This window comes from Taudactylus pleione, unplaced genomic scaffold (assembly GCF_031769625.1).
Source record: "Taudactylus pleione unplaced genomic scaffold, aTauple2 ptg000242l, whole genome shotgun sequence".
NCBI lineage: Eukaryota > Metazoa > Chordata > Amphibia > Anura > Myobatrachidae > Taudactylus > Taudactylus pleione.
The window spans coordinates 1,581,588-1,653,676 of NW_028284644.1; positions in this window are offsets into that span (position 1 = coordinate 1,581,588).

Genomic DNA, 72,089 nt, shown 5'->3' on the forward strand with positions numbered 1-72,089 from the left:
GGCAGTGGGCGGGCTGGGGAGAGAAGGGGGTAGACACTGGGATGGGAAGTCATTGAGATGGTGGGGGACACTGGGCTGGATGAGGAAGCACTGGGCAGGATGAGAAGAGGCAGTGAGAAAGGGATGAGAGGGGGGATCACTGTGACTGGACTGTTTGCATAGTACCTGTGACAAATAGAATTGCACATAGTACATGTGCTGGGGTTTTGGAATTGTAGAAAGAAGCAGAGCAATGGACCGCAACACAAAAGATGTCATCTGTGGGATTGCATTTCCACATCTTTTGTTTTGCAGCTCATTGAACTCTCTCTCTCTCTCTTCAATACCAAAACCCCGGCACATATAATATCTATGTGCAATTCTAATATACATGTATTTGGCACAGGCACAGCGTGTAAATATGATATAAAAATACACCTGACCTTATCTATATGATGGTTTCTTTACGAAGGGGAACCTCTGAAGAATTGATTCTCCCTTTGCAGACTGGGTCTTCAGTCAGTATCCACTATTCATGTAGGAAATCCCACTGCCTGGAAGATGCCTGTTTGTGTAGGAATATAACTAATGTCATTATAATTCAACATAGGTTCAACCAGACTCACCACCTGTGTCCCCTCCAGTCTCCTGTCCATATGTCACTCCAGACTCCTGCTCTGTGTCCCATCTATCCTCGTGTCTTTCCAGCTAAATGCCCCATGTCAGCCCCAGCATCCTGCTCCCTGTCATCTCCTGCCTCCTGCTCCCTGTCATCTCCAGCCTCCTGCTCCCTGTGTCACCTTCTGATCCCTGCAGCATTTCAGCTTCCTGCCCTGTGTCTCCCCCAGATATCTGCATCATTCCAGCTTCCTGTCCTGTATCTCCTCCGGCTTCCTGCCCTGTGTCTCCCCCAGATCTCTGCATCATTCCAGCTTCCTGTCCTGTATCTCCTCCAGCTTCCTGCCCCGTGTCACCTCCAGATTCCTGCGCCATCCCAGCTTCCTGCCCATGTCTCCTCCAGTCTCCTACTCCCTGTGTCACCTTCAGATCCCTGCAACATTCCAGCTTCCTGCCCCATATCTCCTCCAGCCTCTTGTTCCATGTGTCACTTCCAAATGCCTGCGCCATTCCAGCATCCTGCCCTGTGTCTCCTCCAGCCTCCTGCTCCCTGTCCCCTCCAGCCACCTGTCTCTCCAGCCTCCTTCCCCATATCGCCTCCAGTTCCCAGTGTCATCTCCAGCCTCCTGTCCCATGTCACCTCTAGCCTCCTGTTTCTCTCCTGCCCCCTGACCTGTGTCGCTTCCAGCTCCATTTCACCTCTAGCTCACTGTGTGATTTAAGAATACTACTTCATGTCATTCTAGTCTCCTGATCCATGTCACCTCCTACCCCATGTCACTTGAGCTTCCAGCCTCCTGCCCTCCTATCTTTCCAGCCTCCTGCACCCCTATCTTTACATACTCTGCGCCTCCTTGTCTTTCCGGCCTCCTTCTATTCCCTTATCTTTCCAGTCTCCTGCACCCCCTCTTTACAGACTATGTGCCTCTTGTCTTTGTCTTTCCAGCCTCCTTCCTATCCCGCATCTTTACAGCCTCTTACCCCTATCTTTCCAGCTTCCTTCTGCCCCCCTATCTTTACAGACTCTTTGCCCCTTACCATTTGGTTGTTGCTAGATCAAAGGCATTCATGTAGCGTTCGGGCAATGGCACTCTGCCCCCCGGCCCGCTCTCCGCCTGAGCTAAGCACACCTAAAAATACATTACCTTGCTGAAGAACAACTGGAGGTGCAAGATCTATACCATGGGAAGGCAAACTATGGCACTCCAGCTGCTGTGGAACTACACATCCCAGCATGTCCATCTTTTCAGCATAGGACCCGTTCCCATAAGAAAGAGCAGAGGAGGCATGTGGCGGCAAAAAGGGGGCAAAGCCTCATGGGTAGGGGGTGTGGCCTCGCGGGTTGGGGCATGGCCCGAACCCCTGTTTTAGTCACTTGGGGGGTCCCAGAGATGCGGACTGCCCCCGGGGAATAGTCTGTGTGCAGAGCCAGTTCCATCACTGTGTCAGTAGCCGAGTGCTGCACGTAATGCTATTGCCCGGGCTTCCAGAGGGGCCAGCGCCGCCCCCCCCCCTCTCTCCTGTTTCCCTTGTAGCAGCCCAGCACACAGCTTTCCCAGCATGCAGCGATGCTGCAAAAGTGTGGGTTTTTTTTCAAGGGGATGTGGCCATGCCTCCCGCAATTAGGCCACGCCCCCTCTTTACCTGGGCCCGGCGGCGCTCTCTGCGGCCCTGCTCCTGTCACTGAAAAAGAACTCAGCACTTTGGTGTCACTCCTCGGCGGGTGACACCTGGGAGCGGCCTGCACCACCCTTGTGACACCACTGATGAATGAGCAAATAGGGAGGTCCTTATTTCATTGAAATCTCCTGCGTTACATGTTTAATGAATGGGGAAACTACTTAAGTTTTACAAAAGTGGGTGAAAATTTATATTTTCACCTACTTTTAAGGATAATGAATAGGCCCCTCTATTTGAAACTTTGCCAGAACATGTATTTTCTGTAGTGATAGATGAGACAACGGATGTCTCTGACAAAAGGCAGGTTGCAGGCTGTGTTCTATTTCATAATGATAAGCTTGAATATGAAAGTGATGTGTTAGATCTTGTTGAAATTGCTGACTCTAACGCAAAATCTGTACTGTTAGCAATAAAAAATGGTTTCTTGACAGTGCATAAGTTACATAGGGAAAAATGAATTGGCTTCTGCTACAACACTACAAAATCCGTGATGGGTTCTCATAAAAGCATACCTCCTAACATGACCTATTCCATGAGGGACAAAGGCCTTCATTCAGAGGCGCTCACAAAATGCGAGCGGTCGCTCTGAATGTGGGCGGCCGCTTGGGTTTTGAAGTGCGGCCTCCTGGTCGCTAGCTAAGCTGTAGGGTACCACCCACAGCTTTAGAGACCAAACAGGTTGATGGTGGAGATGGCCAAGACCATCGCGACCATCGGGGCTTGCGACAAGACCCTAAGGTTGGGTCTCGGCAACCGCAAACCCCAGGGAACTTCCTGCTCTGGTCGAGCAGGAAGCTCCCCACTGACATCACTGCTGATGTCAGGTCGGCCTCCCACAAAGCAATTTGTGAAACCACCCCCCCGCCACGCCTACAAAACGGGGCAAGCTGTTGTTCAACATCGACAGCCGTCCCTTTTGTAGTGAGTTCCGGAGCGAGAGAATTTCTTTCTCACTCCAGGGCTTGCGCATGCGCAGTGCGGCCGCTGCGCGTGTGAAGGGCATAAACATTGACCCGCTTGCGAGCGCTCAGCACCTGCGAGCGGGTCTGAATGAGGTACAAAGTGCTCTGTTCCTGGACTTACCTCTTAATTTATGATGATGTCGTCACCTGTGTTGAACTAGTTAATTGATAAGAAAGGTGTTTCACCACAGGTCATACAGACAAAGAATGTATAGGCGCTGGTCAGTATAAAAAAGATTTAATAAATATATATGAAAGAGACAATATAAAGAAAAAATACTCTAAAAATTAAATAAAAAACATATATTATAACAATAACAATTAAAAACATGGTTCGAATCTCAAGTAATATATATGTTACACTGATATACACCAATATATATAGTCTATCAGTTGGAACTGTATTATTGACTGGTGCTTGTTTCTGAGAAAAAAATGTCAAACCTATAAACTGATTTACTATATGAAAATAACCACCACTGGTCTAGATGATTAGTGTCAAAGATGATATCTGGTTAGTAAATTCAATTTTATTGCCCATCTCAAGGGCTGTTTATACCAAGATGAAAGAAAGAAAAACAAGAAGGTGTCAGAACATTGTATCAAACTAAAGGTATTTAAGAAAAACACAAATTGATAATTTGATAGTTGATACAGTGTTTAGAAAATTATTACTCCCAATATCATTTCAGCATTTGGTTAAAACTTCACAGTATCCAGAAAAAGTAATAATTCATCAGACACACATCCTGCTAAAAACTGATATAAACCACATAAAATTATTATTACAATTATGGCGTTTTGATTACATTTTTATAATATAGTCCAGAAAAAATAATAAATGTTGAACAAAAAAGAAAAAGAAGGGGGTGATAAACCACAGAGAATTGATGTCACAATTGTGGCGTTTTGATTTAATTATTGTAATATTGTCCAGAAAAAATAGATAAATAATGAGCTCACTGGAACCTTATAGGTCTCCCATCCATTCATCAGCCACCTTTATGTAATATTAGTTATTTTGCTCTAATGCTGCCCCCGCATATATGCTACTGCAAGAGGTTTCTTAGATGGTTCTATTTCTCTGCATACAAGGGAAGTACATCTGATCCAATATAGATATTGATGATTCAAGTGTTTAGTTTATGTACATAATTGTTAAAACTCCGTATCACACAAAAAGAGAGTTTAATGTCCCGTTATTCTGGGGCTATCAATTGGTGGAGAGTAGTGTTCTCAGGAATAGAACAAAAGGAAAAAGACATGCATGCACAAAATAGGTTATATAACCTGTATCCTTTTGATTACTTTAAATGAAATCCTTACGTGATCAGGAGAGGGTCCAATCTGTCAGTAGGTACCACTTATACTGACTAGCGGCCCGACTGCTGTCCGTATCTAGCAGCTACGGGACCGCAATGAGGAGAGGTTACAAATGAACAGAAAAAATACCTCCCTCCGCAGACGGCAGATGCTGGCTATATGTCAGCCTCTTCGTATGTGTCGCCTCCTGTACCATAGTATTAGATGTAAATTGTGATCCTGGTAAGTATATCACCTTTTTTCCTTCTTATGCTCCTCTCCACTGCAATAGATATTAGATATTAATGTGATGGCATCATAAACTAATGCTGGGTACACACTAAACAGATATATCTGCAGATGATGATTGTTCGTACACACTGAACAACCATCATCTGTGTTCAGAGTGTAGGAGGAGGCTGGTCTCGCTGTCAGGGGGGCGGTTCGGGGGTGTGACCGCCATACACACTTGTGTCAATGGACAGATATGTCTGCAGATATATTTGTCCATCGGCTGTGCAGCACAGCCAATGCAGTATGTCTGTAAACAACATCATTCACAGACATATAGCGGGTACACACTGGCCGACGGGCAGCAGATATATTGGCCGATCGGCCAATATATCTGTCAGTGTGTATCCAGCTTAAGAGGGAAGTCCAGGAGCAGAGCATTTTGTCCCTCCTGGAATGGGTCATGTTAGGAGGTTTGTGAAAGTGTAGCCACATATATGGCAACTGAATTCCTTTGGGTGATTATTATCAAAAGAGCAAGTCACCGAGTCATCTTGTAGCATCCTATGGGGCAATCCTATTGTAGGCGAGTACATCACACCCTCGAAAACAAATTAAGCTAATTCAGGCTCGGAGCGGGCTGCGAAGGGTGCAATGTGCCGCTCCATTGCTGGCGTTTTAACGCCGTTACAATGGAAACTCGCACCCTTCACATGGAATAGGATTGACCCCTAAGTTTGTAAACTACTTCCAAAGTCATTGAAGCATTTTGCGAGGTTTGTGCACAGTTATTTAGGCCAGAGTTTCTAAATGCCAAGAGAACTTGTGTAAATTTCAAGGTTTTTTGATGCACCAATCGACAAAATGTTAAAAGGTGGTCAGACGTGGTGGCTTTCACTGAAATAATGTGTAGACAGTGTACTGGAACAGTGGGACGTATTACACCTGTATTTTAATGGACTTGTACTTGCGGTTCCTAGCCATACAACAGACCAGGCCTTGAAAACCTTGTCATTTCCTATCAATCGTGTACTTTTTGTGGTTGTGTCTTAAGCTCTTGGTTTGATCACAGATTACAATTTGATGTTTCAGGCAAATAAATCAATGTTTCACAGGCTGCAAAGAGAAACTGGAAGTCTGATCAAAAACTTGGCAGTCAATTTTATGCAGCATGATTATATTAAGAATACTGCTGCAATGAAAATAGATCCTATGCTAAAAGAGAAAAGGGTTCCTCTTGATAAATGCAGAATGGTGAAAGCAAAGTATGGTGAATGTTCCTAGAGCCTGATTCACTACAGAACGTAATTCTGCTTATACGCACGCACCGCGGTTGCTAATATTAGCCGTGCTATTTCAATGTTCGCATTCACATTGTAAACACAGCAAGACATAAGGACGCCCACCTCCACTTACTCACATCCGTATACTAGGGCAACATAGCGGAACCATCGGTAACATCGAGGCACATCGCACCCATATGCACACTTGCACAAGCCCTGACCTTACTCAGAAATTGCTAACAGCCACACACGCTATTAGTGCTATGGCTGCTTATGGCCACGCAGTAGATCATTTATGCACGCCCCTGCAACGGCGTTGCAACACACTGACACACCTGCATTCACCTGACCACCCCCCGTCACCACCCACAAATAGCACTTCCTGTCAATCAATGTGCTCTGGGTCTGCGTAGCCTCTGTAACCGCAATTCTGTTTGCAAATACTAGTTCGCGCACTTACACTGCAATGCATACGCATGCACAGAACGCAACAATCGACTGATTACATGCCTCTTTGCAACTGCGACCCGTGATGAATCAGGCCCCTAGTTTGGAGTCAGTGACTGTGCTGTGCTGTAGTACTGGAAGCATACTGTATATTTGAAATGCAGAATTCTGCAAAGGAACCTGCATTTTTTAATTTGAGACAAGTGGTTATGTATTTACTAAAGGACTCTGGCCCTGATTCAGAGCCGAACGCTCTGACAGAGCGCTCGCTCTGAATCAGGGCGTCTTTTTTTTTTGTTATGGAGTGGCCTCCTGGCCGCTCGCATTGCTGTGGGTTGCCACCCACAGCTAATGCGAGCGGCCAGGTAGATGTTCGCAATGGGCAAGACCATCGCGACCATCGGGCTTGCGACGAGACCCTTGTGGTAGGGTCTCGTGGCCGCAAGCCCCAGAGAGCTTTCGGCTCAAACCGAGCCGAAAGCTCTCCCACTGACATCACTTGTCATGTCAGTGGGGCCGCCTCCAAACGGTAGGCATTCTCATGGGAACGCCTCCGTCTGGGCAGCCACCGCCCCCCTGGCCCGTCCACCAAAGGGGGCGTGCTGTCACTCAACATCGACAGCACGCCCCCTTTGGTGCAAGACCCGGAGCGACGGATTGCCCGTCGCTATCCAGGTCTCGCGCATGCGCACGACGGAGCCAGCTCCGTCGTGCGCATGTGCTCTGGGCCACCATCGACCCGGTTGTGAACGCTCATCGCTTGCGACCAGGTCTGAATCAGGCCCTCTGTCAGAGGTGCATGCTTGTTAACAGCAGCTGTGTGTTTTGGACGCAGCTGCTATGAAAACAGATGCTAATGCCTGCAGGAGTAGTCTAAAGGAAAAAGACGCTTACTGCCAGCATCTTAGATCTGATTCCTGAGTCCGAAGATGTAGGATCTGATCAATAATGTGACCATCGATGGTGATGTTTGCAGCATCAGCCATCTGAGTAAGCCTAGAGTAAGCTTACTCAGAATGGCCATAAATCTGCAAGTTTTAAGCCATAAATATAGAAACCAAATTTTTTACACAATATCAATATTAATATCAATATTATCAATGTACAAAGCCTTTGTCTAGTGTGTTCATACGTTTTTCAGGAGATTTTTCAGTTATTCCATGTTAACCTTTATTGTTGACCTACAGTATGTATATTATCTGTTATTCATGTATTCTAAGCACCGTTATTTGCTGTTGGAATTGGAATGGGAGGGCGAGATAAAGTCCAGCAATAATATATGTATAACACCTAGACAGCAGCTAGGATTTTCATGTAATTAGCATTTTTGCTGGCTTCTGAGTATTAAAAAAGCATATAAATTCCTACAACACTGTGATGACTGAACTGTTCAGTTAAATTTGCAGGAAACAACTGACTTAGGGGTAGATGTACTAAAACCAGGTATATAGTTATATACTAGACAACATTTTAAATTAATTTGCCGATAACGACCATTCATTACGACAAATTCTTTAAGTCGTCCAGTGTGTAAGCACTATGGGGCTGATTCAGACCCGCTCACGAGCGCAGGACGCTCGCAAGCGGGTCTATGGTGCCGAATTGCGGAGGGAGCTCTGTCGTGCGCATGCGCGATACCCGAATAACGACGGCCAAGCCGTCGTTATGGGTCTCGCACCAAAGGGGGCGTGCTGTGTTTTCAAGCACCTTCCCCTGTTACCACCCACAAACGCCTCAATCTGTCACTCAAACTACCGACCTGGCTGTTTTCAAGGAGAGAGAAATTTCTGATCGTAGCGGCTAGTTTGCGCACGCGCATTGCGAACTTTACGCATGCGCAGTATAGAGAACATCGGTGGTGTACGACCATGCGGCCGCTTCGACCGACTCTGAATGAGGTCCTATGTGTGGCATAATATGAATTGGGAGCATTGTATTAAAGTATATGTAATGTTAAATTGATTATATCAATTATATTTCTGATGTATACATAACTGTACACATCATCTTCAATGATGTGTCCAATATTTTGCCCTTTCGATTCAAATATGCACTCCTCAGTGGTCAGCACCCACTTCTCTGGGCACTCCTAAAATCTGTTACAGCTGCCGTGATGCACACTTAGAGGGGTATTCAATATGAAACGTTAACTTCACTGTGTTAAAGTATCGGGCGCGCGCCCGCTTATCTCCGTATTCAATATAAAATTAACGAAAACAGGAGCCTCCGAAGTTGGATTTGCGTAAAGTTACGAATTTTCCCTTAAAAAAATTGTAATACCCCCCAAAGTTGTAAAAACATGGGGGATCACTATGGGTACCCCCGTTTTAGCCTTTAAATGAAAGTCGGGGCTTTAAATAGCCGCAGCAGGTGTTTTTTCCCAACATTGAAGAAGTGATGCAGAAGAGCACTTAGGTTTTTTTTTTCGTTTTTTTAAGTGGTCCCATCAAATTTGGGGTACATGAAAATGGGTACTAGCATATTTTGATGTCCCTAAAGTAAGTTTTTAAAAATTCTGCATTTGTGCACCTGCCGCTATAAATCTATTCTAGAAAACACCTGCCGCATACTTGCAGAATAGCCCTGAACCTATTTCCCTATTGTTAATCATTTTTTTCCCTTTTTTTTTACCCCAATTTTTAAATTAATTTTTTGGGGAGTCCCTATTTTTTTTTTTTTTACTTTTTTTGACAGTTCTTTTTTAAATGTCTTTCCCAGGGGTGCAGGCTATTTTTTTTAAGCCTGCACCCCTAAACCCCAATTCTGCACTTTTTTTCGACACCTATTCAATGGTGAAAAGTTATCACCTTTTTTTATCAAAGACTTTTCAAAACTGCGATAAGTCTTTGAAATTGAATACGGTGTAAAACTAAAACCTGCGATAATGACGTCATAAGTACGATATTAACGCAAAAACGATGTTATCGCTCCCATATTGAATACCCCTATTAGTATAAGTAATACAAACACAGATAGAGTGGCACTCTCTGGACTTCATTAATTAAAGAACTGACACTTTACATCATAGGGTTGATTCATTACCGTACCCAACTGCGATTACGCACGCAATCGGCCGATTGTTGTGTCCGGCGCATGCATATGCATTACAGTGTGCATGTGCGAATCGGTCGCTGCGATCAGAATTGCAATCACAGTGACGACGCAGATCCATCACAGAGTGATTGACAGGAAGTGCCATTTGTGGGAGGTGACGGGGGTGGTCTGCGAAATGCAGGAGTCCATGCGCCATTGCAGGGGTGTGCTTAAATGAACCACTGTGATGGCTTACGCAGTCTGAGGCCTGATAGTGTGCGTGGAAATTGGTAATTTATAAGTAAAGTCAGGGCTTGTGCAAGTGTGCGTGAGGCTGCGATGGTACTCCATTGTACCGATGGTTTTGCAGTCTTGCTAAACATTAATTATGTGTGCTAAGTTCAGTGGCGTCCCCGTGTAGTGCTGTGACGGGATAGCGATCGCAATGGATTAGCATACTATCGCAGTTGAACTGCGTGCGTAATCGCAATTGCATACGCAGTTGCGATCCATAGTAAATCAGGTCTATAGTCTCCTACTCCTCCTATTACCTCGTCTTCAGGAAAGTAAACTCAAACGATGGAGTAGGAGGTTGTGATGTGAAATGTCAGTTCTTTACTTCATGAAGTGCCACTCTATCTGTGTAGATAGATAGATAGATAGATAGATAGATAGATAGATAGATAGATAGATAGATAGATAGATAGATAGATAGATAGATAGATAGATAGATAGATAGATAGATGATAGCGTATCTGTGTGTGTTGGGGGGAGTGGGGGAGGAGAGCAGCATAATTTTGCACCTCGGCCAACAGCTCACTAGTTCAGCCACTGTGTTAGAATATGAATTTCATATACTTAGAAGTACTAAACTGTTATGTTAATGCAATTGCATTCACCAAGCACTACCATGTATGTTAAACAAGCTGGTAACAGAATTGTATTCACAGTTTCACACAGTGACACTTTACTGTGAGTGCCACAGTATTCTTATGTGCTGTGACTTCTAAGCAGGGGTGTATCTAAGGGTCCGAGCACCCCTGGCAAAGTAACGGACTGGCACCTCCCCCCCCTCATATTTTCTGAATATTTACACTCTGTATTTATAATGTTAAGAACAACAAACTTAAAATAGAGATTCATTTAATCTACAAAAATGATGATGGATATAGTATAATATAATATTAGTATTATTATTAGTTTTATTATTATGAATAATAATAACAATAACAATAATAAAACCTTTTTCCTATTTCTCTCAGTCGGATTTCCCAGGTGCCTTTCTTCCAATTCCAAGTTGCTGCTGCTGCTCGTGTTGCCCCTGCACAGCTGGGGGAGCAAAGGAGTTAGTAATGTGCCAGTAATCCTGCCAGTTGAGAATAATCTTCAGCCTCATCCCTTGTGTTTCTGTAGCTCCAGCCCCACAGTGTCTTTTGAGCACCAGCCAGCACCCTTCTGTCTCTCCAGCCCCAGTGTCTCTCCAGCCAGCCTCCCTTCTTTACACCATAAAGCCCCCTTTCTCTCTCTCCAGCCAGCACCCCCTGTCTCACCAGCCAGCACCCCCTTCTGTCTCCCCAGCCAGTCCCCTTCTGTCTACTCAGCCAGCAGCACCCCTTCTGTCTACTCAGCCAGCACCCTCTTCACACCATACAGCCCCCCTTCTGTCTCTCTAGCCTTCACACCCTTCTGTCTCACCAGCCAGCACTCCCTTCTGTCTCCCCTGCCAGCCCCCTTCTGTCTACTCAGCCAGCACCCCTATCTGTCTACTCAGCCAGCACCCCCTTCTGTCTTCCCAGCCAGTCCCTTCTGTCTACTCAGCCAGCACCCCCTACTGTCTACTCAGCCAGCACCCCCATCTGTCTACTCAGCCAGAACCCCCTTCTATCTTCCCAGCCAGCACCCCCTTTTGTCTTCCCAGCCAGCCCCCCTTCTGTGTACTCAGCCAGCACCCCCTTCTGTCTCACCTGCCAGCCCCTTTTGTCTCACCAGCTACACACCCTTCTGTCTCCCCAGTGATCCCCCCTTCTGTCTCACCAGCCAGCATCCCCTTCTGTCTCACCAGTTAGCCCCCCTTCTGTCTCTCCAGTCATCACACCATTCTGTTTCCAGCCAGCACCCCCTTCTGTCTTTCCAGCCAGCTCCCCCTTCAGTCTATCCAGTCAACACCCCCTTTTGTCTTTCCAGCTGCAGCCCACGAACCCCCATATCCAGCCCCTGCAGCCCACAGATACTTACATCTCTTGTATCTTATGTCTGCGGCTGTGCCCTTTGTGCTGTGGTGGTTCCTCAATGACAGTGGAGTGACACGGCACATGTGACATCATGACATCACACATGCCTTGTCTCAAACTAAAACAACTTTATTCATTGTACCAGGCAGTTGTCAGCAAGCGCCAGCGACTGCCCGGCCCTAGACCACACACAGCTACAGCAACACTGGGTAGGAACCAGGGATGGGCGCAGGACTCCAGTCCTGGCAGTTCCACCCTGATTCTACCTCCTGGCGCAGGTGGCACCACTGTATGGTGCCTTCCCCCTTAGCTGGTGTCCCTGGTGAGTGCCATCCTGGCCAAGGGGTAGATATGCCCCTGCTTCTGTGTGCTATCTTTCTCTTATGCTCCAAGAGACTGTGCATACATTAAATGCATTTGCAACTGTGTTCAAGACTGTCAGAAAATAACATTTAGTTGTACCAAATTCTGTATTTGCTTTTAAAATCACTTAATTCTGGTATTTTAAGAGGGTACATCTCTTCTCTAATTCATTCTATATGGCAGAGGGTCCCAAACTCTGCCATTAAAAACCAGGTTTTAAGGATATCCATGTTTGAGCATAGGTGACTTAATTAGTACCTCAGCCAATTTGATTTAACCATCAGTACTCACACATGGATATCATTAAAACTTGGACTGTAATGGTGGAGTTTGGGAAACTCTGCTATGGCCATTTAGCATGGGGGAGGGGATGGAGCATGGAGACGAGCAGAAAAGAGGAGGGAATGGAGAGGATAGGGGTGGAGTAGTTGAACAGTACAAGCAGCAGCAGAAATCTATACACTCTAGCTTTTTTGAACACTGATCACTGCACATAGGAAATCATACAGGGACATTCATTTTGTAAGATCTGACAACAAATGAAACTTTTAAAGCAACTATTGCAGTGTTTTAACCAATATAATGGACAAGGACGAAAACCAGGAAATTTTAGATTTTAACCAGGAAAAACCAGAATGACACAGTTCAGAACAAGGAAATCCAAGATTCCAGAGTGGAAACACAGGCCCTGATTCAGAGCCGGACGCTCTGACAGAGCGCTCGCTTTGAATCAGGGCCGTCCTTCTTGATTTTTAGAGCGGCTTCCTGGCCGCTCGTATAGCTGTGCGTGGCCACCCACAGCTATAGCGAGCGGCCAGGAAGATGGTCGCGATGGTCAAGACCATCGCGACCATCGTGCTTGTAACGAGACCCTTGTGGTAGGGTTTCATTGCCGCAAGCCCTAGAGTGCTTTTGTCTCAAACAGAGCCGAAAGCACTCCCACTGACATCACTTGTGATGTCAGTGGGGCCGGCCCCAGACGGTAGGTGTTCCCATGGGAATGCCCCCGTCTGGGCAGCCACGCCCCCGGCACGCCCACCAAAGGGGGGGTGCTGTCACTCAACATCGACAGCACACCCCCTTTGGTACGAGACACAGAGCGAAGGTTTGCCCGTCGCTATCCGGTTCTCGTGCATGCGCACGACGGAGCCGGCTCCGTCGTGCGCATGGGCACTGTGCCAACATCGACCCGCTTGTGAGTGCTCAGCGCTCGCGAGCGGGTCTGTGAGCGCTCGCGAGCGGGTCTGAATCAGGCCCACTGTGTGTAAGAGCCTTGTCACTGATCTTGGCACTAGTGGGGATCCAAGTAACCTACAGCCCAGGCAACACACAAACTGAATGCGCTTCTTGCTTTTGATAAAGCAACTAATCCTGAATGTCTCCTGCTCTCAGGAAAATCTGGATTCTCATACTGCTGTGCTGAGTGTAATAAAAACAATGCTAAATATAAAAAGATCAGCTCACCTGGGAGGCGCAGCTTGTGCCCATTTTTCTAAAACAGCAAAAATCTTACCCAGTATAAACAGTATGTGACAAAGCCATAGATATCACTGCAAACAGATTCACAGTATTACTAATAACCAAGGAGATTTATATTTTCTTAATACTAATTAGCTCATGTCTTTAAGATTAAGGGGCCTATTCATCATACCTTAAAAATCGATGGAGGTAATTAGGTTTAGAATTCACATGGAGTTCTTCCTAATGACCGGAGGAATTCATCATTCATCATACCTCCTCTCCATCAGTATCTATTCCGAAAAGCTGTCATTTTTGCGATGACAGCTTTTCGGGAAATAGATACTTTTCCCTCTCTACTCTAAGTTACCGCGCTGTTACATTCGTAAACCCAGTGCATGCGCAGCACTACCTACAGTGGCGGTAAGTTTGTGTGCCCCCCTCCGCTCATCTCCCCCCCGTCCCGCACTTACCTGCCCGCGCAGCAGCCTCTGGCTCTGTCCTGCTGGTCTGACACGTGGTCTCCCAGCACACCACAGTATTTATTTATTTTTTCTAAACTTTATTGTGTTCTGCTGGGAGAACACAGTGTGCGAGCAACCACCGTAGCCAGAGGAGGGATCAGAGCGCCGGAGGGAGCTGCAGGGGACCTGTCCAGCTGACCGCAGGTAAGTCTCACCTGCTATTCACCACCTCACAGTGGCGGATAGTACCTCTATCAAATTCCGAAAATACATAATATTCGGCATTTGATGAATACCATAATTTCCATATCCCCCTACTGATGTATGGGGAGTGTGGAAATTAACGCAGGGGGACTTAGCAAGGAGATATCAGTGTTATCTCCTGTGCTAAGTGTCATCATGTCAGTGTTATCTCCTGTGCTAAGTGCCATCATGAATACTAAAATAACGTTATTTAAGGAAAATGTCCTAACAAATTTTATTTTAGTGTTGATGAATAGGCCCCAAAACCTTATAAGAAGACAAACATATAGACAGTCTGAGGGGTTGGGTACGGGATGCCGGTGCTCAGGATCCCGGCGGTCAGAATCCCGACACTGGCATCCCGACAGGGTTAGGATACAAACACCTGTCGGTTAATATCCTAACCCTACTTTTAGACCTACACCTACACCTAACCCTCCCTCCCCACACCCTAAACCTAACTTCTCACCTAGTGTCTAACCCTAATCCTCCACTACTAGTGCCTAACCCTTCCCCTAGTGCCAAACCCTTCCCCTAGTGCCTTACCCTAACCCTTCCCATAGTGCCTAACCCTTCCCCTAGTGCCTTACTCTAATCCTTCCCCTAGTGTCTAACCCTTCCCCTAGTGCCTAACCCTAACCCTCCCCCTAATCTCGCTCCTGGGATTCTGACTGGTGTCGGGATTCCAGCGCTGGCATTGTGAGCACCTGCACCCCGGCTGTTGGGATTACAATTACCTCCCACTCTGAGCTACAGTATAAATCAGGTATTCTGAAAGATAACATGTTGGTAAAAGTGTCCCTATCAGGACAGAACTTGATGTTTGACGTTATATTTGCCGTGCACCCAAGTGCAAACTTTATAAACCTCCATACAGCACTTCTATATTCTGACTTCCACCACTGATTGGTGCTGTATAAATGATAAAGATTAATATCAGAATCAGGAAGTGCACAAATGTATTTATTAAACCCTTATCACTTTAAAAATACATTTTGATGCAGGGAACAATTAAACAAGGGATATGACTAGAGGACAAAAATACTTAAAAAACTGACATATAAACACTAAGATGTTTTATAAAATATGGTGCTCAGGTTTCATTACTATTAGATCAGATTTTACTACACTTTTATAAATACACAAAGTCTCCAGGTGTTACTGTGCCCTTTAGCTAGTAACCAGACCTCAGCAACAGAAAACATATTAAAACCAAGGGTAACAGGTTTATTCACATATATCAGTGATGACTATGTTGGAAGATCTATTTTTTTAATATTTTGTTCCGTCAGTATGCCGTGCTATGAGATGGATTTATAATGTTTTCCACCACTCTGCGGTCATTAATGCTGGGTGGATTCGTACATAATGTACAGTATCACACCTCTAGACACCTCCCTTATCTATACAGCCTTTTACAGCAAGTTGCTCTTTTTGCTAGTCTTTGTCAATGTTTGTAAATCTTCCATGTGAGCAGGAGACACTGATTTCCATTCACATGCTTTTTACTATATTTGTATATGGATTTACTATGTGTATAAGAATTGCACATTAATATTCTGTAGGTAGTGTACTTGTCCTGGATATGAAGCATAAGGAGTACAGTGTAATACTATAAAGTACTTTTCCTTTCCTGTAGCTTAGAATTGTAGGTGGGCTATAATATTGTATATCTTTGCACACTAGTATAATAGATTAAATAAAAAATGTGAACTTTTGAAGACTGTGCATGTGTCCATGTTATAGAACGTGTTGATACATGAGTTTAGTGGTAGAGGTCACACCAGTTCAGGGTGTGGCCATGTATCATTTCTGCAGGGTCCTCACATAACAGAACATTTATACAGAAAATGCCTACAGTAGGTGATCTTGTTCCCAACAACAATTTATCATTTTTAGTTTAGTTTAGTGGTGCAATAAAAAAGATATTATATTTTACTTTGAGAAAGCTAAGTTCAGACTGAGTTGGAACAAAACTCATTGTTCTATGCTTCCAGCCCTTAATGTTCACCGCCTTCCAAGAATATATTGGTCCATCTGTTATCTGTCGTGTTGGCAGTGCCTTCCTTCTCTTGCCATTTGTTTCTTTCCATCTCGTTAATGAACTTGTTAGCTGGCATTTTGTCATACCCACCATTGCCGTCTTTTGCACTGAAAAATCTTTGTCTACTAAAAGTTTTAGCCATGAGGATGTGTTGGAATGCATAGAGCAATATTTACATTTAGGGATATTACATGTAACTATTGATTTGATCTTGCATGTGGAAACTTTGTTTAATGAACTTGCACATTGTATAGTCCTTTAGATTTAATAACCCATATGCTCAGGAACTGACTGAGACCTCTGTTATACAGCATGCTTGTTGGTGCACAGTATATTTATTACATAAATTGAGATTTAGAGATCATTTTATGCTAATCCTCATTTTTATCTTACATCTGTGTTTTGCTCATTGAATTTTGCCAGCTCATAACAGATGCCAAGTAACTGTGAATCGAGCTATGTAACAAAGAACAGGACGCATGTTCAAAAAAACCTGTAAAATACAGTTAGACCCTACTTTGGTATGCTGTAATACCGAAAACAAAATTCCTACATGACTTTTATCAAGCTCTATTGTACTATATAAGCCTTGTGTATTGTCTCATATGTTCACTAGAACACAATCATTCCAAAATTTTGATCTTAAATATATAATCCTGACCTGAAAACAATTCTTGAGGGTCCAGGGAAACCAATGACTAACTGCTTATTTCCACTCCCTCCTCTCCCCCAATCTCCAATCTGTAATCTGGAAGTGTAGCAGACAGACAAGAGTTTGCATGGCTATTGAGCTAAGGTTTGGACAGGCTACAAATGAAAAAAGTTTGTTAATCTGGCAGGGTTTTTCACTGATGCACTATCCAACCAGTAAACCAATAAACCACTGAATTTCTCATTTATACAAGCAATGGGATTTGTAGTTGCTTGAGTGTGGAGATAAACTACAATGTGATGTTTTTGCAGATGAACCTGTCCAGCAGGTATGTGTTACTGAAAATGTTATTTAAATGGTATTCCATTTGTTGGTTCATTCTCTCTCAGTCGATGGTACTAAGGAATGCAATAAGGTGGGAGCAGTCCAGTCCTTTTAAATCAAATGAATTTAGTGATTATGATGTAAATCGGTTATTTGCAGAATTGAATGTCATCCTTCCTGTGTTTATGCATTTATATGCCAAACGCTATCTCTTGTTATGCATGTGCAAAGATGGAAGGAGAAGCATAGCACAATAAATGTGTTTTAAGGTATATTTATTATCCATGGTTTAATAATATTCCTGGAGCTAAAGATGGTTACCAACTCTGACTGACTCATAAAATCAATATCTAGCCCAAATCCCTGTACATAGAAACATGAAATTCGGGGACTACAGGCCTGATTCTGTAAGGCTCATAATTGCAAAGCTGCACACAGGCTATAGATATATGACGTATGCACACAGGCAACTTTGCCATTGCGATCCTTGCAGGTATGGTAATGCAGCAGGAGGCATCACACCTCCTGTGCATTACTTAACTGAGCTGTTTGGCCAACGCATGCATCGGTTAATCTGCGTACCATCGGCCGGCTGCTGTGACCCATGGGATCCGGCAGCCGGCCGCCACAGTTTAGGGGAAGAGGCCAGGAAATCTCAGTCAGCTGATGGAGATCCTGGCTTCTTCCCTCCCCCGCAACGGCGGCGACATGCCTCTGTTTCAGGAAACCGAGGGCATCGCTGCCCCTTCCCCGCCCACAAACGGCAGCAGACTGTCAATCACTGACAGTCAGCTGCCAGTTTGCATGCAGCCTCGCAGGCCTGTTCTGCACATGCGCATAAAAGGTCTGGCGCCTGCGCAGATTCCCAAACATCGGGAATCTGCATTCAGCCCTATATTCCTTCCATGATGTAGGAGCCCAATAAGCAGGGATTTTTTTAAATTCGACTCCTAAGGGGGTGAAAATGGCTAAAATGTTTGCTCCCCCTGTGCAATGTCCTGACTGACTCATCGTGGCTGCAGAACATTTGAATATTCAACAACACCAACTGTCACCCCAATTGCTGTCCAGCTGTCACCCCAAACATCACTGCCAGTTGTGTGGTTCCCCTATTTGAGTAGTGAGGGAAGGGAATGTGTTACTACACATGTTTGAGAGAGGAATGTGTTACTACACAGGTGAGGGAGGGTAATGTCAAATATGTTACTACAGGGTGAAGAAAGGGAATGTGTTATATTATGGGCAAGGGAGGGGAATGTGTTACTACAGGGGTGAGTGGAGGTAATGTGTTACTACATGGGTGAGGGGAGGTAATGTGTTACTACAGGTGTGAGGGAGGTATTGTATTTCTACACATGTGAGGGGAATGACGAATGTGTTACAACACAGGCTACAAAGGTGAGCAAGATTAATGTGTTAGTACACAGATGAGGGAGGGTAATGTCTTACTATAGCAGTGATGCATTACTATACAGGAAAAGGGTTAATGTGTTATTGGAGTGGTGAGATGGAAATGGAAATAGTGAATATCTAAGGTCTACTAGGTGAAACCGGTACATCAGCTAGTATATAGTGTCAGCTTCCAGAGTTTGAAAAATCTATCTTCTACACATGGAGCCTCCATAGGCTTAAAGTAGTTTACACCATCTGAAGGGTATGCAGTTATGATGCCGGTCTCAATACCGACAGCATAATCCCAGCATCGAAATACCTACAGCTATATTAATCCCGACGCAGGGACCCCAACAGGATGCTGGACCGGTCATCCAATGCTGGGGATAAGTATGTATGTAGCTGGGAATGGGGGGTTAGGTTTAGGGCACCCTGGGGGAATTTAGGGTTAGGCACCCCTTCTCCCCCAGGGAAGGTTAGGCTAGGAGAAGGGAGAATGGGTGGTTAGATTTAGGCACTAGGGGGGAAGGTTAGGGTTTTGCAGCCCCCCGGGAGAGTTAGGTTTAGGGTGTGGGGAGGGGGGGTTAGGTTTAGGCACTTACGAGGGAGGGTTAGGTTTAGGCACTATGGGGGGAGGTTAGCGTTAGGCACCCCTAAAGGAGGGTTAGGGGGGAGAGGGTTAGAAATAGTTAACTCCGCTGTCGGAATCTTGTGCATCGGGTTACCGGCTTCGGGATTTGAACCGACGTCCAACGGTCAAACATACTGATTTATGGTGTAAACTACTAGGGCTAAACTCCAAAAAATCTTATCAATGCATACTGGACTGGTAAAATATACAACAATACAATAGATCTATTAAGCACATAAAATGTCTCGCATGTGGGAAAGATTATAGCACTAATTAAATGAACGACATGTTAAATCTATTGTAAATATACAACTAAACATGACATATCAATGGAATTGCAAACAGTATGTGTGCATGAATACTGATCATTCCCACTATGGCATGCACAGAAGGAATCCCAGGTATTAAACCCAGAAGTCCCTTCTTCGGTAAGGACAGCTATTTTAGAAGAGCTGTCCATTGCAATTGTAATCGCATTTGTTTGTGCATACCGGCATTATTATGCGGTAAGTGGCGGCAGGGCCATCTCTACCTATAGGCTAAATGGGCAGTTGCCCAAGGGCCCCAGGAATCTAAGGGCCCGTGACTGATAGCACCTCTACCCCCCATCGCATAGCTGCCACCGCTGATAGTCCTGCATGGGGAGGAGGCAGAGACGGGTACCGGCTCACGGGGGAACTAGCGATGGTGCAGCCGGTGCATTGCAATGGGGCCCACTGTGGTGCGGGGGCCCATAGCCACCGCTGCACCCCCGCTAGTCCCCTGGGCCCTAAGTGTAGGGCAGACCAGAGTGAGTAGCGGTCTGCCCTACACAGTTTACAAACACACAGACACCAGAAGCTGAGATCAAGTAAGTTGCTTTTTTTTTTCTTGGTGTGTGTGTGTAAGGGAGCACGGGGACTGGCAGAGCATAGGGGGGGCACTACTAGGGGCACTGTATGGGGATAGTGGCTGCTACTGTTGGCATTGCATAGGGGGAGGCGCTACTAGGGGCACTGTATAGGGGGGGCTGCTACTAGGGGCACTGTATAGTGGGGCCACTACTGGGGGCACTGTATGGGGAAGGTGGCCGCTACTGGGGGCACTCTATGGGGGAGACTACTACTGGGGGCAATTCAAAGGGGGGATTACTACTGGGGGCACTGCATAGGAGGGATTACTAATGGGGCAATGCATAAGGGGACTAATGCTGGGGGCACTGCATAGGGAGACTACTACTGCGGGCACTGCATAGGGGGACTACAACTGGGGGCACTGCATAGGGTGATTACTACTGGGGCCACTGCATAGGGGATACTACTGGGGAAACTGCATAGGGGGACTACAACTGGCGGCACTGCATAGGAGAGACTACTACTGGGGGCACTGCATAGGGGAGACTACTACTGGGGAAACTGCATAGGGGGACTACTACTGGGGAAACTGCATAGGGGGGACTACAACTGGGGGCACTGCATAGGGGGGACTACTACTGGGGGCACTGTGTAGGGGGGACCACTTCTGGGTGCACTGTATAAGGGGCACCACTGGGGGCACTGCATTGGAACTTTGTTGTACTGTACATGTTCAGACTGTGACTTGTGTTTTTTTCCTGTAAATGACTTCTGCCGATAGCCAACACCCCCCCCCCCTCCCCCGGCACAGCCTCCACCAATAGCATCCCATCCCCAGCAGAGGATTGTTTAATAGGTGCCCCAGTGCATTGCATTGCCCAGGGGCCTGTTCTGCTGTTAAGGCAGCTCTGAGTGGCGGGATGTATTGCATCCATAATGCGATGCTTGTTACATCCGATCCTGCCCTCAATCTGATATAACAAATCAATTAGCTTGAAGTTAAAATAGAAAGATACATGATAATCCAGGAAATCTACTTTATGGATGAATTTGTTCTAATATAAAAAGTAAATACAATACAATTGCGAAAGGTACCAAATACAGAATACAAAAAAGAATATTCTAAGTTCATAAATACTGTATATAAGAAAAAACCTGATGTGGGCAACCAGCAAAACTGAAAATAAAAAATATAAAACATAATGAAAAAATATTCACAGGGTAGCCAATAAAGACAGCCTAAGGAAAACTGTGTGTAACTGACACCAGTGCAAACAAAGATTAGCTAACCAAGAAGAGCAAACCTTTAATTTAGAGAAACACATTGAATGATAGCTCAACATTAAGACCACTCAGCCTAATGGTATCTAATTTAAAGATCCAACATGCCTCCAACTGGAGTAGTTTCTTACCACAATTACCCGCACATCACATCTCAGGGACGTGGTCGATTATGATATACTTGAACATCTCTAGACTATGCCTTGCTTCAACAAAATGTTTAGCTACTGACTGATCCCATTCTTTGCCATTGATTGCACCTTGCTTGGCCATGCATAGTCAAACGGACCTTGAATTGTCGGATCATCTTCCTTTTATAGTACAGCCCATGTGGCCATTTAATCTAATAGATAAAAGGTTCTGGTGCATGTCAATAGGAATTTTATGTTACATTTCTGCCCAGAGTGAGGATGAAAGAAGACTTTGGTACAATCCATGTAGCAACAAGTAGTACACCCCAAGCATCGGAAGCACCCTCCTTGCCTGGTGAGCAAGTGGGGATCCATTGGTCAGTGATTGGTGAAATCTGTGTGGACTAAGAGGTTTCTCAAATTCCTCCCACGTTTGTAGCATGACATAGTATGAGTTTTATTAAAAGATTTGAGATCTTCGTCATTTTGCACTTCAGCACAGCACCTATTGATGGATTAATTGATGACAAAATTTGAGGTGTTGTACTAGTGCTGGTGTACCCAATAAAGACGTTTTCCATAGTGTCCAATCTCTGTACCACATCTACCTTCATGCTGTATTTCTCAAGGTCTTTTCAGAGTATCGACGTTATATGAAATTTTCCATCATTTTATCCATGCTAGAATTAGTTTCATCTGTTCAGCTGGTAATCCCTTTGACTCTAAGCAGTTGTGAATATGGCAGGCCCCTTTTGATAGCCAGAGGATGGTGACTCATTTAACATAATAACATATTTCTATCAGTAATTTTACTGAATAAAGTAATAGAGATCATGTCTCGGACTGTAATACGTGCATCCAATAAATAGAGTAGGTGATACTGGCTTCTAGGTTTATTTCAAAGTGGGTTTTTTTCTAAGTGGGACTACATGTACAGCATAACTTAAAGAGTTAGTCAGGAGTTCTTACTAGCTATATCCTCTGCGATCAGTGAGGGATGATGATTTGACGGATTTTTCCATTCTTTCATTGCAGGTAATCATATATTTGCACCAGGCATCTATTATAGAAAAACCAATGCTGTTTGGAATTCTCATTTGCTAGGTAATCATATATTTGCACCAGGCATCTATTATAGAAAAACCAATGCTGTTTGGTATTCTCATTTGCTAGGTAATCATATATTTGCACCAGGCATCTATTATAGAAAAACCAATGCTGTTTGGAATTCTCATTTGCTAGGTAATCATATATTTGCACCAGGCATCTATTATAGAAAAACCAATGCTGTTTGGAATTCTCATTTGCTAGGTAATCATATATTTGCACCAGGCATCTATTATAGAAAAACCAATGCTGTTTGGAATTCTCATTTGCTAGGTATACTGTCTTTAATATCTGTAAAATCCAGAGTAACTTTAAATGTAAATATCTAGTCAGATCTTATCTCCTAGCTTCATGGGATGCTGTTTTGGCCTTGCTTGTTTGTATTAGAATTTTATGACTTGTTTCTGGTGTGGGTGAGGGTAATGAGGGTGGGTGTAATCAGTGACTACACATGTTATGCTTAACTATATAATCAGTAGGTTACAAGGCTTTAGGCTTGTACAAGGCTTCTAGGTTTATTTCAAAGTGGGTTTTTTTCTAAGTGGGACTACATGTACAGCATAACTTAAAGAGTTAGTCAGGAGGAAGACAGGAGGACAACATTTTAAAAGAACTCTCTATAACTTTGAAAAAGCAAAGGATCTTCTGAGCTTCTGGAAACCCTGCTACTTCCATTATAACCTGGACACACCTTTTGCCAACACCCTGCTTCATCACTGTATGCAACTACCTGCTTACTGAACATTTAATACTTGTATGTTTGCGTTTCTTCTCTACATTGTTTAAATCATTCCAATACCACTGTCAATTTATCTTTATACCACTGTAGTACCTACCATTGTTTCACACGTATACCTTTTTTTTTTATATATATATATATATTCATGCTTTAGACTAATTCTCAAGTCTTGCTACTTTAGCAGCTCTAAACTCTTTTTTTGGTTATAATATACTATTGTAGTTGTGCCTTTACATCTTCCTGCACTGTTCTTCCTTTTATCTGACTTTGACCTTTGACCTGTACTGCTCCCTCATCTCACACTCATTACTACTACTGACCCCCCCCCCCCCCGACTGCCTCATCTACACGATGTCTCTTTTCTTCTACTCCTCCCTCACTCAGCTGCTACATTATTTTCTCCTCTACCACCAGTTTTCACCTCTTTTCTCCATCCATAGTCCCCTCTACATTCTCCCCCTCCTCTGTCTCTCTTCATCACATATTAGTCTCTCAACTGCATCTCCCACAACTCCAGTATTATTCACTACTCTTCCACCATGGTCCTGCTGCACCACCACTAAACCCTGCACCCTCTCTTTTCTCCAAGATACTTATCCTTCTCCCCCCCACACCACACTAAACCTCCACCTTACCCATCACCTGCTGTCACCCTTCCTCATTCAGAAGCCAGCAACATAACCCCACACTCCTTATCCCCCTTCTCTAGATCAATATCACCTCCACACTACATCAACCCTAATAATCTCATTCTCCTCTCGCCTCTTAACTCTATCCCTCTCTCCTGTTCCTTCTGGAAAGCCAGTTTTGTCTATAATAAACTGGTCCCTGTTCATGAGCACTTCATCTGTAATGCCTTGATTCTCCTTGCCATCACCAAACCCTGGGTTTACCCCTCTGACACCACTGCTCCTGCAAAATTCCTCCATCACTTGGCTTCCTGGCTTTTAATCTTCAACTGGGCCCTCAAGACCCATTTCTTCCTCAATGCTTTCCAGCGCTCATCCTAACCCACTACTCTATGCTCCTTCCTCACTATCTAGCCCATCTGTGTCACCCCTGTTTGTCTGACCCTCCCCTCAGAATGTAAGCTCTCACGAGCAGGGCCCTCTTTCCTCACCTGCTTCTTCTTGCCTTACTTTTACTTTCATTTACAATGGTGCCTAAAACTGCTTACTGACACCCTGCTGCTTATTTAGGTGTTATGCAGCATTGTTTATAAATCATGTGCTTGTCCTGCATTGTCTGTACTGTTAATAACTGTTGTCTTGTGTGCTCATTTGTTTTTGTACTTTGTAAGGCGCTGCGGAACCCTTGTGGCGCCATATAAATAAAGGATAATAATAATAATAATAATACTGTCTGTTCTGTAAACACAGATATTTTTAACAGATCACAAACATTAAATAACTGCTTTTTCTTTGAATGAAGCATTTATTTATAATGTCGTACTGCTCACATTATATTATTCATAAAAAATAACAGCTCTGGTTACTGACTTACAATGGTGCCTGTATAAATAACAAATAACTAAATGAAACAAACATTATTTAATGAAATAAGTTTAAATTATTATTTTTTTATTTTTTTATCTTGTTATGTCATGTATCTAAAATATTCTGTGGCTGAAAAAGTTATTTCTTTATAGCAGGGATGGGGAACCTCCTGCCCAGGGGCTATATAATGCCCCGGAATTATTTGGTCTGGTCCTCTGAGCTTTTTTCTGTTAGCCTCATCTGGCTAGCAGGGTGCCTAGCATGGCACCCTGCAGCCAGAATCTATGCAGTAGTGCCACCTCGAGTGTCCTTAGGACGCTTCGGACGGTCACACTGCTGCCCTTACAGCTCCTCAGGATGTTCAGGGCATTGCTGTAATCACCGGCGATTGTGACCCGTCCCCCGTATGATGCCACACAGAGGGGGCGTGGCCTGCACCGGGCCTACAAATATGTTATATATATATATATATATCAAAATGGCCCTCGGCAGAAATAAGGTTCCCCACCCCTGCTTTATAGTAAACAATATCAATAAATATATTATATTTTAAATTATAACAATATATTAAAATACTTAAGGGGGAATTCAATTCAGCAAGACGCGATGTGTTGTTCCAAAGACCTGGCTATTGCAGAATCTTATTTTTGAAAAGACTCCCATTCAGGGGCATATTAAGAGAGGAGAGGCCCGTGTTCGCTCCCCGTCCTGGGTCCCCTTCTCTCTCTCTTCGGCTGCCGTCAGCGAACTGACAGCAGCAGCAGACTCCGGATACTAGAGTGTGCCCGGAGTCTACTGCGCATGCGCAGTTCACCAGGAAAATGGCGCAGCAGCTATTTTCCAGGTGATTTCCTACTGTGCATGTGCAAAACGCCTGGAAAATGGCTGCGGCACCCATTTTCAAGGCATTTTCAGTAGCGCTGCTCCGTGGGATATCGGAGAGATAAGTATGAAAAAAAAGAAGTATGGGTGCAGGGTGTGCCGTGCAGGCTCCCCCTGGACCCTGGGGCCCGTGTGCACCACACACCCTGCACCCAATATAAATGCGCCCCTGCTCCAATTAAATGCCTTGGGCAGGAATCAGGTCTGTCGTAGTGGTCGGTCACCACCAGCAAAATATTGGAGATATACTCCTGTAGGCTATGGGAACCCAGTAGGACTAATAAACTAATGAAGTGACAGTTAATGGCGTACCCATATCAAGCATGCCAGCCAAAGCACTCCATAGGAGTACAGCCTGACGACACAGTATACATTCAAAATGTCAACATGGTCTGAGTGTCAACATGTTGACATGACAAAATGTCGACAGCCTTTTCTTATGAATTTGGGACTAGGGTTAGGCTGTGTTTAGGGTTAGTTTTAGGGTTAGTTCATGCAAAACCGCATGTCGGGCATGCCGACTGTCGACATTCGCATTATGTCAACTTCCAGTCCATGTCGATATTCTGAATGTTGACATTTTGTACCACACTCTGACATTATACATTAACTTCCTGAATGAACTCTCTCCTCAACTCATAATCTGCCAGGTGTCCCAATAGGTTGCTGTCAATATCCCGACAGTGGGGTTTCTGGCGCACAGTGTGCTGGCGCCAAAATCCTGATACTTGTCAGAATCCCGGCGCCAGCATCCCAACCACTGAAATCCCAAAGCTAAGTAGCGGGGTTGGGGGGAGGGTTAGCGGTAGGGTTAGGGGGGAAGGTTAAGCATTAAGGGGTGATCTCCTACTCAGCATGAGAGCCCTCTGCATGTCAGGAGAGCTGCAGTGTTTGTGGTTGGTCAGATCTTCCACAAGGGCAAGATGGCTGCTTGATGTGCAGCGATGTTACCGATATTTACGCTGGTAAGCAACATCGTAAATAGATGAGAATGCAGCAGTGGGCGTCCCTATGCTCGGGTGATCTTTGGAACTATTAGCATGTTTTCACAGCTGTGTACCATGCAAAAATGCAACTGGGATTGCATTAGCGCCATTTATAAATAATACCCTAATTAGTGCTGTGGCCAGTGGATGTATCTGTTCGAATCCCATCGGCTGCGCCACTTGCATAAAAATGAAGTCGAGGCTGCATTAGAGTCCACCTATGAATCTGTCCCACAGTGTATTATTCTGTAGCATGTTTATATTATTAGCCTACTCAGTAAACACATTACTGTGTTCCCCTCTAATAAATACTTTATGGGACCTATTAGGTAATAATATTTGTTTGTTATAGAAGGTAATAAATTCCAGTTTTTGCTTGACAGCGATAACTCCTGTAATGAGTTACAGCAGTATGTGGCTAAACATGGTAAAGACCTAGAATGACAGGTTCTGTGCTTACTGGCACTCTACATTTCCATCTGGCCATGCCAGTCAGACAGAATGGAAATACTCCTGCTTGTGCATTTTGCCATAATATTGTTAGCATGCACTTAAAGGGCCACAGTGATCACATTTGTATATAATTTTTGTTTTATATAAAATATAGTTCTTATTTGTGTTGTACTGGTGAAACATTATATCAAGTGGAAATATCTACTGTCTATTATTTTGATTACAATTTAAATAAAAGTCCTCACATGGTAGAACTACAGCTTTTATCACTGATGATTTGTAGCACTTCACAGTAATGCAAAATAATAACATCCTGTATTTTCAATAAAGAGCTGATGAAAATGTATATGGTTACATCTATGTTACACGTGTGATGATGGGAGTGTAAGCGCACTGAAAATAGGGAGTCAGCCTGTTGGACACCTCTTCTCATTCAAATTGTGTTTAACATTGCATTGCTTGTATTTTATTGTGTTACCCATGTATGTATGTATTTTATGCCCCTCAGTGTATTTGGGTGCTGACAGTGGACACCTCAGTTCCTGCCAGGGCCGGACTGGCCATCGGGCACTTCTGGCAAATGCCAGAAGGGCCGATGGCCAAATGGGCCACTTTGGCTGAGCACAGGCTTATCCGGCAGTACAGCCTCCCGGGCGGCGCCTTGCTCAGCAAGCAGATTTCAAGAATGCGCGGCCGCGTCATTGCGTAATGACGTTATGACGTCATGACGCAGTCGCATCATGATGTGGCCGCGCATATGACTGCTGAGCAAGGCGCTGCCTGGGAGGCTGTACTGCGACCAAGCCCCACCCGCGCACGCAGGGGGGGTTTCCGAGTACCTAGACACCCCCCTGGCTGTGTACCCCCCTGGCTGCCTATCTATTGCAGCTGACCAGTGCTCAAAGGTCACTTCACTTTGGCAACTGGCAATATAACCGTCCCCTTTAAATCTGGCTGGTTGCGTGAGCCAATCACGGCTCGCGGACCGGCAGCCAATCAGGGAAGGCCACGTGGCCACACCCCTAATTGGCTGTCAGTCCGCGCGACCAGCATGGTGCACCGGGAACCCAGATGGAGAGGGAGCACGGCTCAGCGCTTCAGGCGATCAGGCGAGTGATGCGGGGCCATAATGTGCGTAACTGTGTTCACACCGAGGAGGTAAGGGGGCTGTGTGGAGTAGGTAAGGGGGCTGTGTGGAGGAGGGAAGGGGGCTGTGTGGAGGAGGGAAGGGGGCTGTGTGGAGGAAGGAAGGGGGCTGTGTGGTGGAGGGAAGGGGGCTGTGTGGAGGAGGGAAGGGGGCTGTGTGGTGGAGGGAAGGGGACTGTGTGGTGGAGGGAAGGGGACTGTGTGGAGGAGGGAAGGGGGCTGTGTGGTGGAGGGAAGGAGAATGTGCACAGATAGAGGAGGGAAGGGTAGTGTGTGGTGGAGGGAAGGGGGCTGTGTGGCGGAGGGGAGTGGGCTGTATGTGCACAGATAGAGGAGGAAAGGGTAGTGTGTGGAGGAGGGGAGGGGACTGTGTTCCTGATTCAGAGCCGCTCGTAAGCGGCCGCTCGTTTGTTCCGAGCGATGTTTGCACAACTGCGCATGCGTACGGATCGTAATACGCATGCGCGAATCAGTCAGTGCGGCCGAAAATAGTTTGTTCGCTAAATAGCGAATGCCTGCTATTTTGAGTGGCAGGAGGAGGCGTATGTGGGTGGTAACAGGGGATGGTGCTTGAAAACGGGAAGTGGAGATCCGAACGCAGGCATGCTTGAAGGTCAAAATGGGCATTTTAAGGGTGTGCATAATTAATACAGCAGCGTCATTGACCACGTCACTGGGTTATTTTATAGTCAGAACTGCTCGCAAGATTGCGGTAGGAAAAACCACCCACAAGAATAGCGAGCAGTTCATACGCTGGTCGATGTACTCGATTAATCTAATAAATAGTGGACATGACGTAGGATGCGAGCGGCCAGGGGGCGTAGTTTTCCAAAAAACGACCGCATGTTTTGTTCGCTCGTTCAGACCTAGAGGCGTGAACAGACAGCAAAGAGCGAACGGTTCATTTGAATAGCCACCCCTTTTTTCTGAACGAGCGAGCACATATAGCTCTGAATGAGGTCCAGTATGCACAGAGGAGGAAAGGGTAGTGTGTGGAGGAGGGGAGGGGGCTCTGTGGAGGAGGGGACTGTATGTGCACAGAAAGAGGAGGGAAGGGTAGTGTGTGGAGGAGAGGAGGGGCTGTGTGGTGGAGGGAAGGGGCTGTGTTGAGGAAGGGAGGGGGCTGTATGTGCACAGATGGAGGAGGGAAGGGGACTGGTGTTTGCACAGATGGAGGAGGGAAGGGGGCTGTGTGTGTACAGATGGAGCAGGGAAGGGGGCTGTGTGTGTACAGATGGAGCAGGGAAGGGGGCTGTGTGTGTAGAGATGGAGCAGGGAAGGGGGCTGTGTGTGTACAGATGGAGCAGGGAAGGGGGCTGTATGTGTACAGGCTTATTCTGGTCAGACATTTGTCATTGGTTCTGTAACCAATTATTTGGAAACCCCCCATTCAAAATCCAGCGTTTGCCACTGAGCCCCATGGCAATGGGAAGGAATCTGGGGCGGAGGAGTGGTTAGGACTAGACTATACAGCGCAGATGTGACGTCACACCCACGTGACCCGGCCTGAAAGTGGGAGGGGCAGGGATGCTAACGGGGGACCAAAAGTGTCCCCTCGTGGGCTCGCCACGCTTCGGGCACGGTGACTCGCTGCACTCGCCACAAATATTTATTTCCCCTCTGTGCCCTAGTGGATGGTAATGCAGGAGCGGTCCAGCCTCCTGCAGTGGTCACGTGGTGGATACGTCACAGAGGTCCTTTCTAAAACTAGGAAATAGCAGCAACCGCGGGGGAGCGCTATGCAGACGGGAGGCGGACACGCCATTCCGAGGAGCCTGCATATGGTGACACTAGGTAAAACCTCTGCACACTCCAAAACTACTGTACATGAGGTATCTCTCTCTGCCATCTCCGCCATTAATTTCCTTCTGTCTCTCTCCCATCTCACCTTATTCCTCCTCCTCTTACTCTCTTTTCTATCTCCCCTGATTTCTTCTCTCTTTTTTCTGTTTCCCTCTATTCCCCTCTCATCTCCCCCTATTCCTAAACTCTGCTGCCTGCCCTTATTCCTCCTGTCTCCATTCTCCCCCTATTCCTACCCTCTATCTCCCATTTCCCCCTATTCCTGGTCTCTCGCCCAGCTCCCCCTCTTTCTCCTATGGAATAGAAAAGAAGGGAGCGCTGATAGAAGTCATAAAATATTTAATATTCGAGAACTGGCATTCTCTGACTAAACTTCCCGGCATGATGCTGTTTCCGCCGCGCTAAGTGCAGAAAACAGCATTGCACCTGGACTTTGGTTGGATTTTTGCTTGCATCCCAGGAGGTATGCGAGAAGAAATCCTTAGTCGGGCGCACTGATTTGAATAGCTCCGGGAGCTCATTTCCGGAGCTATTGAATTTATGTTGAATTGAATCAAGCCCAATGTCTCTTTCAGCTTCCCCTCTTTATCCTATGTCTCTCCTGGCTTCCCCTATTCCTTTTCTCTCTCTCTCTCCCAGCTTCCCCTATTCCTCCTCTCTCTCCCGTCTCCCCCTATTCCTTCTCTCTCTTTCCCAGGTTCCCCTATTTCTCCTATGTCTTTCCCAGCTTCCCCCATTCTCTCTCTCTCCCCTCTCTGTCCTATGTCTCTCCTGTATCCCCCTATTCCTCTTCTCTCTCCCAGGTTCCCCTTTATCTCCTATGTCTCTCCCGTGTCCCCCTATTCCTCTTCTCTCTCCCAGCTTCCCCTCTTTCTCCTATGTCTCTCCCATCTCCCCCTATTCCTCTTCTCTCTCCCAGCTTCCCCTCTTTCTCCTTGCTCTCTCGTCTTTCCCTATTCCTTCCTACTCTCTCCCAGCTCCCTTCTCCTATGTCTTTCCCGGCCTCCCCAATTCCTTCTCTCTCCCCAGCTTCCCCTATTCCTTCTTTCTTTCTCTCTCAGCTCACCCTATTTCTCCTATGTCTCTCTAGCTTCCCCAGTTCCTCCTCCCTTTCTCTCTGCTCAACCTGTTCCTTCACTCTCTCGTGGCTCCCCCTTTTTCTGCTCTCTCCCGGTTCAACCTATACCTTCTCTTTCTCTCCTGGCTCTCCCTATTTCTTCTCTCTCTCTCTCTTCCCACTCCCCATATTTCTCCTATGTCTCTCCTGGCTCCCCATATTCTCTTGCTCTCTACCCCAGTTCCTCCTATTCCTCCTTTCTCTATCTCCTGGCTCTCCCTAATTCTCCTATGCTGTGTCCCCTCTTTCCTTCTCTCTCTCCAGCTACACAAATTCCTCCTCTTTTTCTCCTGGCTCCCACCCTTTCCTCCTCTTTATTTAGTGTCTCTCTCTATTTCTTTTAGTATGTTACTATTACCGTGTGACGTAATGTGTAAAAGAAACACTACTGTGTGACGTAATGTGAAAAAGAGATACTACTGTGTGTCATAACATGAAAAAGGGACACTACTGTCTGACGAAAGGTGAAAAAGGGCACTACTGTGTGATGTAACATGAATAAGGGACACTACTGTGCAGTGTAGTGTGACTAAGGGACACTACTGTGTTTTGTAGTGTGACTATGGGGTACTACCGTGTGACATAATGTGAAAAAGGGACACTACTGTGTGACTCAATGTGAAAAAGAGACATTACTGTGTGCCGTAACGTGAAAAATTAGGTGGCTACGTCCCTTCCCAGCAAAAACCACACCTGAATTTGTTTGCACTCTCTGCTTCACCTACACATGGCGGAACAAATGCTCTCTTTAAAATGTGTAGTTACAGCTCTGCTTTGGTGTGCACAGATGTGTCCTCTGCGTATAGCACCCCTGTCCTAACAAAGTCCTATAGTGACCACTATCTAATCTTCTACAATTGCTAAACTAGGGCTTGGGAAAATGCCTTCCCCTTTCTTTGTGTATGACCTACACCAGTGAAGTGCCAGCTTTACCTATAGATATCTGTCAAATCTGTCTGGTGGGAAAGAAAATCTGGTCCATTTTCCAGCATCTGGGAGCAAATTTCTATTGTTATTTGCTCCCATACATTCACAGATTTTCTGTCCCACCACACAAATTGGACAGATATATCTATAGGTGTCTACACAACTTAACAGAACCAACACAATACCAAATGTTTGACTCCCAGCAGGATGTGCTCAGTTGTATGTATTTTAAGAGAATGATGTGTACTTGTCTGTTGTTCTAATATTAATTCTATTTGTAAGAGCATAAACTAAGAAGTGGGAGGAGCCAGGAATAGTTAGGGGAGGAGTCTATGCTAGGAGCCAGATGCTGACGCAAGGTGGGCCTGTGTGTTCTTTAAATGCCAGGGCCTATTTTTAGTCCCAGTCCGGCCCTGGTTCCTGCGCTTCCAGATGCACGGATGTACACCAGGGAAGGGCTTTGTAGTGGCATTTTCATAAAGTCACAGACGTGCGACTGAAAAAAGGCGCAGACGCGGACGCCGCTGCATCCGACTCACAATCAGGCTCAGCATCTCTTCATACGCATCATTCTAATATACTGTAGTACACTATTTAACATTATTCTCCTCTTTTCTATATTGAAACAGTGAGGATATGCCCATCTGGCAAATACTGCATCTGGAGAAGAGTCAGAACTTGGGGCCTGATTCAGACCCGCTCGCAAGTGCTATGCGCTCGCAAGCGGGTCGATGGTGGCCCAGTGCGCATGTGCACGACGGAGCCGGCTCCGTCGTGCGCATGCGCGAGACCCGGATAGTGACGGGCAAACCGTCGCTCCAGGTCTCGTACCAAAGGGGGCATGCTGCCGATGTTGAGTGACAGCACGCCCCCTTTGGTGGATGGGCCGGGGGCGTGGCTGCCCAGGCGGAGGTGTTCCCATGGGAACGCCTACCGTCTGGGGCTGGCCCCACTGACATGACAAGTGATGTCAGTGGGAGTGCATTCGGCTCTGTTAGAACCAAAAGCACTCTTGGGCTTGCGGCAATGAGACCCTACCACAAGGGTCTCGTCGCAAGCACGATGGTCGCGACGGTCTTGACCATCGGGACCATCTTCCTTGCCGCTCGCTATAGCTGTGGGTGGTCGCTATGCGAGTGACCAGGAGGCCAGAGGGCCGGCCCTGATTCAGAGTGAGCACTCTGTCAGAGCGTCCGGCTCTGAATCAGGCCCTTTGTTCACTGTGGTACGTGAGCACTTGGCACATTACCATATATATATTTGCTGTGTTTCAAATAGACTACACTATCATGTGCCTGCACTTATTTAGAAGAGGAAAAAGCCTGCACTCAGTATATCCCAAACTGCCCATGGTACCAGCTGCAATTAGATAGCAATAGTAACATGGAAATGTAAAGATACTAAACCAAAATGTCCTCAATAAAGCTTGCAGCCAAGGCAAATGTAGTCTCCATGAGATAAGCCTTGGGGGTATACTTACTTAAGAGCAGGATTTTAGAAGTGGAGATGTTGCCCATAGCAATCAATCAGATTCTAGCTATTATCTTCTAGAAGGTGCTAAATAATTGTTAAGTAGAATCTGATTGGTTGCTATAGGTAACATCTCCACTTCTAAAAACTCTCACTTTAGTAAATATACCCCTTGGAGAGAGATAAAATGGAGAGAGATAAAATACCACCCAATAAACTCCTAACTGTCATTTTTCAAACACAGCTTGTAAAGTGACTGGAGCTGATTGGTTAGTACTTCATCTCTCTCCTTTTTATCTCTCTCCAAGACTTAGAACATCTCCCCCTGGCAGTGGCATATCTATAATGGGTTCAGTGTGTACGGGGCACACGGGCCCCACACCACACACCCTGCACCCATATTTTTTTTAACTTACCTGTCCGTGGTCCCGCGTCGGGTGTCGGCGCTGCTCAGAACATGGGAAAATGGCAGCTGCGGCCATTTTTCCGGTGTTCTACACATGTGCAGTAGGCTGAGGGCACACTCTAGTACCCAGAGTCTACAGAACGCCGGAAAATGGCCACCGCGGCCATGTTTCCTGCGTTCTGCGCATGTGCAGTAGACTCTGGGCACACTCTAGTGCCCGGAGTCTCCTAACACTCCGGTGGCTGGCCAGCCGCATCAGTCGGCTGCCAGCCACCGAGGGGAGAGGAGGGGGTCCCACACGTGGAGTGCACATGGGCTCCCTCCTCTGCTAAGATGCCCCTGCCCCTGGATACCTTAAAATGGGTGTGGAATGTTACGTCGACAGTTGCCATGTTGACATGCTTAAGGGCATGTTGACATGGTTGTAATGTGACCAGTAACCATGTCGACATTCATCATATTTACACGGATGATATGTTGATATGATAGAATGTTGCCATAACATCCCTGGCGACCCAATGGGCACTTACCTGGTCTCGGCATCAGTGACATCTCCAGCTTTGTCTTCTGGGTTCCAGCAGTCATTTAACTAGAAGTACTGATGCAGATGCCTGAGGAGCAGCGGTTATCCCTAGTATCTAACCCTAACCCCCCCATTCAGCAGCCCAATCCTAACTTCCTACTAGTGCCTAAAACTAACCCCCCCTTCAGTAGCCCAATCCAAACCTCCTAGTGCCTAACCCCAGTGCCGTATCTGTACAGCAGTGCTCCCTGTGCTGCACTGCCACCTCTCACACTCCCCCCCACTCCCTCCTCCCCCTGAGCGCTTACCTATTTCCACCTGGGGCTGGGTGGAGGGCAGGAAACTTCTTCGGCGTCGCTCTGTGAGCACCAAGCAGCACTGCAGGAGGTCTCTCTACAGACCTCCGGAGCCAGACAGGTTGCGGCTGGTGACCTTGGATCCTTCCGCCCTGTACGGAGGCACCGGCCGCACCACCGTCCCTACGGCCCTGCCTAACCCTAGCCTCCCCCTTCAGCAGCCCTATCCTAACCTCCTCCTAGTGCCTAAACCTCCCTTCAGCAGCCCAATCCTAACCTCCTCCTAGTTACTAAACTTACCTCCCCCTGCCATTCTGCAGCCCAAACCTAACCTCCTCCTAGTGCCAAACCCTAACTCTCCCAGCAGCACCTAAACCTAAGTGTTGGCATTCTGGGAATGATGACATTTCACCTGGAGACATTTCAGATGTCGACATTTTGTACATGTTGGCATTGTGCCTGGGGACACAATGGGGGAGATGTATTATAGCGGCACTTAACGTGCCACTATAACGCTTCCTGCTTTGCCTCTTTACTGAGGCGAAGCAGGAAGCACTAATGATGAGATGTATTAATATCTCATCGGCCGGAGTGGGGGAGTGTCTCACTCCCGTCCGACTCCACTGAGCATGCACGGGATCTCGCAAGTATTGCGAGATCCTGCATGCAGCCCTAGAGCCGGCAGCCACCGCAGCAGGGACAGCGCTTTTCCTGCAGTGGGGATAGGGCATCGCCAAGCTGACAGCTGCAGCGGGTGGAATGGTCAGGCAAACTGACCGCTTATACATTGCCCTGCCTATCGGCGTCCTGTCTTGTAGATAGCAGCGCCGATAATGACAGAGGCCCCTGCCATTTACCACCCAGCCCCCCATTAATACATGGGGGAGAAATGGTATCAGCTTACATAACGTTCATACATCTACCCCATTGAACCATATTGACATTCCTGGTATGACATTATGAATGTTGACCTGGTAACTGTCAACAATGTGAACACAGAAAAAAAAAAAGAGATTTGCCCCCAGCACACTGCAGCAAAAACAATACTTAAATCCTACATGATAATAGTGATTCAGAGGTATTAGTTACATACATTTGCAAATATATGAATAAACGCCAGGCCAATCGTCAAGGCTCCTCTATACTGGCGTCCCTAGCATTTAGGGGTTCACGTCCGAGAAGCAAGGCACCCCAAAAAAATTCCAACCAAGGGCCATCCCCAGGGCATCACACGAAAAAGGGAAAAAGGTGATAGTGAAGTATAAAGAAAAGATGTGTAAGTATAAATCAATAAGTGTTAATGAAATGAGAAATAATTAAAATGACACAAATAATATACAAACAAATAGAGAAGTGATAAAGGTATTCTATGTGAATTAAGTGGTGATGCCATGAGAAAGGCCCAGTCAGAACCCCCCCGGGGGCCCCACTCCCAAACGCTCACCCCAAAATAATTATTGCTACATAATGGTAGCACCCACTCTGGGTCATATAATTACACTTGATGTACTGCATGATAACAGTACATATAAAAGCTGAGAGCTAACTTACCTTGGAGGTACCCCAAAAAACCTCCACATGGCACTATAAGCATCAGCACATCCTCCTAATGCTGACTGCCTTCATGCCTCTCCAAACTTGCAAAAAAAATGGTAGTTGCTCAGATCAGCTTAATTGCATAACACAGGTGCTTGTAAAGGGCGGGGTTTACTCTGAACACAGAAAAAAACAAAAAGAGATTTGCCCCCCAGCACACTGCAGCAAAAACAATACTTAAATCCTACATGATAATAGTGATTCAGAGGTATTAGTTACATACATTTGCAAATATATGAATAAGCGCCAGGCCAATCGCTTTTCCTGCAGTGGGGATAGGGCATCGCCAAGCTGCAGCTGACAGCTGCAGCGGGTGGAATGGTCAAGCGAACTGACCGCTTATACATTGCCCTGCCTATCGGCGTCCTGTCTTGTAGATAGCAGCGCCGATAATGACAGAGGCCCCTGCCATTTATCACCCAGCCCCCCATTAATACATGGGGGAGAAACTGTATCAGCTCACATAACGTTCATACATCTACCCCATTGAACCATATTGACATTCCTGGTATGACATTATGAATGTTGACCTGGTAACTGTCAACAATGTGACCAGATACCCTTAAAACAGGATAATCAGATAAGGTAAAGTAAGGTTTAAAGCTAGTTCCGGGTACAAAGCTTCAGATCAGATCAATGTTATGATAAGACTGCCAAATGCTTTCCTAGTGTTTCATATCCTGCACACCAAATCACCTGTATGAAACCTATAAGTTACATTTTCAGAGGGGTTAAACATTTCCTGACTTGTGGTGGATAAATTAAAGGATGTTGGACCAGTAACATGTGCATTCCCACTTGATATATACATATTTTTTCTAAAATATACTCGCAATTTCTGCACAAGAAAGAGAAGTCATTTTATGAAGTGAGAATTCTTCCTATTGCTGCAGAATTACTGTATATATATGGATTTGATTAAATGCTTCTGCTTCATTAAACCCTCAAGCTTTGAGAGCTAAAATCATCATACATTACAGCAATTAAAATGTGACCTTAACAGCTCAGCATCTCACTGATGAACGCACAAAATCATGTTCTTCTTGGATAAATAGGAGAGATTTGTCCCTTTCTCTTGTTTAATTTAATTAATTCAGGTTTTTAATTTTCCTCATCAGGAAGAGAGGCATGAGGGGCAGGTTCACCTGTCTGTGCTTTCATACTGCGGCAATGAGATGGATCTTAGTGGTGTGACGCTCGCTGGATAAATCACAGCTCTTCTAGAGGAAAAGCTGCCAAGAAAATTACAAGAATCAGATGGAAAACGTCTCCCTCCTTATGATAAAATACCACCAGAGAGCAGATCTGTTTTCCTCTATCCCTTGATAATACTTATTCCACTACATGATACATTTTCAATTATATTCCAGAAGCCCGTTTGCATCCATCTGTGAGATCTCCATGAAATTCTAAGCTGCAGAACGAACTAGATCACTTCTGAGGAGAAATATTACATGATACAATATTTTAGACTGTAAGCTCCAATGAGCCAGGAACTAATACATATTCTCTGCACAGCATTGCGTATTATGTTTGATGTTTGGGAATCTGTGCAGGTGCCAGACCCGTTCTGCGCATGTGCAGTCAGTGATTGACAGTCTGCTGCCGTTTGGGGGTGGGGAGGGGCGGCGACAGCCTCCTTCACCTGAAATGGAGGCGTGTCGCCATTGGGGGGGAGGGAAGAGGACAGGATCTCCATCAGGTGATGGAGATTTCCTGGCCTCTTCTTCTAAACTGTGGCAGCCAGCTGTGGGACCCTATGAGTCACCGCAGCTGGCTGATGGTACACAGATTAACCAATGCTGCTTTGTTTTAACAACACAGCTCGGTTAATTAATGCACAGGGGCTGCGATTCCACCTGTGCATTACCATATCTGCAAAGGATCGCAATTGCAAAGCTGCCTGAGTGCATACATCATATCTATAGCCTGGGTGCAGCTTTGCAATTATGATCCTTACAGAATCAGGCCCTATGACTATATGATTGGTACCATATAAATAAAAAAGAATACAGTATATATATATATATATATATATCCAGACCATGTATGTGTAGATATACAGCATGTATATATATATTATTTATATATATATATATATATATATATATATATATATATAGTATATATATATATGTTTTTTATATATATAAAATATAGAATGTGCACTAATTCCAATAACACACTGTATATAATCATTCAAACATAGGACCTGATTCAGAGTTGGGAACAGAGAGAGAGAGAACACTTAACTGTGAACCTGGACAAACCATGTTGCAATGCAAGGGGTGTAAATACATAATTTTTTTACATGTGGGGTAAATACTGGCTGCTTTTGCATGTAGCCCACAAATATTGCACAGCTTTATTATTACGCTACAATTTAGATGTCAGTTTGGAAACACTCCTCTCAAATCTAAATCTCTGCACATTTTATATCTGCCCCACCTGCAGCGCAGCATGGTTTTACCAAGATGATCAGTTGAGAGAGATATCTCACTCTATTCCCAAGTCTGAATCAGGCCCATAGTCTACAGTAATTGTAAAGGACAACTTATTTCCTTCATAGATCCCATAGAAGTGTAGTTTGCAGCAGTGTCCTTCAGACTCTGGACCGCAGCTCCCTATATAAGTGTCCCGAGTCCTGCAGGTCAAAAATCTGTCTATAAAAGATATATTGGCTCCCCAGGATACATAAAAACTTGTTGATGAATAAATCAATTCATAAAAAACTTCAACTTGATAGATATAACTCCTACCATAAATAAAATGATATGTCAGGGGTCTAATTGCATCCTTGGAGCCTGGAGGTGAGATAGCTGTTGGTGCCCCTTTGCTCACATTCACTACTAACACACCAGCAGCACCCAGTCACACACACTCATCCTACTGTATTCACTTCCAAAACCCCAGCAGCACCCAGATACAAACTCTCAACCCTTCTCCCTCCTCATTCACTATCAACACCCCTGCAGCACCCAGACACACAATCTCACCCCTCCACATTAATTTCCAACACACCAGCAGCACCCAGACACACACTCTCTCTTCCCTGCTTTCGCTGCCTATCCCCAGTAACACCCAGAAACACACTCTCTTCCCTGCTTTCACTGCCAACACCTCAGCAGAACTCCCTGCATTCACTGCATGCCAACACTCCAGCAGCATCACCTAGACAAACATTCCTCCCTGAATTTACTACCAACATCCCAGCACAAAAATACTACCTATTGCTGATTAGGGTCTTATGTTCTTGCTATTTGTTGCTCCCACAGCAAGAGCAATTGCAGTAGGTCCTGCATGTGTGAGGGAGAAGAACCAGCAAAGGAGGGAGGGGCCATGCACTCCAGGCTATGCCCTGCCCTTTTATGTACATTGGTGTGGTTTCCTTGCTGGAGATCCTTCCCTAGAGACCCAACTCCAGGGTGGAGTCCATGGGAGAGGGGGGACAGCGGCATATGCTTTCTGCTTATTCCTGCTCTGCGGCGCATAAAGCAGAACCTGGAACAATGGAGGAAGTCAGTGTGCCCCCTTTAGGGCTGGCACGCAGAGGCGACTGCCTTCCATTGTATTTACACCCCTGATGCATGCATATCACCAATAGTATGGTCAGATGCTCCAGTCACAGAGAGTACCACCGATGCTGGTTCTACACAGACCTCTATGCAGCTCTAATTGCAAAAAGAAAAAGTCTGAAAGTATTTTTACATAATGTTAACTATGAATTGTTTGAAAGCAGCATAAAAAAGCCATTTATTCAAACAATAAATATAAGATAACAAAAATATCAGACAGACGTGTCAAAACATATGAGCAGGGAAATTAATATCCTTAGAATCCTGCAAAGCTTATTTTAAACCTCAATTGGTTTCGGTAGATTGATATAAAAGCTCACAAGCTTACAATGTAGCAAAATGTTGCAATAAGTATCCAGTTTATAATTACCACTCCTTTGCAAGAGTCCCTATTGTGTAGAGCAATGCTGCAGAGAACTCCCCAGTCCTCCCCGAGTGTAGATGGTAAGAGCAAGTGAAGTGATGTGCTCTGTTGTTGCTCCATGCGATGGACTGTATCTGTTCTATTTACCAGGTGCTGACACCCACTTCACTCCCAATAGAAACTCTGTGGTATGCTGCGGTGTGGATAATGAGGAAATGTACACTTGTGTGGTGTTAGTGGATATGTTTGTTTGAATAAATTTAATTTTAAATGTTGCTTTCAAACGATTGACATGGTTACTACTGAGTAACAATACATAACAATCAGAGGGCCTGCCTCAGAGCTGCACGCAATGCTGATGTTCACACCTCTTGCAGCTGCGCATGCGTGAAGATGTCTGACAACTCCTACAGTGCATGCATTACACAGAGTGTACACACAGAGGCGCTGTTGTGATTGAGAGAGACAGTATCAGAAATGCTGTGGAAAACTGATGGGCATAACTGGAATGTGACTGTTAGCACTGGCGTCACTAGGAGGTTGCGGGGGTGCGGGCCACACTGGGTGACACCAAAATAGCAGAGCTGCTCTGCTATTTTGGTGTCACCCTGTCGGATGGTGTCACGTGACATGGAGACAGGCAGGGAGAGATTGTAGCAAAAGTGGTCAGATCAGTAGGCATTTTATATGAGTGTCATGGGTGTGTCAATGCAAGTGGCTATGTTCCCAGACACATAGCTGCAGGCATAGAAGGATGTTGGTGTATGAGGATGCACATATCGGTATTACAGCGTGCATGGACGCTAACAGTGGGCATCTCAACATTCTACCGCACAAATGTAAGCAAGGGAAGCAGTTTGTGATGACATTTGCATAAACTTTTGCGTGCGACTCAGTATCAGGCAAGATTGATTTGTGGGACATTTGGCACTGTTTTAAACATATCTCTTTGGTGTCTGTGTGTCAACCAACTTCAGGTTGTGAAAGGAAACCTCCATATACAGCATGCAGTCGTGCGTGTCGGCTGGATGGCTACACTATTGTGCAGTCTATGACCAGCTTAACTTTTAAAGTCAACTTGTCTTAATTACTAATGATATTAATATCAATAATACAGTACTTTGTATAACCTATGTCACATTCAGCAGGGGGTGGTACATACAGTATAAGCTTAAATAGAGAGGAGAACCTGCTTAGCAACCACAGTTTTATGAATATTTCACTTCACTTTGTGGTTCACACAGGAATAAATTTTATGTTGAGATGGAGAACTCCTAGTAAGAGTGTGTGATCTATGTTCTAAGCCTTGGAGAGAGATAAAGTGGGTGGAGATAAAGTAATAACCAATCAGCTCCTAACTGTCAATGTACAGGATGTGTTTAAAAAGTGACAGTTAGGAACTTGGTACTTTATCTCCGTCCACTTTACCTCTCTCCAAGGGTTAGTACATAGACCCCTCTGTCTGCTGACAATGAGTCAGTGGGGTTTATTTACTAAGCGTCATGTTCTAAAACCTGGCATTTCTGATCATGTTTATGCCTGAAATTTAAGAGGGCAATGCTTTTACTCGCCATATTTTGCTAGAAAAATCATTTACCTTTTTAGAACCCGACGTTTAGTAAATAAACCCCAGTGACTTTCATGTTCCCGTGTTGAGCAGAAAGGGTTATTTTTCAACAACATTAAATGAAAGTGTCAGATGGGTATTTTTCTGACAGGAAAGAGAATGGTGAACACCTGAGCCTAAACTTGGACACCAAATTGATTTGAATGTCGAAACAACACATGCAGCAGTTTCACAGAGTAACCATGTTTGTGTGACAGGGGTCTATCATTCACAACAGCTTTTATGTTTCTTTATTAGAGCGCAGTATTTCTTCAGAGAATGCAAACGTCTGATCAGACATTGTCTGACATTGGGCCTGATTCTGAAGTGGAAGCAAATCGTGTCGGCTCTTCGTCTTTGATCGCAGTGCATCTGAGAAGATATGCAAATGTAGCAGAAGCCATCTTTTGCAATAAGACACCCACCTCCAGCTTCTCAGATCTGCTGCATGTGTCTGAAGACGTAGCATCGGAAAACATCTGGAACGTCTCTCAGCCATCGGATCTCTGGGCAACCCTATGATTGCTCAGAATGTCAGCTGCAACTTTGCTGCCTGGGCCAGTGAATCTGCATCGGAAGATGCAATCACTGCCTACGGCACAACCCCAAAATGCAGATGACACTCCTGTGTTTTATACACACCTCCCCCAAATGCCTGTAGTCTGTCAATCAAACTGCCTCACTGCAACTGGAATTCCAAGACCATTGCAACACATGGGCAGAACGGCTCAGGGGCATGCGCAGACCACAAAACATTGGCCAGTTCTAAATGTAAACTGCATTCACCTCTGCATCAAGCCCATTGTCATTTATTTTCCAGAGATGTACAGTACATTTGTGGTAAACTGGGTGATGTAGTGGGCACAGGTAAATTAGGTATAGATGGAACTTTACAGATATGATGGCAGCTGCAGAGGATCTTCCTTTTTCTTTGGCAAAGACTCCATGGGCTTTATTCACCTCAGTAAACATGTATATATTGTGACAGTATCGCCAGAGATGGTGCTGGTGAGCAGCACATTCTGTGTGGGGCAGGAGAGATCTTCCCACAGAGAAGAAAAGGAGTGTGGCAACACACGTAAAGCCTGTCCAGTGGATTCAGAGCACAGGTGGGGCTGGAGCAGTCATACAGTCCATGTGGGGTTGTTGAAGCCAGACAGAGCTCATTGTGCTAGCAAGCAATTGAGGGTCAGGAAGACTGAGTCTAGACCTGTGGGAAACAGGGAAGGCCACCAAACTCTGGGACGGAGCTATGTGAATGTGTGTAGGCCAGATCCTATGCAAGGAAGCAGGCCAGATTGTGAGGCTATACATGTGAGCAGCTATGGCAGCCAAAGGCAAGCCAGGCTGGAGCCTGTGATATACTTGCCTAGACTTTGAGAAACTTTATGTTTGCAGATGAGCTGCTCACGGATATTGAGGGCTCAATAAGTGAGATAGTTGCCCTTAGAGAGGGATAGGTGTTTGTTTTGTTACTTTCTGCTTGATATATGCTGCCAGTTAAAGCAATATTTTCATTTACTTAAACCTGGGAAACTGTGTGGACCGTCATTCGAGTACATAACACTGCACCACTGGCACCCCTCCACCGAGCTAATTACCCCATATCATTACAATACAGTATACAGTAATGGGAAAATGTTTTAGGCAGGTGTGGATAAAATGCTGCAAAGTAAGAATGCTTTCAAAAATAGAAGTGTTAATAATTTGTTTTTATCTATTAATAAAACTGCAAAGTGAATGAACGGAAGAGAAATCTAAATCAAATCAATTTTTGGTGTGACCACCTTTTGCCTTCAAAACAGCATCAATTCTTGTAGGTACACTTGCGCAAAGTCAGGGATTTTGTAGGATTATAGTCATGTGTATGATTAACCAATCATACCAAACAGTTGATAATGATCATCATTTTCATATGTAGGTTGAAACAGTCATTAACTGAAACAGAAACAGCTGTGAAAGAGACTTAAACTTGGGTGAAGAACCGCTAAATTCAGCTACAAAGGTGAGGTTGTGGAGACAGTTTCGTGTCACAGGTCATAAACCATGGCAAGACTTAGCACAACAACAAACACAAGGTAGTTATACTGCATCAACAAGGTTGCTCCCAGGCAAAAGATTTCAAAGCAAACGGGGTTTCAAGATGTGCTGTTTAAGCTCTATGAAGAAGCACAAAGAAAAGGGCAATGTTGAGGACTGTAGACGCAGTGGTCGGCCAAGGAAACTTAATGCATCAGACAAAAGACATCATGCTTATTCCCTTTGAAATTGGAAGATATTCAGCAGTGCCATCAGCTCAGAACTGGCAGAAACCAGAGGGACCCAGGTACACCCTCTACTGTATGAGAAGTCTATCCAGAAATGGTCTCCATTGAAGAACTGTGGCCAAAAAGCCATACCTTTGATGTGGAAACAAGGCCAAGCGACTCAACTATGCATGAAAACATAGTAACTGGGGTGCAAAAAATGTCAGCAGTTGCTCTGGACTAACGAATCATTTTCCCTACAACGGGAGACCGACACCCGGCTTACCGATCGAAGGTAAGCCAGGCGACTGTCCGTGGGGGAGGAGGGTTAGGTTTAGGGTTCCTGGGGAGGACTTAGGGTTAGGCACCCTCCCAGGGGACTTAGGTTTAGGCGGTGGGGAAGGGGGGGTTAGGTTTAGGCACTTGGGGGGGAGTTTAGGGTTTGGCATCCCTAAGGGAGGGTTAGGGTTAGAGGGTAAAATTAGGTTAGGAAATACTTACCTAGGACGATCAGGATTTTCAGCCTTGTCAGGCTGCCGCTGTCGGGATTTGAACCACCAGCCGCATGGCCGCATAAAGAAACCCTTCTGTACTGTCGAACTTTTGCCATGTCGACCTTCTTCCATGTCGACCTTCTGGTGTTCACCAAATGATTGTTGACCTATTTATTGTCAACCTTTTGTATGAAACCCCAACATTATGTCATGCCGACATTCAGGGACGTGCAGTCAGGGTAGGCAGGGGAGCTAGAGCCTCCAATGTTATACTCCCTCCCCTATCATACTACCTGTCATGCTCCAGAATTTAAAATAAAAACTGTGTTTTTATACATGTGTGCCTCCCCAGCCATTGACCTCACCGCACATCACTGCCGACATTGTGTTATTGTCGATATTTTGGATGTCGGCATTTTTAATGTGTATGTTGACATTATAAATGCATACCAGTTACTGGCTTTATATTTGTAAATGTCATCGTTTTACTAAAGAAAATATGCCACCTGCAATAAGTAACATTGTTAAATGGAGCCCTAAGCAACACATTAGCTGTATTTATTATTTACAATATAATATTTTAAATGAAAATTATAAATGATTATTAGGATTACTGCACTTGGGTCTCTGAGAAGGTTTCTTATATAATTTATGTACTCCTTATAATTTTTTGCAGCTGTCCTTGTCTTTGTGTTTTTTTAATTCAAAATATTATATTCTGTTATAGTGACATAAGGACAAATGCTTGCATTTGCAGAGTTGTGCATCAGACATCACTGTATCTGAACTGCAGCCTTGCCAGCCAGCCAGGAACAGGTAAGCAGAGCCGACCCTAGCCAAATTAGTGCCCTAGGCAAGATTTTGGGTGGTGCCCACCCCCCCATGGGATTCTGAAAAAGCATGTGGCCTCACAGAAGGGGATGGTCTCACTGTGCTGTAGCCCCTTCCCCCATTGCGCGGCGCTCCCAGCACCCCTCAGCCAGCACAGATCACAGCACAGCACCCATCACCCAGCACAGCACCCTTCTCCCAGCACAGATCACAGCACAATACCCCTCATCCAGCACCCCTGTCCCAGCACAGCACAGAGCACAGCACCCTTCTCCCAGCACAGCACCCTTCACCTCTCTCCCAGCACAGCATCCGTGCTAACCACTAGCTGTCATCTAGGTGCCCCATCCCTGCAAACCGCCGCTGTCCGCTTACTGTTTGCTGCTGCCATTCCCAATCTGAGCTGTCAGCTGACAGTAGCAGCTGCCATAGTCTCTGCCCAGCCAGCAGCAGGTGCTCCGGCCTTGCCTGCCTGAAACCTCTGCTGGCCTTGGGTGCCCCTAGGCATTTGCTTAGTTTGCCTATGCCTAGGGCCAGCTCTGCAGGTAAGAGTTATTATTTTTATTTTACAAAAGAAAAGTCTGTGAGGGGCTGGGAAGTTTGTTCTGGTGGAAGTAGGGGCGGTAGTCTGGAGCTTGGTCTAGGGCAGCAAGAAACCAAGTGTCATACCTGAGTACAGGAACAGGTTCATCAATAATTAGCTGGTCAAGCAAGTTACTGAGTAAGAATTAATTGTCACAAATATGTCATTGCCACGGCAATGTGCTGGAACTTCCCATCACATCCCACCAGGGATGATTTTGTTTTAGATGAAATGGAAATGGGATTCTCCACAAACAAATACCTGGTTACATTTGTTTTGTTAAATTGTAGCGATAACTGATTTTTTTTTTATCACCACGATAGGTGTCACGAAGAGACATCAGACTTATTGCCGCAAAAGTGTTCACAATGATAAACAGGCCACTAGACGTTTAAGAAGCACCTTTTTGGCTTGTAGCATCACTCACTTATTTCTGTTTCCCTGTTTATGGGTGCTGTAAAAGAGTTAACAGGACGGTCTAACTACCTGCCCAATGTCTCTGGATGAATTTTGCCCCAGGGTGACATAAACACCTTTATATTGTTATTTCGAATATGAGTTTGTTGTTCTCCAGCGGAAGCTGATTTATATGAAATGTTATTAGTCGCAACCTCCTAATCTCTTTGTAATAATTCATACAGTGGAGATTACAGCCTTGGAGCACTGCCCAGCTCTGCCGAAATCCTATTTATGGCTTAAAGGATTTGAACAGTCTTTCCAGCCCCCAGTTCTGAATAGTTGGATAACACAGACCCGTTCCATATAAAATGCTTTACCACCGCTTTACACACTCTAATTAACCAGTTGAAAGAAGTGTTAGTATTAAAGTCATTGAAGCTACTTGTGATAGGTAACTCTTTCAGTGACAGTCAGTTCTGTCTTAACAGCGCGCATGGTCTTGCAACTAAATTAACAACGGCAATCAGTTTAATATTTGCTCAATGGTAGAAAAATAAGATAATGAATAGCACTGTGAAGTCACTTCAGTAAGGCTTTCCTGGCAGTGGGATAAATGCTATACGTTTAGTATACTGATGTCACTGGTTTGAGACCGATTACTTTTTTCCTACAGGTGTGACATGTCACCAAGATTATTTTTTTATTGGAGTGAATGCTAAATCCAGCACACTATCTGTTTTAAGCAGGGTACTCAGTACATCATAAATGCAGTTTTCTGTGTGGAAACAATCATAATCTTCTTAAATTTAAAGGAGGTAATCTCTTCTCTAACAAGGTGAAGTTTGTTAAACATTATTTGGAGTCAAATTCTATGTGTTCTTATATTAGACTGTTGAATAAAATGGGTTTTATTTAAAAATGGCCCACTAATTTTAGTGGAATTTATTGTGGATTTGTAATGCTATATATAAACCCGATGGTTTGCATACATCTACGATTGTTAGGGGTTTGTACACGTGCAGAACAGTTTCTGTGTGAACCTTCACAGTCCCCCATTTTGGAGGTGTACTGACCCCAGGGTCTGTGTCATTAGATGCAAACAGCTGTCCAGTTATGACGGCCAGGCTAAGTAGGCTTCAGACACTTCCTGCTGCATTCGTATTTTAATTGGATGGAATTGCACAGCTGCTTCCCTGTGGCTATGTATTACAATCCATCTCTGAATCAGGCCCTGAATCAATTACAAGTGAACTGCCCCAGAACTGGCTTCCAGTGGGTTCGTTGGATGTGTTGCCAGGGACGTATTTATAATGGGTGCAGGGTGCCTGGGTCCAGAGGGGGCCCGCAGGACACACCTTGCACCCATATTGTACTTGCCTCTCCGGAGTTGGTGCCGGTGTCAGCGCTGTAAAACATCTGGAAAATGGCTGCCGTGGCCATTTTCCCGTAGTTTAGCGCATGCGCAGTACAGGGAAAATGGCCGCTGCATGCGGTATAGACTCTGGGCACACTCTAGTGCCCAGAGTCTATCAGTCCGGTGCTGCACTCAGTGCGCTGCCGGCTGCCCGACTGAGAGGAGGGGCTCGTGACAGATACTGCACACGGGCCCCCTCCTCTCTAGAAATGCCCCTGTTTGTTGCTCTCTCATTTCTACTTGCAACCCATGGAGGTGTGAGCAGAAGTGAGCTACTGAATTTGCCATTATGTGCACATTGAGGGGTCCCCGAGCAGGTTGCATGTAACTGACTCTTCCCCAAAGATTGAAACCTGTTCAAAAGTATAGCTTAAAGCTTGCAGAGATACATTACATATCTACAGTGATGGAAGTAGCATTCCACTTCAAATAGTCTATTAATTGTGTCTCTAATTAGTAATTAGTGATGTGCGGTGAGGTAAATGGCTGGGTTGGCACTGGCTAGTATCAGAGCCAGATTTACAGATACAAATATGAACCTGAGGGTTCATGTGGGCATCATACAAAGGAGCAGCAGTATAAAGTGCTGGACATTTGATGTGTTTTGATCAGGGATGTGCAAAAAAGGTAGACAGGAGAGGCAGTGCCTCACCTGCCATACGCTTTTTACTCCAGTTTTGTCTCTAAAAACTTTTAGAATAATACAAAGAAGATGTTTATAATATTTTCTTTAACTTTTTCTTAGGATTGTTATAGTCAAAACTCTGCAGTATACCTAAGTATGACAGGAAAGGCTCTGTCTCACCTGACCGCACATCACTGTTAGTAATTAGAGTTCCCATCATGAACACCCCTTGCTCCCTGTTTCCTGAAGAAGGATTTAAGGCTTCACCTTGCAACAGCCAAAACTGGGTGGAAAATTCATATCTCCATATCCAAAGCCAGGGCTGGATTATAGGCAAGGCAGCCAGAGCAGTTGCCCAGGTATTCCACACATAGGGGAGCACCACAAGACTGCAAACCTGTTTTGCTACCAGTTACTGACCCGACCATGCCACCATATGGAGTAATTATGCTGCTGTCAGTAGTTTCCAGACGCCTAGCCTCCCACCAAGGGCGTAGTTAAAGTAGGTGCAGAGAGTGCAGCTGCTACAGGGCCCAGTCTGCATCTCGGGCCCGGCTCTCTCCCTGCACTGAGTTACACTGCCGTCTCCTGAGCCCCATCTTTTTTATTCTACTGCAGGGCATCTGAGCCCACAGCTAATCTAAGATACAGCCATCTCTAGCTGCTGCCTGCATGCATTGTGATGTCACAATGCAGGTCACAACCCTATATAAAGAATGCCCAGCTACTGGCAGCCATTTTGTGGTAACATTTTGTCCTACTTTGATGCTCTCAGAGTAGTTCCTGCTTTATTTAGGTTACTTAGGATAATGACTACCTAGAAGGACTTTGGATTACATCTTCCAATAAGGTCCTCAACAACAAAATTTTCAGAAAAAGAATCTGAATAACATCTTCAGGTAAGGGCTATATAACAACTTGTGCCCTGTCACCCTTGCCTCTTCAGACACCTCCCTCTGTTTTATTTGCAGCTTTTAATTTAGAAACAATGAATAGAGCAAATTATTTATCTGATGTGACACTGCATGACATGATGGGTACACACTTGTCAAATCCTCCAGGGATCCAACTCTAGACCAGACTGTTGACACAATCCTACTGGAGACCTGGTTGCAGATTCAACACCCAATATATGCCTCCATACCTGACCAATTTTGCAGCAGATCTCAGATCTGCATCTGCTAAAACAATCTACTAAAAGTATTGTGCCACCGTACAGTAAACACTCTTCCTATCTTTGGCAGACCAGCTGCTACTCACAGGCAAGGACCTAGCTAAAGTAGGTGCAGAGAACAGGGCTGCTACAGGGCCCGGCCCTCTCCCTGCACCGAGTTACACTGCCATCTCCTGAGCCCAGGCTTTTTTTATTCTCACCAAAGTGCTACTACAAGGCATCTGCTGTAACTAGCTCAGCCACCTCTGTCTCTCCTCACTGACTGATTTATTAGTGAATCATAGCCTTCTTATATACACGTTATATCATAAACATTTAAGACTATAAAGACCAGATAATTTTTTTAATATATATATTTCCATTTATAATACTTACTATATACTAATTACCAATCATTTAATCCTGCATTTCACCTAAGTAGGCAGATAGTGCAAATATTAGATAATTTACAATAAAAATGGATAAACTGCAAAATAATTTGCACGGGGGGGGGGGCCCTGTGGAAATTTTGCTATGGGGCCCCCACAGATCTAGCTACACCCTGACTCCCACACACCTTAATCAAGAACCATATTTATAATTTAGGAGTGTCTCATATATATCAATTCCAAGTACTTTACCATGTGCTCTGCACATACATGTTTAACCTTATGCATTGCATTGTGTTTGGGCATGACCAAAGCTGCCTTGTGTGTGCAGGCTAATTTAAATGCTGTAAACCATTACACTTGGTATTAATGATTTTCTTAGGCCTTTAAAAGCCCACTATTATTAGTCACAGGCAATTGTATAGGAGCTATGGGATATTTTGATTTCTTTCCTGGCTTTTGGCAAATAGTTCTAACTTATTACAAACTTCCAATGCACAAGGTAGTAACTAAAAAATATGGCCAGTTAGCTGCTATCCTTTGGACATGCAGATAGAGTAGTCAGTTGTAATTTCAGGAGGGAAATGAGCCTTGTTTTACTAAGACAGTCCAACACCAGTACACAACCCTGAAACACTTGCTGGGAATTTAATATCCCCCAAATGTTTTGGTGGTTTTCAAAGTCTACCACACCGCATTTACTATCCTATGCTTTGGAGGCTACAAACCCAAACTGCTGGATAGAGAGACTGCTCCTGATTGGTCTGCCCATAAATAAGGTAGGTGAGATTATCTGATAATAACTGATGTAGTGATGGGAGCAGACTGCTTTGTGTATAAGAGATGTTTTATTCATCATGAATTATGATGAGTCAAGACAAGTAGATTCCAGGTAAGCAGGGATGGACTGGGCTGCTTATCAGCCCTGGCACTCCCCACATGCACACGTGTCTGCAAAAGGGGCTTGGCCTCACTACAAAAAGGGCCTGGTCATGTCTCATGAGGCATGCTGCGAGTAAGTATCCTGGATGAGCAGAGTGCAGAGGTTCTTGGTGGGCTATATGATTTAGTCACACAGGAATCTTGGCCTAGAGTTGGGAGGATGTCAAAGTGAAGAAAGAAATAAGACTGTAAGAAGGGATGTGTTAGATAGGGAAGCTACAGTATGAAGGTTATGTGGGCGGTTCTAGAATATGATAAGCTTGAAAGTTTGGAGACTAGAGGAAAGTCTTATTGTGCATGGGAGGGCATTCTACAGAGTGGGTGCAGCCCAAAAAAGTCCTGTAACTGTGAATGAGAAAAAGTAATGAGTGTGGATGAGAGACACAGATCTCGTGCAGAGCGTAGATGTCGGGTTGGGAGATATTTTGAGATAAGTGAAGAGATATATGTTGGTGTAGTTTGGGTAATAGCTTTATGTGTAAGTAAAAGTATTTAATATTGAATACGGTAGAAAACCTGCAACCAATGGAGGGATTGACAGAGTGGCACAGCAGACAATGAACGTTTGGCGAGGAAATTAAAAGTGATAAAATAGTGGATTGCCCTTGGTGCATACGGGTACGGAAAGCGGCACTTAATTTTTGTCTGTGATTACACCCAATAATCAAAATATGGAATATGCAAGAAAAATATATAGACAAAAATCCAGTGTGCTACTATTCAGAAAATAATCAAGTAAGATATAACAGTGAATCAGCTTACATATTAACATAAATTGTTCCTTAGAAAATATATATAAGGACTTGCACTTCCCTTAAATGATGAATTTCATCTTGTGTGACATTGCATAGATTCAGAAAATATTAAGAAGTTTCAAGGTAATATGTAAGATAAAAATAAAATCCAAATACCGTAACACAGTACTGCATTCCAAGACCAGGAGATGCTGACTTTTGGTTCCCATTAAATTCAGTTCATTGGGGAATGCGGCTATTGCTAAAGGTTCCTTTTATTTTGTAAAAATGCAGGTTGTGTCTATTTACATAGATATGATCATCCAATCATGGCACAAAGTGCTGGAGTATAAAAATCATAAACGGAACATATAATTAATATGTGCTACAAAATGTATATGTTTAAAACACTATTGCAAACTGGAAAGTTTATATACAATATATTCTAAATATATAAATAAAATAAATATATTTAAACATACGAAAGTGGATATAGAGAATGGTATAAAATGGATATAGCTGCCAAATCCTAATAATTCAAAGAATGATAAAAGTAAATGAAATGAAAGGTAAATGAGAGGTGGACATGGGAGGTAGGGTGGGAATTAAGGTTTCAAGCTTTATCGGAACCACTTTATCTAAAAATCCTGGTTTAGACTGTCTGGAGATAACATTTCAAGTCTATGGATCCAACGCAACTCTACTTTGGCTAACATTGCCTCTTCATTCTTATCCCTCCAATTTCCCCTTATGTTCTCATTTGCCATAAATGTCTCAATGGCTTTTGTAGAACAATCATGCTTGTCTTTAAAGTGGTTGGACAATGAATGTGTTGTCAGGCCCTTATTGATGTTTCGTAGATGTTCGCAGAGATGTGTTTTCAGCGATCTACTTCTACGCCCAATGTATAGTAGGCCGCAGCTACATTGGATCAAGTATACGACATTGCTCGTGTGGCATGTTGTGAACTGTTCAATTTTACATTACTATTTTTCACTGAGAATTCAGGCTTGACACATTCCACACCTGTGAAATCCTTTGATCCTTTCTGGGTGTGTAGTGTTGACTGTAAGTGCGCTTTTGGTTAATTTATTCTTAAGATTAGGTGCTCTCCTGTAAACGAAGATTGTTTTCTCTGGGATTATATTCTTTAGTACAGAATCCTTTTTGAGCAGGTGCTATTGTCTTTTTAATATTGCTACAACTTTCCTATGGTGGCAGGTTTATCCCGAAAAAAAGGCCCACTGATGGTCACTTTTTGTTGCTTTCTTTCTATTTTCATTTTTGCTTTACAGAAGTAGCTTTCTATAGAGTTTTATCCAGTTTTTTTTACATTGTATCCATTAACTGCTAATCTGTTCTTCATTATTGACATCTGATGTTCACATATCGTGTTCTTGCTGCAATTTCTCCATAACCCTAGGAATTGGCTCCCTGGAACACTATTGAAACAATTTACATGATGCTCACTGGATGATGTAATGTAATTATTAGCATCTGTAGGTTTACTATAGCATTGGGTCTCCAGAGCTCCATCCTCCACATATATTTCTAAGTCCAGAAACTACACTCTCTCCTTGTTTATATTGAAAGTTAATGAAATGTTGGAGTCATTCTGATTCAATGTGGTTCAGAAAGTATCCAAGTCTTCCTTTGATCCTCTCCAAAGAAACAGGATGTAATCTATATAGTGATACAAGGCAACCAAGTCCTTGCCCCAAGCTATTTTCCTCTCCCAATAAGCCATGAAGAGATTTACATAGCTTGGGGCAAACTTTGTGCCCAATGCTGTTCAGGTTTTTTTGCATGTAATATTGCCCATCAAAAAAGGAGTAATTATGTAAAATAATCTTGATACCTTCAATGATAAGTTCTTTCTTCTCTTCAGTTAAGTGACTTTGATCACTAAAACCATTTGACTGCCTTGATACTCTTTTGATGAGGAATGTTAGTGTACATGGCTGCCACATCTACCGTTACCAGATGCATATCCTCCTCGCAATGGATACCCTTGAGTTAACATAATGTGTCCATTAATTAAGACTTAGTCTTTACTATGATAGGCTGTAACTGTTTGTCAATATATTCTGACAAGTTAGTGGTCAGACGTCCTACACCCACCACTATCGGCCTCCCTGGGGGCTTTGATGTATTCTTATGCACTTTAGGAAGTGCGTATATTGTTGGTATAGAGGTATCTGTGACATTAATATATTCCCATTCTTTTTTGGAGATTGTTCTCTTTTCTAGGTGTTCTTTGAGTAGTTTCAATTAGTTGGATAACTGTGTTACACTATTTGGATTTTATTTTTATTTTACATATTACCTTGAACTTCTTAATATTTTATGAATCTATACAATGTGGCACAAGATGAAATTCAACATTTAAGGGAAGTGCAAGTCCTTATATATTTTTTCTAAGACACAATTTATGTTTATATATAAGCTGTTTCATTGTTATTACTTGTTTATTTTATGAATAGTGGCACACTGGATTTTTGTGTATATATTTTGTTTGGTGAGGAAGAACAGCCTCACAGCTGCATTCAGAGTGGATTGTAGTGGCAAGAGTCTGTTTTTGGGAAGACTAGTAAGGAGACTAGTGCAATAGTCAAGATTGGAAATAATGAGTGCATAGATTAGAGTTTTTGCAGTGTCTTGTATAAGATATGGTTGAATTTTGGATATGTTTTTTAAATGTATGTAACATGATTTGAAACAGATTGAATGTGGGGAACAAAGGACAGTTCACAGTCAAGAATGACATCTAGGCAGTGGGCTTGTGGGGTGGGGTTGATTGTCGAGTTATCAACAGTGATAGAGATATCAGGTTAGTAACTATTATTGGCCAGTGGAAATATAATTAATTCTGTTTTAGAAATATTAAGTTTGAGTTGACAAGATGCTATCCAAGATGAGATGGCAGAAAGACATTCAGTGACACGGACCTGTACAGATGGTGACAAATCTGTGGAGGATAGGTAGATTTGAGTATAGTCCCCATACAGATGCTACTGAAAACCAAAAGAGCTGATTAGTTTGCCAAGAGGTGGTATAAATTTAGAAGAGCAGATTACCGAAGACTGAGCCTTGCTAGAGGTAGCAAAGAAGAGGCATTATATTATTTGGGTTTGATTTCTGTCACCAACATATTGTATAGTGATCACTACAATGTTCTCTGTGTTTTATGTCAGTTACAGAAACACTCTTTGTATAGTAAATTGATCATTATAATCCTCTCTGTGTTATATATTAAGGATGGGAATTACAGTGCTCTAAATCATTTGTTGGAATCTCCCTAGCTGCTCCACTGGTAGAGATATCCCGACCTCTATGAAATCATAAACTATAAATACAATAGTGGTGCGCTCTGGGTTATTCCTAATTAGTGGTGTGCAATCTAGTATGTTTCCTTCAATAATTGTGATCAAGTATTGTCCTGTAACCTCAAAAGAAAGTCCCAAATATTAATTTGTAGGTAGGGTGTTCTTTAAAGAATAACCATAAAGTCTTAATATGTCCCTGTCCCTGATTGGGAGATGTCTCTAAATGTGTCCACGATTCCAATGAACTCTTACGGAGATTGGATCATGGATAGTCCCAGCAAAGTGTTCTTGTAAAATCTGTAGGATGGGTGTTCTGCTGTAAATGTTATACCTCCTCGCTCTCCTCTCCACCTCTCCTCTCTATGTTATATGTCAATCACTAGAATGCTCTTCGTACTGTTAATTGATCACTACAATGTTCTCTGTGTTGTGTCAGTCACTAGAACACTCTTTGTATTGTATATTGATCACTACAATGCTCTCTGTGTTGTATGTCAGTCAATAGAATGCTGGTCATACTGTAAATTGATCACTTCAATGCTCTATGTGTTGTGAATTGGACATTTGAATAAGCTCGGCATAGAATTCTGGTCAGTTGTGAGTGCATTGTATTTGATGTTAGTTCTTTGAAATAAGTTTTTTCATATATCTTATTACTATCAGAATCCCATGTCCATCAGCCCCGTCACATACACATTGGACCACCCACATACCCATGAGACCACCCCAAATGAGCTTACATGTCTTCAGCACCCTCTCTTGCACATCATTCCCCCCACCCATCAGGCCTCAATACATGCTCATCATATTTTTCCAAATGCCTGTAAGACTTTATCAAATGTCATCAGACCCCCCTCCACATGCCAGTCTCCATTCCTATTAAGTTAAGCATATCACTGCATTTATTGTCATACTTCCCAATATTCAGTTTTTGCTTAGGGATTTAGGCAGGGCTGGTGCCACGTCCATGAGCACCCTCAATGAAACCTCATGAGGCTGCTGATCTATAGAGGATCTATAGGTGTCAAATATGCAATTGTGTAATTGGGTATACATGGGTGTGATCAAACATGCAGATGTGGTTTGTATTATGTGGATGTTGTTTTATGTATCCTATACAGGGTATATAGGATAGAATTATATTGATAGCTTAAAACAACAATCACATAATACAAACCACACCTTGATGTTTGATCACACCCATGTATACAGTGTCGGACTGGGGCAGTAAGGGCCCACCAGGGAAATGCAGAGGCAGGGGCCCACTGAAGGTCACTGATGGGAGGGGAGCGATCATTCCACAAAGGAAACATAATATTATACATTCTCAGACAGCACTATGCCCAATTTAGTTTAATAGATGTGTAGGGGGACAGAGGGGCATATTGATCATAACTAAAATGGCCCCTTAACCATGTGGAAATGCTAGTTTCCGCATATTTAAGGTAACGGGCCATTCATCATCAGGGGTCCCATAGGACCACCTGATATTCAGCAAATTGTGAAAACTTGTAGGTTTCATGGTTTGCTGATGAGAACAAGTTCCATCTTCAGATGGTGCTTGTTCTCTGAGCCCCGCTCCTTCCTATGGGAAGGAGTTTTGCAAAGAGAGATCCAAACCTGTATAAGGTGCAGAAGGACAGCTGAGAAAAGTGGAGGGGGACAGCTGGGGAAGGTGCAGAGGGACAGCTGGTGAAGGTGCAGAGGGACAGCTGGTGAAGGTGCAGAGGGACAACTGAGGAAGGTGCAAAGGGACAGCTGAGGAAGGTGCAGAGGGACAGCTGGGGAAGGTGCAGAGGGACACCTGGGGAAGGTGCATAGGGACAGCTGGGGAAGATGCAGAGGGACACCTGGAGAAGGTGCAGAAGGACAGCTAGGAAAAGTGCAGAGCGACAGCTGGGGAAGGTGCAGAGGGACACCTGGGGAAAGTGCGGAGCGACAGCTGGGGAAGGTGCAGAGGGATAGCTAGGGAAGGTGCAGAGGGACAGCTAGGGAAGGTGCAGAGTGACAGCTGGGTATGGTGCAGAGAGACAGCTGGGGAAGGTGCAGAGGGACAGCTAGGTAAGGTGCAGAGGGACAGATGTGGAAAGTGGCAAAGAGACAGGTGGGGAAAGTGACAGAGGGACAACAGTGGAAAGTGGCAGAGGGACAGTGGAGGAAGGTGCAGAGGGACAACTGTGGAAGTTGCAGAGGGACTGCAGTAGAAGGTGGCAGAAGGAAAGCCATAAAAGGTGACAGGAAATTTGGGAAAGGGGGCAGAGGGACGGAATCAGTATGACATACCGCCGAACCTAAGCCCGGCAGATGTTATACTGATGCCGGAATGCCGAACTATGAAGATCCTGACTAGGTGAGTATTTTAACTATCTCTAACCCTCTCCCCTCCCTAACCCTCCCTTAGTGGTGCCTAACTCTAACCTCCCCCCTAGTACCTAACCCTAACCTCCCCCCCAGGGGTGCCTAAACCTAACCCACCCTCCCCACACCCTAAACCTAACCATCCCAGGGGGGGTGCCTAACCATAAACTCCCTCGGGGGTGCATAACCCTAACCCCCCCTTCCCCTAGCCTAACCCTCACGGGGGAGTGCCTAACACTAAGTCCCCCTGGAAGCCCCTAAACCTTACCCCCCCTCCACAGCTAAGGGGTACTGGCGCCCTGCATACCTTCGTTCGGTATGCCAGGCGTCAGGATTTCGGCGTGAGGATAATGATAGGTGTCAGGATATCAATGCCTATCATTAGTCCCATGCCAGGATTTCACAGTCGGGAAGCCAGCGGTTGGCATTTCGACCACCGGCTTCCTGACCGCACACCAGAGGTACAGCCAGGAAAGGGTGCAGAAGGACAGCCGGGGAAGGTGGACAGAGGGACAGCCAGGGAAGGGTGCAAAGGGACAGCCAGGGAGAGGGGCAAAGGGACAGCTGGGGTAGATGGGAAAAGGGGCAGCTGGTGAAGGGACAGAAGCACTGCTGGTAAGAGGGTCTGGAGACATGCTGGTTTAGTATGTATTCAATGGAAGCTACTTTATGGGAGGATTAGAGCTAGGGGTGGGTTCAGATGGAGAGGAAGAAAGTACAGCTGGTCTGGGGGGCCCTCAGAGAGATGAAATGTTGCCCCCCAACTACCACCGACTGTTCTGTCACTGATGACAGGTGGGACCACTGCTGCTGGAGTATAGAGGAGTGTTGTAGAGTCAGTAGGGTGTGAATAAAAGCCATGTACACTATACACATGCAGGGATCAGTGGGGTGTAGGTACAGTACCTGGATAGAGAGGTCCCCAGTACTGTAACACTCATTAGTTAGCCCATCACTCATTCTCCAAGACCTGCAGCTGCCACTGTTGATTGAAGGTGGGGGCGCTTTTGCCATTGCTGAGAATGAGGAAGCTCAATGCTGCCAGTGCTGAGGACGTGGGATGGCCCGCTGCTGAGGTCGAGGGGAGAGGGTTGCTGCCGACGACGCAGGTTGAGGGGGCTACTGTCAGCACTAAGGATGCGGGTAGGGGGGCGGCGCTGCTGAGGATGCTGGGGTGGGCGGCGCTACTGCGGCACTAAGGATGCGGGGTGGCCCACTGCTGAGATCGCGGAGGGACCACTGCTGCCGACACTGATGATATAGGGGGACCTCTGCAGAGCACAGGGTCCCAATGTTGCCGCCGCTGAGGACGGGGTCCCGATGTTTCCGGCGCAACATCTGAGGCTTCCTTCCTTGTTGCTTTGTGCTAAATACAATATGCTGGCCGTAACCCTTGAAGGTGGCCCTGCTCATAGAACCAGTCTGCCTCTACATGGCCCCACCCCCCGGTTAAAGTGGGTGGAGTTACAAAGCAGGAGGGCCCACCGGGTATTTACACGATTCCCCGCTGGCCCAGTCCAAGCCTGCATGTATACCCAATTAAACAATTGCATATTTGACCCCTATAGATTAGCAGCCTCATGAAGTTTCATTTAGGGTGCCCATGGACCTCGTACCAGCCCTGCCTAAATCGCTAAACAAAAAAGGAATATTGGGAGGTATGAAAATAAATGCAGTGACATGCTTTGCTTAATAGGAGTGGAGACTAAAAGATGGCATGTGAAGTCTTACAGGGATTTGGAAAAATATGGTGAGCATGTTTTAAGGCCTGATGTGTAGGTGGGGGGACTGATGTGCAAAAGAGGAGGCTTAAGATATGTAAGCTCATTTGGGGAGGTCTCATGGGTATGTGGGTGGTGGTCTGGTGTAATGAGAAGGAGGCCTGATAGCATGTAAGGGCATGTTGTGAGGTCTTATAGCATATGGGTGGGTCTGATGGACATGTAAGAGACAAGAGGGAAAGTTTGATGGCATGTGAGGATGTCTGATGTAATGTAAAGGGCATGTGGTGATGTCTGATGGCATATAAGGGGCAAATGGGAATATCTAATGGCATGTAAGGGGCATGTTAGAGGGACTGATGAGCATGTGAGAGATCTGATCTGCATGTGAGTGGCTAATGGCATATAAAGAAGTATTCTGATTGCATGTAGGGAGATGAAAGGGGTATGACAGGGGCATGTGGGGAGGACTGACGGGATTTTTAAATAATTGATGGGTGCATGGGGTATGTTGTCCAAATACAACTTATTTTTCCCCAAATTCAATAGTTCCCTCCACAGTGATTGTGAATGTAGAGTGCGTGAGCATCAAGATTCACACTGGACACTGCAATAAGGAAAGAGCTCTGCTAATGATTTTTGCTAACATTTTGATATGAAGGGAGATCTGATGGACATGGACTGTAGAAAGAAATGGGGAGGTCTAAGTGGCATGTGTGGAAGTGTGAGAGAGTTAGCATTACTTATACCCTTTAAGAACATACATGTTTAAGTATGTGAGTGGGGGGGGGTCTTGCTTAGCATTGCCCATGGAAAGCAATAATTGAAAACTGAACCCATGATGAATCACAGCCAGATTTATATGTATAGGAATAAACCTGAACCTATAAAACCCTCCATCTGTATCAGGGCATATTAAGAAAAGAGAGGGCCCATATGCAGTCTCCGTCCAGGGCCACCTCCTCTATCTATGCAGCCGACAATGCACTGAGCGCAGTGCCACAGCAGTAGTTGTCTGTGCCCAGAGTCTACGGCGCATGATCAGGTCACCGGGAAAATGGCATGGCAGCCATTATCCTAGTGATTTCCCTGCAGCGCATGTGCAAAACGCTGAAAAAAAGGCCACAGGCGGCCATTTTCCAGCTAATTTCTTCAGTGCTGGTACCACCAATGTGGAACTCAGGATCGGTAAGTATTAATAATATAGTTTCAGGGTGTGTGGTGTGGGCCCCCCTGGAGCATTCTGCATAAGCCAAAAGTGACCTAACTTTAATACCTGTTTTCTCCCTTCTGAGGAAACTTTCGGCTTACGCAGTACTTAATATTATGCAGGTATTTTTAAATGGCTCTCATTATAAGTACACAACTGAATTTGCCTGACACAACAAAAGTTACAAACCTTGCACCAGTTTCATACACCCTCATGGTCCAGCTCCATCAGTTTATTGGCCACTGAGAAAAGATTCCTGTTTGTTGCAAATGAGCATATTATTACTAATATTCCTGCAATGTCAAAGGGATGTCCATATAGACTATTGTCAAAAACATTGTTCAGTATTGATAAAAAAAAAATTCTGCTGCTATGAACTAATCAAGCAATAGCTCTGGCTTGGGAAGCATTAAGAAACCCCAAATCAGGCTTCAGATCCTGTTGTAAAGAAACCCAATTTAAGGCTTGGGATCCTTTGGCAAACAAACCCAATTTCAGGCTTTTTTTGATAACTTTCATCTTAATTTAACAAAATATGTTAGTCTTTATTAGTTCAAATATATATTTTTAAAATTAGCACTAAAAGTTGTATAGCTGTACTTAAATACAAGTTCTCATTGCCTTATATTGAGAGCCATTTAAACATGCCTCGTTGTCCATAATATTAAGTACTGAGTAAGCCGAAAGTGACCTAACTTTAATACCTGTTTTCTCCCTTCTGAGGAAACTTTCGGCTTACGCAGTACTTAATATTATGGAGGCATGTTTAAATAGCTCTCGCTATAAGTGCACAACTGAATTTGCCTGATACAACAAAAGTTGCAAATCTTGCACCAGGACAGTTTATTGGTTGTTTTTATGACAAGTGGTGGATTGGGAACATTTGTGAAACATCTGTTGAGCATCATGATGCATTAGTCAGTTTCAGCCACCCTCATGGTCCAGCTCAATAATTTTACTTGTCACTGAGAAAAGATTCCTGTTTGCTGCAAATCAGCACATATTATTGCTAATATTCCTGCACCTTCAGCAACGTCAATGAGATGACCATATAGACTATTGTCAGAAACATTGTCGAGCATTGATAAAAAAAATTCTGCTGCTATGAATTAATCAAGCAATAGCTCTGGCTTGGGAGCCATTAAGAAATCTAAAATCAGGCGTGAGATCCTGTGGTAAAGAAACACAATTTCAGGCTTGGGATCCTATGGAAAAGATACCCAATTTCAGCAGGCTTAGGTTCCTGTGGTGAGGTAACTAAATTTCAGCAAACTTGGGATACTATGGAAAAGAAACCCAATTTCAGCAGGCTTGAGATCCTGTGGTACAGAAACCCTATCTCAGCAGGCTTGGTATCATGTGGTAAAGAAACACAATTTCAGCAGGCTTGGGATCCTGTAATAAAGTAACACAATTTCAGCAGGCTTGGGATCCTAAGGAAAAGAAAACCAATTTCAGTAGGCTTGGGATCTTGTGGCAAATAACCACAATTTCAGGCTTAAGATCCTAAGGAAAAGAAACCCAATTTCAGCAGGCTTGGGATCCTATGGTAACGAAACCCAATTTTAGGCATGTTATCCTGGTAAAGAGACCCACCCATTGCTGTTGTTGCATGGCTTAAGGGTGTGGCCCCTAAGCAATAGAGACACAATTTCTTTAGGAATTGGTAGTGGTAAAGCCACCATGGGCCAGTTTGTTGAAAATTAGCATATTATTGCTAATATTTATGTACCTTCAGCAACGTCAATGGGACGACCATATAGACTATTGTCAGAAACATTGTTGAGCATTGATAAAAAAAATGCTGCTGCTATGAATTAATCAAGCAATAGCTCTGGCTTGGGAACCATTAAGAAACCCAAAATCAGGTTTGAGTTCCTATGGTATAGAAACCCAATTTCTGGCTTGGGATCCTATGGAAAAGAAATCCAATTTCAGCAAGCTTGGGATCCTATGGTAAAGAAACACAATTTCAGCAGGCTTGGGATCCTATTGAAAAGAAACCCAATTTCAGCAGGCTTGGGATCCTATTGAAAAGAAACCCAATTTCAGCAGGATTGGTATCCTGAGGTAAAAAAAAAACAATTTCAGCAGCCCTGGGATCCTATGGTAAAGAAAACCTATTTCAGCAGGCTTGGGATCCTGTGATAAAGAAATCCAATTTCAGAAGGTTTCGGATCCTATGAAACAGAAACATAATTTAAACAGGCTTGGGATCTTGTGGTAAAGAAACTCAATTTCAGGCTTGGGATCCTGTGGAAAAAAAACCAATTTTAGCAGGCCTGGGATTCTATGGGAAAGACACCCAATTTTAGGGTTGGGATCCTGAGAATTAGACCCACCCTTGGCTTTTGTTGCATGGCTATTAGGCATGGCGCCTAGGCAATGGGGTTTCTATTTCTTTAGGAAGTGGTAGTGGCAAAGCCACCATGCACCAATGCAACACATTAAAAATAAATTTAAACAAAATCTCATCAAAGTAGTCATGTCCAAATTTTTTGATAACTTTCATCTTAATTCAATAACTAAAATTAGTCTTTAAACCATGCTGAAACCCAACTTCAGCAGGTTTGGGATCCTGTGGTAAAGAAACCCAATTTCAGCAGACTTGGGATACTGTGGAAAATAAACCCAATTTCAGCAGGCTTGGGATCTTGTGGTAAAGAAACCCAATTTCAGAAGGCTTCGGATCCTATGAAAAAGAAACACAATTACAACAGCCTTGGGATTTTGTGGTAAAGAGACTCAATTTCAGGCTTGGGATCCAGTGGGAAAAACCCAATTTAAGCAGACTTGGGATCCTATGGGAAAGACACCCAATTTTAGGGTTGGGATCCTGAGAATTAGACCCACCCTTGGCTTTTGTTGCATGGCTATTAGGCATGGCGCCTAGGCAATGGGGTTTCTATTTCTTTAGGAAGTGGTAGTGGCAAAGCCACCATGCACCAATGCAACACATTAAAAATAAATTTAAACAAAATCTCATCAAAGTAGTCATGTCCAAATTTTTTGATAACTTTCATCTTAATTCAATAACTAAAATTAGTCTTTAAACCATGCTGAAACCCAACTTCAGCAGGTTTGGGATCCTGTGGTAAAGAAACCCAATTTCAGCAGGCTTGGGATACTGTAGTAAAGAAACCGAATTTCAGAAGGCTTGGGATCCTTTGGAAAAGAAACTCAATTTCAGCAGGCTTGGGATCCTATGGAATAGAAACTCAATTTCAGTAGGCTTGGGATCCTGTGGTATAGAAACCCTATTTCAGCAGGCTTGGGATTATGTGATTAAAGAAACCCAATTTCAGCAGGCTTGGGATCCTATGGAAAAGAAAACCAATTTCAGCAGGCTTAAGATTCCAACGAAAAGAAAACCAATTTCAGTATTCTTGGGATCCTATGGTAAAGAAGCCCAATTATAGGCATAGAATCCTGGTAAAGAGACCCACCCATTGCTGTTGTTGCATAGCTTTATGGCATGGCACCTAAGCAATAGGGACACAATTTCTTTAGGAAGTGGTAGTGGCAAAGCCACCATGGGCCAGTTTTTTGCAAGTGAGCATTTTAGTGTTAATATTTATGCACCTTCAGCAACGTCAATAGGATGACCATATAGACTATTCTCAGAAACATTGTTGAGCATTGATAAAAAAAAATTCTGCTGCTATGAATTAATCAAGCAATAGCTCTGGCTTGGGAGCCATTAAGAAACCCAAAATCAGGTCTCAGATCCTATGGTAAAGAAAACCAATTTCAGACTTGGGATCCTATGAAAAAGAAACCCAATTTCAGCAGGCTTGGGATCCTGAGGTAAAAAAAAACATTTCCAGCAGGCTTGGGATCCTATGGTAAAGAAACCCAATTTTAACACGCTTGGGATCTTATGAAAAAGAAACACAATTTCAAAAGGCTTGGGATCTTGTGGTAAAGAAACTCAATTTCAGGCTTGGGATCCTGGGAAAAAAAACTCAATTTCAGCAGGCTTGGGATCCTATGGTAAAGACACCCAGTTTTAGGCTTGGGATCCTGGGAAAGAGACCTACTTGTGGCTTTTGTTGCATGGCTATCAGGCATGGCCCCTAGGCGATGGGATTTCTATTTCTTTAGGAAGTGGTAGTGGCAAAGCCACCATGCACTAATGCAACACATTAAAGTTTTATTGCAAAGAAATTTAAACAAAATATTCTCAAAGTAGTCATGTCCAATTTTTTTCATAACTTTCATCTTAATTTATCAACTAAAATTAGTCTTTAAACTCTGCTGAAAACCAACTTCAGCAGGTTTGGGATCCTGTGGTAAAGAAATCCAATTTCAACAGGCTTGGGATACTGTGGTAAAGAAACCCAATTTCAGCAGGCTTGGGATCCTATGGAAAATAAACCCAATTTGAGCAGGCTTGGGATCCTGTGGTAAAGAAACCCAATTTCAGCAGACTTGGGATACTGTGGAAAATAAACCCAATTTCAGCAGGCTTGGGATCTTGTGGTAAAGAAACCCAATTTCAGAAGGCTTGGGATCCTATGAAAAAGAAACACAATTTCAACAGCCTTGGGATTTTGTGGTAAAGAGACTCAATTTCAGGCTTGGGATCCAGTGGGAAAAACCCAATTTAAGCAGACTTGGGATCCTATGGGAAAGACACCCAATTTTAAGCTTGGGATCCTGGGAAATCGACCCACCCTTGGCTTTTGTTGCATGGCTATCAGGCATGGCCCCTAAGCGATGGGGTTTCTCTTTCTTTAGGAAGTGGTAGTGGCAAAGCCACCATACACCAATGCAACACATTAAAGTTTTATTGCAAATAACTTTAAACAGAATCTTGTCAAAGTAGTCATGTCCAATTTTTTTCATAACTTTCATCTTAATTTATCAATTAAAATTGGACTTTAAACCCTGCTGAAACCCAACTTCAGCTGATTTGTGATCCTGTGGTAAAGAAACCCAATTTCAGCAGGCTTGGAATACTATGGTAAAGAAACACAATTTCAGCAGGCTTTGGAACCTGTGGTAAAGAAACCCAATTTCAGCAGGCTTGGGATACTGTGGTAAAGACACCCAATATCAGCAGGCCCTGGATCATAAGGAAAAGAAACCCAATTTCAGCAGGCTTGGGATCCTGTGGTATAGAAACCCTATTTCAGCAGGCTTGGGATTATGTGATTAAAGAAACCCAATTTCAGCAGACTTAATATTCTAAGGAAAAGAAAACCAATTTCAGTAGGCTTGGGATCTTGTGGTAAATATCCCCAATTTCAGGCTTGGGATCCTGTGGAAAACAAACCCAATTTCAGCAGGCTTTGGATCCTATGGAAAAGAAAACCAATTTCAACAGGCTTAAGATTCTAAGGAAAAGAAAAACAATTTCAGAAGGCTTGGGATCTAATGGTAAATAACCCTAATTTCAGGATTGGGATCCTGTGGAAAAGAAACCCAATTTCAGCAGGCTTGGGATCCTATGGTAAAGAAACTCAATTTTAGGCATAGAATCCTGGTAAAGAAACCCACCCATTGCTGTTGTTGCATAGCTTCATGGCATGGCCCCTAGGCAATAGGGACATAATTTCTTTAGGTAGTGGTAGTGTCAAAGCCACCATGGGCCATTTTGCTGCAAATGAGCATTTTAGTACTAATATTTATGCACCTTCAGCAATGCCAATAGGACAAACATATAGACTATTCTCAGAAACATTGCTGAGCATTGATAAAAAAAAATTTGCTGCTATGAATTAATCAAGCAAAAGCTCTGGCTTGGGAACCATAAAGAAACCCACAATCAGGCTTGAAATCCTAAGGTCTAGAAACCCAATTTATGAAATGGGATCTTATGAAAAAGAAACCCTATTTCAGCAGGTTTGGGATTATGTGGTTAAAAAACCCAATTTCAGCAGGCTTGGGATCCTATGGAAATGAAAACCAATTTCAGCAGGCTTAACATCCTAAGGAAAAGAAAACCAATTTCAGTAGGCTTGGGATCTTGTGGTAAATAACCACAATTTCAGGCTTGGGATCCTATGGAAAAGAAAACCAATTTCAGCAGGCTTAAAATCCTAAGGAAAAGAAAACCAATTTCAGCAGGCTTGGGATCCTATGGTAAAGAAACCCAATTTTAGGCATGGCATCCTGGTAAAGAGACCCACTCATTGCTGTTGTTGTATGGCTTAAGGGCATGGCCCCTAAGAAATAGGGACACCATTTCTTTAAGAATTTGCAGTGGCAAAGCCACCATGGGCCAGTTTGTTGCAAATGAGCATATTATTGCTAATATTTATGTACCTTCAGCAACGTCAATGGGACGACCATATAGACTATTGTCTGAAACATTGTTGAGCATGGATAAAAAAAATTGTGTTGCAATGAAATAATCAAGCAATAGCTCTGGCTTGGGAACCATTCAGAAACCCAAAATCAGGCTTGAGATCCTATGGTATAGAAACCTAATTTCTGGCTTGGGATCCTATGAAAAAGAAACCCTATTTCAACAGGTTTGCGATCATTTGGTATGGAAACTCAATTTCAGCAGCCCTGGGATCCTATGGTAAAGAAAACCTATTTCAGCAGGCTTAGGATCATGTTGTAAAGAAATCCAATTTCAGAAGGCTTCGGATCCTATGAAAAAGAAACACAATTTAAACAGGCTTGGGATCTTGTGGTAAAGAAACTCAATTTCAGGTTTGGGATCCTGTGGAAAAAAAAATATTTTAAGTAGGCTTGGGATTCTATGGAAAAGACACCCAATTTTAGGGTTGGGATCCTGGGAAAAAGACCCACAATTGGCTTTTGTTGCATGGCTATCAGGCATGGCCCCTAGGCGATGGGGTTTCTATTTATTTAGGAAATGGTAGTGGCAAAGCCACCATGCACCAATGCAACACATTCAAAATAAATGTAAACAAAATCTCGTCATATCCAATTTTTTAGATAACTTTCATCTTAAATTATCAACTAAAATTAGTCTTTAAACCCTTCTGAAACCCAATTTCAGCTGGTTTGGGATCCTGTGGTAAAGAAATCCAATTTTAGCAGGCTTGGGATACTGTAGTAAAGAAACCCAATTTCAACAGGTTTCGGATCCTATGGAAAAGAAAACCAATTTCAGAAGGCTTGGGATCCTGTGATATAGAAACCTTATTTCAGCACACTTGGGATTATGTGATTAAAGAACCCCAATTTCAGCAGGCTTGGGATCCAATGGAAAAGAAAACCAATTTCAGCAGGCTTAAGATTCTAAGGAAAAGAAAACCAATTTCAGTAGGCTTGGGATCTTGTGGTAAATAACCCCAATTTCAGGCTTGGGATCCTGTGGAAAAGAAACCCAATTTCAGCAGGCTTGGGATCCTGGAAAAGAAAACCAATTTCAGCAGGCTTAAGATTCTAAGGAAAAGAAAACCAATTTCAGTAGGCTTGGGATCTTGTGGTAAATAACCCCAATTTCAGGCTTGGGATCCTGTGGAAAAGAAACCCAATTTCAGCAGGCTTGGGATCCTGGAAAAGAAAACCAATTTCAGCAGGCTTAAGATTCTAAGGAATAGAAAACCAATTTCAGTAGGCTTGGGATCTTGTGGTAAATAACCCCAATTTCAGGCTTGGGATCCTGTGGAAAAGAAACCCAATTTCTTCAAGCTTGGGATCCTGGTAAAGAGACCCACCCATTGCTGTTGTTGCATAGCTTTATGGCATGGCCCCTAGGCAATAGGGACACAATTTCTTTAGGAAGTGGTAGTGGCAAGGCCACCATGGGCCAGTTTGTTGCAAATGAGCATTTCAGTGTTAATATTTATGCACCTTCGGCAACGTCAATAGGACCACCATATAGACTATTCTCAGAAACATTGTTGAGCATTGATAAAAAAAATTCTGCTGCTATGAATTAATCAAGCAATAGCTCTGGCTTGGGAGCCATTAAGAAACCCAAAATCAGGCCTGAGATCCTATGGTAAAGAAACACAATTTCTAGCTTGGGATCCTATGAAAAAGAAACCCAATTTCAGCAGGCTTGGGATCCTGAGGTAAAAAAACATTTTCAGCATGCTTGGGATCCTATGGTAAAGAAAACCATTTTCAGAAGGCTTGGGATCCTATGAAAAAGAAACACAATTTCAACAGGCTTGGGATCTTGTGGTAAAGAAACTCAATTTCAGGCTTGGGATCCAGTGGGAAAAACTCAATTTAAGCAGGCTTGGGATCCTGTGGGAAAGACACCCAATTTTAAGCTTGGGATCCTGGGAAATAGACCCACACTTGGCTTTTGTTGCATGGCTATCAGGCATGTCCCCTAGGCATTGGGGTTTCTATTTCTTTAGTAAGTGGTAGTGGCAAAGCCACCATCCACTAATGCAGCACATTAAAGTTTTATTGTAAATAAATTTATACCAAATCTTGTCAAAGTAGTCATGTCCAATTTTTTTGATAACTTTCATCTTAATTTATCAAATGAAATTAGTCTTTAAACCCTGCTGAAACCCAACTTCAGCAGGTTTGGGATCCTGTGGTAAAGAAACCCAATTTCAACAGGCTTCGGATACTGTGGTAAAGAAAGCCAATTTCAGCAGGCTTGGGATCCTATGGAAAAGAAACCCAATTTGAGCAGGCTTGGGATCCTGTGGTAAAGAAGCCCAATTTCACCAGACTTGGGATACTATGGAAAATAAACCCAATTTCAGCAGGCTTGGGATCTTGCGGTAAAGAAACCCAATTTCAGAAGGCATGGGATCCTATGAAAAAGAAACACAATTTCATCAGCCTTGGGATTTTGTGGTAAAGAAACTCAATTTCAGGCTTGGGATCCTGTGGGAAAAAAAACAATTTCAGCAGGCTTGGGATCCTATGGTAAAGAATACCTATTTCAGCAGGCTTGGGATCCTGTGGTAAAGAAAACCATTTTCAGAAGGCTTGGGATCCTATGAAAAAGAAACACAATTTCAACAGGCTTGGGATCTTGTGGTAAAGAAACTCAATTTCAGGCTTGGGATCCTGTGGGAAAAACTCAATTTAAGCAGGCTTGGGATCCTGTGGGAAAGACACCCAATTTTAAGCTTGGGATCCTGGGAAATAGACCCACACTTGGCTTTTGTTGCATGGCTATCAGGCATGTCCCCTAGGCATTGGGGTTTCTATTTCTTTAGGAAGTGGTAGTGGCAAAGCCACCATGCACTAATGTAACACATTAAAGTTTTATTGCAAATAAATTTAAACAATATCTCGTCAAAGTAGTCATGTCCAATTTTTTTGATAACTTTCATCTTAATTTATCAACTAAAATTAGTCTGTAAACTCCTCTGAAACCCAACTTCAGCAGGTTTGGGATCCTGTGGTAAAGTAATCCAATGTTAGCAGGCTTGGGATACTGTAGTAAAGAAACCCAATTTCAGCAGGTTTGGGATCCTATGGAAAAGAAAACAAATTTCAGAAGGCTTGGGATCCTGTGGTATAGAAACCCTATTTCAGCACACTTAGGATTATGTGATTAAAGAAACCCAATTTCAGCAGGCTTGGGATCCAATGGAAAAGACAACCAATTTCAGCAGGCTTAAGATTCTAAGGAAAAGAAAACCAATTTCAGTAGGCTTGGGATCTTGTGGTAAATAACCCAAATTTCAGGCTTGGGATCCTGTGGAAGAGAAATCCAATTTCAGCAGGCTTTGGATCCAATGGAAAAGAAAACCTATTTCAGCAGGCTTAAGATTCTAAGGAAAAGAAAACCAATTTCAGTAGGCTTGGGATCTTGTGGTAAATAACCCCAATATCAGGCTTGGGATCCTGTGGAAAAGAAACCCAATTTCTACAGGCTTGGGATCCTGGTAAAGAGACCCACCCATTCCTGTTGTTGCATATCTTTATGGAATGGCCCCTAGGCAATAGGGACACAATTTCTTTAGGAAGTGGTAGTGGCAAGGCCACCATGGGCCAGTTTGTTGCAAATGAGCATTTTAGTGCTAATATTTATGCACCTTCAGCAATGTCAATAGGACTACCATATAGTCTATTCTCAGAAACATTGTTGAGCATTGATAAAAAAAATTCTGCTGCTATGAATTAATCAAGCAATAGCTCTGGCTTGGGAGCCATTAAGAAACCCAAAATCAGGCCTGAGATCCTATGGTAAAGAAACACAATTTCTAGCTTGGGATCCTATGAAAAAGAAACCCAATTTCAGCAGGCTTGGGATCCTGAGGTATAAAAAAACATTTTCAGCAGGCTTGGGATCCTATGGTAAAGATATCCAATTTTAGCAGGCTTGGCATCCTATGAAAAAGAAACACAATTTCAACAGGCTTGGGATATTGTGGTAAAGAAACACAATTTCAGGATCAGGATCCTGGGAAAGAGACCCACTTGTGGCTTTTGTTGCATGGCTATCAGGCATGGCCCCTAGGTGATGGGATTTCTATTTCTTTCAGAAGTGGTAGTGGCAAAGCCACCATTCACCAATGCAACACATTAAAGTTTTGTTGCAAATACATTTAAACAAAATCTTGTCAAGTAGTCATGTCCAATTTTTTTGATAATTTTCATCTTAATTTATCAACTAAAATTAGTCTTTAAACCCTGCTGAAACCCAACTTCAGCAGGCTTGGGATCCTGTGGTAAAGAACCCCAATTTCAGCAGGCTTGGGATCCTACGGAAAAGAAACCTAATTTCAGCAGGCTTGGGATCCTGTGGTAAATAAACCCAATTTCAGCAGGCTTGGGATTTTGTGGTAAAGAAGCCCAATTTCAGAATGCTTGGGATCCTGGTAAAGAGACCCACTCATTGCTGTTGTTGCATGGCTTAAGGGCGTGGCCACTAAGCAATAGGGACACCATTTGTTTAGGAATTGGTAGTGGCAAAGCCACCGTGGGCCAGTTTGTTGCAAATGAGCATATTATTGCTAATATTTATGTACCTTCAGCAACGTCAATGGGACGACCATATAGACTATTGTCACAAACATTGTTGAGCATGGATAAAAAAAATTGTGTTGCTATGAATTAATCAAGCAATAGCTCTGGCTTGGGAACCATTAAGAAACCCAAAATCAGGCTTGAGATCCTATGGTATCGAAACCTAATTTCTGGCTTGGGATCCTATGAAAAAGAAACCCTATTTCAACAGGTTTGGGATCATTTGGTAGAGAAAGTCAATTTCAGCAGACTTGGGATCCTATGGAAAAGAAACCCAATTTCAGCAGGCTTGGGATCCTGTGGTAAAGAAACCCAATTTCAGCAGACTTGGGATACTGTGGAAAATAAACCCAATTTCAGCAGGCTTGGGATCTTGTGGTAAAGAAACCCAATTTCAGAAGGCTTGGGATCCTATGAAAAAGAAACACAATTTCAACAGCCTTGGGATTTTGTGGTAAAGAGACTCAATTTCAGGCTTGGGATCCAGTGGGAAAAACCCAATTTCAGCAGGCTTGGGATCCTGTGGTATAGAAACCCTATTTCAGCAGGCTTGGGATTATGTGATTAAAGAAACCCAATTTCAGCAGACTTAATATTCTAAGGAAAAGAAAACCAATTTCAGTAGGCTTGGGATCTTGTGGTAAATATCCCCAATTTCAGGCTTGGGATCCTGTGGAAAACAAACCCAATTTCAGCAGGCTTTGGATCCTAT